Below are 72,089 nucleotides of genomic sequence, written 5' to 3'. Positions count from 1 at the left end.
AGCTGGCCAAACATGCACTGATTCTCTAAAACCATGAGCCACGATAAAACAAGGTTGTTCTTCTTGGACACTTTGGTCACAGTGACAGAAAACAGAATTTATACATCAAATCCAGGCAGCAAGCAAGAAAATAAATAAGGAAGAATGAAGACAGCTTTCAAGAACTGAGGCCAACAATTGAATGATCAAACATCTATATAATTGTCATTTCTGATGAGGGGGAAATACATGTTAAGGGCACAGAAAATTAAACAACAGGAGGAAACTTTTGAATCCTGAGAAATACGTGGATATTCATGTGCAGAAAATTTATATAAAACCAATTTTCCATGACCAAGAAAGGTACTTTGCATGACATGTATAAGTCCATCTGTCAGAAGTACAAGATAGAGAAAAAAAATTAAGAATCTGTGAGAAAATAAGATGTGTAATAACACTCGAGGGCAACTCCATTAGACTTAAGCAAATTTCTCTTCAGAATATCTAAAGACCAGGGAGATAGTGGAGCAGAGTTTGAGTCCCAGTGGCACACAAACCCTCCACAGGCCAGAAAGGAAGGCAGTGAAAGAACAGCCAGCCAGAGAGAGGTGAGTGTCAGAGAGCAAAAGCTTTAGTACTCAATATCAGAAAGTGTGAGACTTGTAGAGGCTTGAAATTTTGTTACTGAGCAGAAAATTATGGCAGATTTCATTAACCCTGAACCTGGATGGAGGTGGTAGAGGGGGAAGTGAGAACAGAAAGTAAGGGGGCAGACAAGCACATAAACTCACTTCCTTAACAAGAGATGGAAAGAAAAATGGACCAAATTAAAATACAACAGAATCAGCCAAGTCAGTGAGGGAGATCAAGCCATTTAATGCAAATTGTGGACTGAATGTTGCACTGGGCATGGAAGACATTTTGTGGAATCCAAATTTGCTATCCTCCCTGAGAGAAAGTATATCAATGCAGCTTCTCCCCACCTTGAGACAGTAAGAAATAGAAACAGAAGGAGTACCTCAGCAGCAGGATGTCTCAATAACCCATCTAGAATGAACTGGTAGAGGCACTGCCAGCTGAAAGTTGCTGAAAAGCACTCCCCTTCACTGCCAGACAAGAGGAATGGGGTGAAACAGACATGAGAACAGATCACTCCCAGGAAGTGCTAACCTAACATGTTGATCCACACAGACTCAGTGGTAGCTTGGGTAGCATTGGGAATGCATGCCTATGATTCACAGCAGTACACAGTATGGTGTCAGGCACAGTCAGGACAGTGGCTGTCTCTGGCCCATTTAGCAGAGGGGAGAAGTACCCGTCATTCTTAACTAGGCAGTGGGAGCTTGGATGCAAGGGAACCAGCTAAGTTGCAGGGCCTGGGAAATCTACAACCCTTGCAATCCATGGGGTGAAGGGGGAACATTTATACAACAGAGACCACGCAAAGGTCCTGCACTTGCAGACAGCCACCAGGCTCTATGCCACCTTGTATATGGCCCTGTGGAGGGGAGCAGGTGCACAGTGTTCCACTGAAGTTAGAGTAACAGCCTTGAGCCCCACATTCTGTGCTCCTGCACACAATACAGTCAACAGACCCAGAACAACACCCCCGAGTGTCCAGACTCAGGTTCCTGGGCTGATAAACAAGAACCAGATGATGAGAGGTCTATATCAACTAGGGGAGTGACTCCTGTACCCCCAGAATCTCTAGGGGGATTTAAAGCTGAAGACTTATGGACATCTTCTAAGGGTCCCAAATTTTGATGAGATACAAACCAGGAAGACTCAATAAGGATTTTCACCAACTTGGCATGGTTTGCTATAAATAGCTGTGATGTCAATGTTGATCAAACACATGTAATGCTTCATTTCAATTTGACTTTCACAATGGTCACCCAAGTTCAACATTGTGCCCTCAAACCATTTGATTGTACTTTCAATATTCTGAAGCATAAATTGGAATCATTCTCACTATCTTGGTTTTCCTAGCTCACGTTTACATTTGTTTCTTGTAGCCCTCCTTTTCAACCTTAGATTACTTGCTACTGCCCAAACCCCACATCCAACTTTTTTCTTCTTTTTCGCTTGGTTTGCATAATCCTGTCTTTCATTATGTTTGTTTTTCTCCTGTCTTTAGCCTAATTTTTTTGTCCATCCCTTTTCAGATTCTATATAATGTGATAACAATTTTACCCTTTAATTAATAATTTTGCAACCCATTCCAAAACATTACTATGAGTTTTTGCATGGATTAGGGAAACAATGGAGGACAGTTTTTGTTGTTCCTAAGGTTGGTTATTATGTAGTTTGCTCTGAGGAGATTATAGTAATTAGGATTTGGTGCCTTCCCTTGACATGGTACAGGCACTGAGAATAGCAAATGGACACAAACTGAGTGCCCATATCAATACGTAGATAGCCACACAACCTGGGGATCTTGGGGAAAAAAAAGCTCAATAAATAGGGCTTTGTATTAAAGAAGAAGTGATAATCGTTCTAAAAGATGGGTAGACATACAGTCAGTATTTGAAAGTAAGGGAGAAATCCACCTCAGTGAGCCTACAACATTGCAAAAACTGATTCAATTGACAAGACAGTGGAGGAAATGCCACAGTAATAATATAGAGAGTTCATAGTCAAAATATTCATTGAATTGAAAACAAAACTAAGGCATGAACCTGGAGAGAAAACACAGGAAGTGAAAGATAATTCCAATAAAGGAATAGCAATTCTAAAATAGGATGAAGAAGAATTAATGGAAACTCAATATACCAAATTAAAAAGTCAATATGAACCAAAGGAAAGAGGAAAAATATCAAATTATTAAACTTGTGATGAAAACAGAAATATCACCATTGAAATACAGAGGGTAATCAGAAACTATTTTGAAAATTTTAACTGCAATAAATTAGAGAAACTTGAAGGCATTTACAAACTTATAGAGACATATAACCTAACCAAATGGAACCCAGGAGGATATACAAAGTTGAAATAGATCAATTTCAAGTAATGAAATTGAAGACACAATCATCAAAAGCCTACCAACAAAGAAAATCCCAGGACCAGATTTATTCTCAGCTAAGTTCTACCAAATTTTAAAAGAAATAAAAACCAATCCTTCTCAAATTATTCCACAACATAAAAAAGGAAAGAAACCTCCCAAAATCATTCTATGAAGCTACCATCATGCTGACACCAATAATATACAAAGATACATCAAGGAAAGAAAACTTCAGAACAATAGTCTTAATGATGATAGATGCAAAATTTCTTAATAAATTATTCACAAATCGCATACAGAAAAAAAACATTTAAAAGATAGGGCATGATGATTGAGTCATTTTTATCCCAGGGATGTAAAGCTGTTTCAACATAGAGAAATAAAAATCTGTAACTTACCACGTAAATAGACTTAAAGAAAAGAATCACATGATTATCTCAATAGGCTCAGGAAAAGCATTTGAAAAAATACAGCATTCATTCATCTTTAAAACCCTGGAAAAGGTAGGGATGGTGTGAACATACCTCAACATTGGAAGAGCTATATATCACAAAACATGGCCAGTATCATTCTAAATGAAGAAAAATTCAAAGCCGTCTCTCTAAAAACTAGAACATGTCTCTTCTATGCAACATACTCTTTGAAACTCTAGCCAGAATAATTAGGCAAAAGAAAGAAATTGAAGGGTTACAAATAGAAAAAAAAGAGGTCAAACTGCCACTGTTTTTGCCTCTGAAGACCCAAAAACTACACCAAAAAACTTCTAGAACTCATAAATCAATTCAACAGGGTAGCAGGCTACAAAATTAACACATATAAATCAAATGGGCTCTATACACCAATGATGAATCAACTGGAAGGACACTAAAAACAAACAAAAAAAAACAAGCAAAAGAAACTATCCCATTCATCAAAGCTTCAAAACTATGTGGAATCAGTCTAAAAAAACAGAAGTGAATGACCTTCACAATTAAAACTAAAGAACATTAAAGAAAAAAATTAAATAACACTTTATAAGATGGAAAGGTCTCCCCGTGTTCTTGAATAGGCAGAGTTAATATTGGCTAAGTGGACATACTATCAAAAGGACTACAGAGATTTATTGTAATGCCTATTTAAATTCCAATGAATTTCTTCATGAGAATAGAAAAGGCAGTCATGATTTTTTTTGTGTGTGTGTGCAAAAATAAAAGATCAAGAAGAGCCGAAGCAATCCTTAGTGAGAAAACAAGTGGAAGGCATCACAATACCAGACCTTAAATTGGACTACAGTGATAGAGTAACAAAAACAGCATGGTACTGGCACCAAAACCAGCCTGAAGAACAATAGAATAGAAGACACAGAGACAAACCACATAAATACCGTTACCTCATACTAGACAAAGGCAACAAACACATACATTGGAGAAGAGAACTGGAAATCCATATGTAGTAGAATTAAATTTAACCCTTCTCTTTCACCCTGCATGAAACTCATCAAAAAGTGGACCAAAGGCCTAGGTTTTAGACCAGAAACCCTGCACATACTCAACCTGTCAGCTTATGAACTGACATCCCCACCAAATCTCCCAAAGCACACAAGTAACATAAAAAATCAATAAATGGCATGGTATCCATCTAAAGAGCTTTCTCACCTCAAAGAAGAATATCAAGAGCATGAAGGGAGAGCCTCCAGAATAGGCAAAAATTATGGCCACCTGAACCTCAGATAAGGCATTATTTTCAGGATATACGAGGGACTCAAAAATCATAACACCAAAAATAATCAAATAACCCAATATGTAAGTGGGCAATGGAATTCAACAGATACTCCTCCACTAAATAAATATGACTCAACAAATATATGAGAAAAATGTTCAACACCACCAGCACTTAGAGAAAGGCATATTAAAGCTACTCTGAAATTTTCCACATTTCTGTTTGAATAGCAATTATCAAGAATAAAAATAACAATAAATATTGTTGAGGATGTTGGGAAAAGTGTACATTGATAGATTTTTGGCAGGACTGCAAAATAGTGCAACCACTCTGGATGGCAGTAGCTGGATTCCTCAATAAAGTAGAAATGGAACCACCGTATAATTTCACTATCCCAGTCCTTGTTATGCACCCAAAGACTTAAAATCAGCATACTACAGTGTTGCTGCTATATCAATATTTATAGTGTCACAATTCACCAAAGCTAAGTTATGGAACCATCCTAGATATTCATCAAGATATGAATAAATAAAGAATGTGTGGTACATATACACAATAAAATATGACTCAGTCATTAAAAATAATGATTTTGAGACATTTGTTGGTAAATGGATGGATCTTGAGACCATCATGATAACTGATGTAGCCCAATGCCCACAAAATCAAAGGCCGAATGTTTTCTCTGATACTTGGATAATGACTCACAACAAGGGTTGGGAAAAAATAGAATTTCAGTGGACTAAAGAAAGATAAATTAAGGTAAGGAAGGGTGATAAGTATATAAAAGACAGTGGATTGAATATGACATAATTTTCCTAAGTACTTATATGAACACACCATAGTGAATCTCAACATTGTGTATATCCACATTCTGGAACTCCAAGTAGGAGATTTATTCTGTGTTTATACAAATATATCAAAATAGACTCCAATATTTATAACTAAAATCAACAAATAAAAAAAATATGGGGTAGTACTGTAGCTCAGTGGTAGAGTGCTTGCCTTCCACGTGTGAGGCACTGGGTTTGATCCTCAGAACAACATAAAAATAAATAAAGAAATTTTGTCTATCTACAACTATTTTTTTTAAAAAAGAAATAACAAAAAGAGAGCAAGTTTAAGAATCTTTGATTCAGAAGAACACTGTGGGATTCAAACTAAAGCAACGTATGTTCATTTCAATGACGTAAGAACAGAAAAAATTTAAAATCTTATTCACAAGATAGAAATCTGTATGAAATCAATAAATGTGTTTCACCACATAAATAGATTTAAGGGCAAGGATCACATAGCTATCTCAATAGATGAAGAAAAATCATTTGACAGTGTTCAGCATTATTCCTGTTCAAACTAGAGAAACTAGTTATTGAGGGAACTTATTTCAACATTGTGAAGGCTATGCAGAACAAACCCAAAGCCAACATACCGAATGGATTAAAAACCTACATCAGGTTATATATACCCTCTCTTATCTCATCTGTGTTGTGTAGGACAAGGTTTTCTCCACGTCAATAAGACTTGGGCCCAGAGAGGAACAGACGTCTGTGATCTACCACCCAGTGCAGGCAGCAGCATGAAAGAACCTTGGCCATCCCCATACACCAGTGTGTACACCACCCTAGACCTTAAGATTCTGAACTTTTATTTTCTGGCATGTAAAGTACAAATAATTAAACAATTCCATGTAAAATCCTGTTACTGTGTTACCATGGCCAGGCCAGGAATCCTAGTAATAAATAGTTTAAATGTAAAAACAAAACAAAACAAAGCAGGTTATATAACAAGCAGCAAAGTATTGACACCAAAACAGACTTGAAGACCAATGAAATATTATAGAAGACACACACAAATGCACACACAGATGAAGTCAACTGATCCTTGACAAAGGTGCCAAAAACCTCCACTGAAGAAAAAATATTCTTTTAAAAATTTTTGCTGGGAAAACTGGTTTTATGTACATATAAGAATGAAACTTGATCTATCAACTTGCACAAAATTCAACTCAAAGTAGATTAAAGACATAAAAATTAGACCAGGATCTCTACAACTGCTAAAAGAAAATGTAGGCCCCAATCTTCAAGATATTGGCACAGGCCCCGACTTTCTTAACAAGACTACTAAAGCACCAGAAATAAATCTAGTAATCAATGAATAAAAATATCATCAAATTTAAAAGCTTCTGAACAGAAAATGAAGCAATGCACAGCATAAAGCAAGAGCCTAGGAGATCTTTGACAACTGCTTCTTGGATAGGGGATTGATACCCAAAATATATAAAGAACTCAAATCTCTTAACAACAACAAAACTAAATCACCTAATTGACAATTGGGTAAAAGAATTCAAAAGACAAATACTTTTCAAAAGAAGTGATAAAAATTATCATCAACTATGTGAAAAATACTCAACATCCCTACCAATAATTTTAGAAATGCATATAAAAGATATATTAAGTCAGAATGACAATGATCAAGAATATAAATAATAGTAAATGCTGCTGCAGATGTGAGTAGAAAGCAATAATCATGATTTGTAGTGAGGCTACAAATTAGTAGAACCATTCAGGAACCTAGGAAGAGTATTTCCCAAAACATTAGGAGTGGAACCAGCAGATGACCCAGCTATGCCATTCCTTAATTTATAACCAAAGTTTCTAAAATTGGCATACTCTAGAGATAGAGCCACATTGATGTTTATAACAGTGCAACTCACAGTAATCTAGTATGGAACAGTCCAGGTTTTCCCAGTAACAGAAGAAAGGATAAAGAAAGTGTGAGATACACACACACACACACACACACACACACAATGGTTCTTCAATCAACCATAAAGAAGAATAAAATTATGACATTTGCTTGGAAATGGATGGGACTGGAGGATGTCTTGATAAGTGCAATAAGACAGACCCAGAAAACCAAGGGTTGAATATTTTCTCTCATATGTACTAGTTAGACATAGTCAAGAAAAATTTAAAAATGGGGAAGGGGCTAATCACATGAAAATAGAGGCTATGTCAGTGGAGTGAAACGGAGGAAGAAGAGATGTGAAAAGGGAGAAATGGAGTGTATATGCACAAATTAGCCTATGCACATAAATTAGTATATAATGGCGGTTGTCATTTTTATGAATATCTATAGACACTGATTAAAATTAATCTATTAATATGTGGAAGAAAGGCTAGTAGAATAGAGGAAAGGGTACAGGGGAAGGGAGGAGGGTAGGAAAAGAGGAATTACTTGGGAAAGGGGAATTACTAAAAAATGTGATCATGATAGCACGTGAAAGTGTTAATCACACCAGAGTACCAGAGTAGTAGGTTCATAGTAGACAAATAAAAATAATGAAATGTTATCTCTACTTTAAACCATAAAAGACAAAGATGAATAACATAGGAAGAAATTTTTAAAAGAATATTCAGAACAATTTGAAGAAAATCATCAAAAAAACCAGCATACTTTTATACCTTTAATTAGTAACAATGAATATAAATGGTTTTAATTAACCAACTAAAATATATAGACCAATACAAACTGGTTATTGAAATATCCAACAATATTACAGTAACTCACCTCACCAGTACAGACACATGTAGACTGACAGTAAAAGAATGTAAAATGCTATTCCATGGAAATGGAATACTAACGTGAGCCTGGTATCTACACTGGTATCTGAAAAATAATATTTAAGACAAAAATGGTAAGAAGGGAGCAAAGAAAGTCCATGCATACTGATGAATTTATCAAGGAGAATTAACAGTTATGTCTATACACATGTAATGTCAGAATACAAAATTTTATGCCACAAACACTATTAGAACAAAAGTGAACAATGTGTTCCAGTCTAATCACAGTGGGGGATTTCTATATCCTCCTCTCACAGTGGATAGGAAATGCAGAAAAAATATTAAAAACAAAAATAAACTATCAGAGTAAAAATAAATTTTATATTAAAGGACTGAAGGAGTATTTATAGGACATTACGTTCAATACCTAAAGAATGCACATTGTCTTCATCAGTGAATAGGTCATTCCCTAGAATTGTACATATATTAGCTATCAAAAGTACTCATAAAATTTAAAACAATTGTATTCAATTCCTTTACCTTTTCTGATCACAAGAAGAAAATGATGTGACAAATTAACAACATGAGTAAGACTAGAAATAATGCAAATAAATGTGTACTAAATAAGACATTTAAAAATAGAATGGTCACTGAGGAACTCAGAGGGAAGTACCTTGGAACAACAACAACAACAAAAATATGGAAACGTGTAGCAATATCTATCAGGTGTAACTGAAGCAGTCTAAGAGAGAAATTGACAGCAATGTTTGTGTACATCAGAAAATACAGAAAATTATTTTTAAAAATTTGTATCTCAAGGATTAGAATACAAGAACAAAATCCAGAATTAGAAGTAAAACAATATTAAAGAAAATCTCAAAAAGAAATAGACACTGAGATATATATGAGATCAATAAAATGAAGAGATGGTTCCTTGAAACTAAAGATTGACAATCCTTTGCCAAGAGCAAGAAAAAGGAAAGAAGGCAAATAAATGCAATTATGCAATAACAAATTGTAAAATCTGGAGGAACTGGACAGGGTTCTGGATACATATGTGGTGGAACAGTTGATTTAAGAGGACAACAAATGTAAATGAACTAGTAATATGTAATGAGATTGAATCAGTAATAATGTCACTCAACAAAGGAATGCCCATTCCCAAATGGCTCCACTGTTGAATTTAACTAAACTTTTAAAGAAGAAGTACCATCAATGCTTCTAAAACTATTTCATGCAATTTAATGTTAGGGAACACCCACAATTACTTCTTTGAGGCTAGAGCAAAGCTACAAAAACCTGACCTGGGTATAGAAAAATAAAAAAAAATAATAAATTATAGACCAATATCTTTGATTAACATAAATGAAAAGAATCCTAAAGTACTACTACTAAATGTAAGTCAACAGCAGATCAAAAAGATCACCACTGACTTCATTCAAGGATTCAAATCAGCACATGAACTTCAGTAAATATAATACACCATATAAGAAGAAATAAGTACAAAAATCATGATCACGTCAATAAGTGCAGCAGAAGAATTTGAAAAAAATCTTCAAAATCCATTTGCAATAAAAATCTCTGAACAAATTACAAAAGGATGGGTGATAAATCAACATAATAAAAAGCATATATTGCAAAGACAGCCAAGTAACTGAATGAGGAAAATTTGGAAGTATTTCCTCCAAGATCAGGAAGATGAGAACAATGTTCGCTCTCACAGCTCTTATTCAGTATACTACTAGAAATTTTGGCCTGGGAAATAAATACAAGGCATACAAATAGGAAATGATGAAGTCAAATTAACCCTGTTAATAGATGACATGATTCCATACATGGAATAACCTAAAGACTCATGAATTCAACAAAGTAGCAGCTATAAAATCAGTCAATTCTCTATACATTAAAAATAAATTTTCAGTGAAAGATATCATGAAATTACCTCCACTTACATTAGTCTTATACACACACAGAAAGACACACACACACACACACACAAAAATAGAAACAGCCTAAACTATAGAAGTAAAAACCTCTATTGATGAAAATTACCAAATACTGATGGTGAAAGATCTTGAAGAAAATATTAAAATGTGTAAATACCTCTTGTATTCTCATTGAAGAATCAATATTGTTCAAATGTCCATACTAGAAAAAAAAGAAAAACTCAACATACACAAAGGAAACATCATCAAACTACCAATGTAATCTTTCACAAAACTGGAAAATAACAACCCAAAATTTTAAATGAAGGCAAAAAAGATTTGAATGTTCAACATATGTTGACCAAAAAACAGCAAAGTTGGCAGCATCACAATATCTGACTTCCAGAAATATTACAGAGCCATAGGAACAAAAGCAGCATGGTGTTGACATAAAAGAGAGGACATGGAACAGAATAGAGAACTCAAAGTAAACTAAATATCTACAGTCATCTGATCCTCAATAAAGGTGACAAAATACTATGTTGAGTAAGGACTACCTTTTCCACCAATAGTTCTAATTGAACTGGATATTCACATGCAGAAGATTGAACCTGAAACTCTCTCATATGGTCCAAAAATCAATTCATAATGGATCATAGAATCTAATGTGAAACATGAGACCCTGAAACTACTAGCAGAAGTACTTCAATATATTTTTACAAACAATGATTTTCTGCACAGGACTCCAAAGAACAGGAAACAGAAGTAAAAATTGACAAAGAAATTTATCAAAATAAAATAAAATGATTACACTATGCATCTGACAAGAAGATAGTGTCCAGAATATATTTTAAAAAACTGAAAAAAAATCTTCAGAACAAAGAAAATATGAGCAATCCAATTTAAAATGATCAAATGGTCCAATGAAGAGATGGTTAAAAGAAGATATTCAATTGACTTAAACATATATGAAAAAAATATTCAGTGTCATTAACAATCCATAAAATACAAATCAAAACTACAATGAGAAATAATCTCACCCAAGTTAAAATGGTAATATTGCTTCCACGATCTGGTGCAGATATTTCCTCTTGTGAGATACAAAGTTAGGTGGTCCACTTTCAGAATATAATATTTAGACCCTCATTGGATTCAACTGAAGCCATTTTAATTATAGCTCTCCACTTTGCTCACCACAATTGTAAAATTATCTAATCACATCAATTGTAACCCTGAACTCCTCGACTCTAGGTAAAGCGTAAGACTGTTTTATGGATAAGAATAGACAGACTGACCAACTAGGTGTGTTATGCTAGACAGGTTAGGTAGCACTCCCTTCTGGCAGAAGTAAAGTTTGCCTTGCACACCCACCTTTGAACACATGTTTAATTTCTTGTGGCACCTCAGAATTTCTAACACTCTGAAGTTCATCATTCTTGGGATTCATCTATGTGTTATCTCTCCTATACTCAGGAGGACCAAGTTTCTGTGCCACTTAGGTGCTGTAAGTTCTACTCAGAAGATATTGTGTATTGTTAAAGCAGGAAAATGTTTACTTCTTTGGGGGAAATTATCAAGGTGGATCAGAGGAAGCTAAAATGTCATAGGGGCTTCCCAGGAATGAACTGAAACAGAAATTCTGCACTTGCAAACTGATTCTACAGAGTTGAGAAGAGGGAAAGATATTTTTGTTAGAAATTGGTAATCTGAGCTCTTAGATAAATCTTACTATCTAGGGGTCTTGGGTGCATTGTTTCTACTCAGCAAAGAATTGAAAGACTGGACACAAAAAGAACAAGAAAGCAGTGGGTTTATTGCAAGAACAAAAGTTACAAAATAACACATTTCTTCAAAGAGAAGGGGCCCTAGGAAGTACTTACTTGTAATTTTTATGGACTTTGGGTTTTCATCCCTTTTCTATCTCCTCCCCTCTCCATGCTTTCCTTATTATCACTTATTGGTACTCCCTATGTCCAAATATCTATTTTAGTCTTACTGTTGGATCCCCCACTTGTGTCCATAATAATGGAACTATCTGCGTGATTGGGTCCCCTTCATGTCCATAAGCACTTTCATCAGCCAGGAAGTTGACCTTATTGGGGGATACTCTTTGTGCCCTTACTATCTGGACCTGCCCCTGTCTGTACTTTCCTCTTTTGCCATCTTACCTGACCGCCTATACAGTTCTAAATCTTCCTCAATGCCTCCTCTCAGAGGATACTTGGAATACTCTTAGGAGTTTGGATGATGACCCATCTGACTATTTCAGCTTAAAAAGAGGTGTTGTAAGCTTGAGTTTAGGTGTCCTCCTGAGCAGAGATCAAGGTGAAGAGGTATTTACATGAAGATCCCAAGGCACTTGGAAAAACTGGCAAACTCATTTATGCAGGGTTTCATCTGTATAGTCATTCTTTCAATCTTACCACACAGTTAGATATTGCAACAACAAAGTAAGGTTAGCACTAAAGCAAATATTATTTTTTATTAAACATAACAGAAAAATATCATTGTACATATGGAGAAACAAACAGACAATAATTAAAGTGATGATTGGTATCAATAGTTGTTATATATGGAACATCAATTAGTCTGTTAACTGCAAATTATGAATAGATTTTGTATTGATTTATTTGATGTTGATTATGTGTCAATGAATCTTTAACTACAGTATTGTGATCAATGGCATATATTAAGGGTTGTAAAGTTATATACGTGTGGAGTAAAGATAATGGTTTGAGGGCCCATATTATAGTAATATCATCCACTATCACCCTGTGAACGGAAAATCTCTAGGTATATGATAAACTCAGCCAAAGAGCAACTTGAATAAGAATGTTTATATCAGATTGATTATTACGTGGAAAGCCAACATGTTGAGCAGATACTTCACAGCATATAGAAAAGTTATGCACAGTGTACAGAGTGAGGTCACATAAACTAGAGAAATGGTTAAGCATACAGGACTCCATCTGCCTACTCAATCATTAAGATGAGGAATAGGTTACATTTCTTTTAATACACATGAGTACTGATTAAACGATGCAAGAAAAATATGAAAATTACATTAAACATATATTGATTGGTTTTAATAATGCTGTATAGTGCAAGTATAAAACAGATCAGAACATTGTGTATTAATTGGCCATAAATCGATCTAATCAATTATAGGGATATCAGTAGCAAATTAATTCTCTAAAAGTGACGTCATTTCCAGCAATTACCAGTCATTGCACTTTTTTCTATATTAAAGTATCCATATTTTTAGGGAGCATAGAGTCCAGTTACACAACATGTTCATATTAGTGTCTATATTCAAATAATCAAGAGTAGATTTATTGAATAAGGTCAGGAATTGCTTATCCATGTTAACAGTATCTTGCTGAGGCAGGATTGTTGTGGGCAGCTGTGGTGAGCCGCTTCTGCCGTTTCTGCAGATTATGGTCGCCATTACAAGATGACGCTGGCTCCGCTGTGGTCTGTGACAAACAACTCCTTATCTGGGAAAGTTGGCACATGATTTTTCACCACCCTGTGAGAAAGCTCCACGCGGCAGCTTTGCATTGGGGCTTGGGATGCTTTATTAAGGCTGGGAGGGGCATCCAAGAGGGAGAAGAAGAAATATCAAGGGCCTGAATAAACTGCTGAAAGAAGATTCCTGAGTTGCGTCTTCCTTGCGGGCAAGGGGTCGCGACAAGTGGTGCCGAAACCCGGGAACCAGAACTTTCAGCAGTCAGGGGTGGTGCACCGGTTAGTCCCAGGTAAGTGGGATCCGCGATCAAAGCGGGGTTAGTCCCTAGTAAGTGGGATCCGCGACCAAAGCGGGACAGCTCCTCTGTAATGAAAGAGAGAGCCTTACATTTTATTGCAGCTGCACTGTGTACTTTCGCTCCTACTTTCGCTTTCTTTTTTTTGTGCTTCCTTTGTTGTTGTGTCATGGGTGCCGCATCTTCAAGTCCGCTTCTCCTGGCCCTAGATGGCCTGTTACGTTCCAAGGGACTGGAAGTGAAACATAGTACTTTACAGAGATTTTTACAGAAGATAGATATCGCTGCACCGTGGTTTGCATTTTCGGGCAGCCTTACTGTGCCTAGTTGGGATAAATTAGGCAAAGATCTTGACTTTGCTTCTGAGCAGGGCATATTAGAGGGTGGGGTGATACCCCTTTGGAAAATGGTCCGTGGTTGCCTTACAGATGGTAAATGCCAGGAAGCTGTGAGTGAGGGTCAAGCTATTCTTGAGCAATTGCATGAGGAAAAATCTGAAGGATCATGTAGTGAAGTGGCAGAGAGTATTAAAAGTAACAGTAGTGAGAAGGCAAAAGAGCCTGAAGATAAAAATAGGAGAAGGCTCTACCCAGACTTGACCGAATTAAAAACGCCTGAGAACACAAGCGACTCAGAGAGTTCTGAGGACCTTGATATATTGTTACAACAACTACATAAGATAAAAATGAAAAAGAAGAAAAAGGAGACACAGGGCACGCAGGCCTACTGTAAGAAGGGGAAGGGAGTTAACATCGGTCAACAAAACTCTGAGGAGGAGGAGGTAGAATATCTAGAAGAAGATATGGTGCCGATTGCCCCACCTCCGTATGTGGGGGGGAGCCAAGGTTCTGGGAGATCTTTTCATGCACAAGTTTGGAGGACAGTTAAGACAGATATGGGACTTGCATACCCTGTATTTCAGGACAATAACAGGGGAAGATATCATGAGCCTTTAGACTTTAAGATAATTAAAACCTTGGCAGAATCTGTCCGCACTTATGGCATAGATGCCGCTTTCACTCTCACTCAGGTGGAGGGACTTACTAGATTTTGCATGACTCCCTCAGATTGGGCTAGTCTAGTCCGCGCTTGTGTTTCCCCAGGGAAATATTAGGAGTCCAAAGTTGGCTGTTTAATGTTTCTGGCAGTACCCAAGACTCGGAGCGAGGTAGGAGGCTTAAAATTTCTGCAAATAATTCACAATTATCTAATGCTACATTACCCTCCGCAGCAGTCTGTCTCCAATCTCCGTTCCTGTTTCTTTTGGCTAATGTTACATTACAGGGGATGCTTAATTGTTCTAATATTACCTGTTATTTGTCTGAGTGTTGGAATGGCTCCTGGACTACGGCAATGGTTATGAAAATTCCAACTTTTGTCCCGATCCCGGTTACTGCAGATCCAGAGTCATTTCCTATTGTTGAACTGATTAGAGCCCGTAGAGATTTTGAAATTACGGCAGCCATAGTGACAGCTGTGGCGGTATCTGCTGCTGCAGCAGTTATAGCTGGAGTAGCCATGGCCAGCCAGGTACAAACTGCTGCCACTATTAATCAGGTTATTCAACAAACATCCACCATACTTGAATCTCAAAGTAGAATTAATCAACACATTTTATCTGGGATTCTGGCTGCTAATCAAAGGATAGATCTGCTTCAAGCTCAAGTTGAGGAATTGTCTGACCTAGTACATTTGGGTTGTGTTGATCAACGTGCACATTTATGTATAACCTCTGTCAGATTTTATGATTCCAGAAATGCCTCCCACATCATCGGGGAGTATCCATCCGGAACCTGGTCCATGGAAGCAGAAAACATGATCCAGTCTCAACTAACCCAGATAGCTGTCTTGAACAGTACCCGTGTCGATCCCGTGACTTTGGGTCAATTCACCGATTGGATATCTTCTGCTTTTTCCTTCTTCAAAGAGTGGGTGGGAGTAGGCATTTTTGGTGCAATGTGTTGCTTCGGTGTTGTACTTTGTTTGTGGCTTCTCTGTCGCCTTAAAACTCGCCATGCACAAGAAAAGGCTATGATCATACAAGCTCTTGCAGCTTTAGAAAATGGCAACTCGCCTCAAGTCTGGCTTGCGCATCTTAAGCAGTAAACCTTTGTCATGGTCGTTACACCCCAAGTTATTATAACATTGCACTGGGATCGACATGACTTTCCTTGTTATTCTCTTAGTGTTGGAAAGCCCTTGCACTCTGCCGGTCTTACTGCCATTGCACGCAGATGGGTTTCCACACTAGTGCTTTTCTATCGCCTTGAAGTTCGTGCCTTTCTTTCAGGGTGCTGTCAACTTGTTTGTCATTATAAACAGTCGCAGTTCAGCCTCAGCTACCCCCCTTCGTCCACCATCGTCACGATACAGGATGCGAGGCAAGGCACTGCACTTGAGTGATCCTTGATGTGGACCTCAAGGAGAGCATGTCCTATTGCATGCGGGTTCGACGCGTCCACGCCCCGCCCCACGAAAAAAGGCGTCGGCTGATATGGCCTCAGATCTGGGGAAGGGCCCTCCTTAGGACTGAGCCATACTATGCAGCCACTTCTGCACAGTGGGATAGGACCTCTACTCTTGCCTGTATTGTCTTAAGAAAACAGAAAGGGGGAACTGTGGTGAGCCGCTTCTGCCGTTTCTGCAGATTATGGTCGCCATTACAAGATGACGCTGGCTCCGCTGTGGTCTGTGACAAACAACTCCTTATCTGGGAAAGTTGGCACATGATTTTTCACCACCCTGTGAGAAAGCTCCACGCGGCAGCTTTGCATTGGGGCTTGGGATGCTTTATTAAGGCTGGGAGGGGCATCCAAGAGGGAGAAGAAGAAATATCAAGGGCCTGAATAAACTGCTGAAAGAAGATTCCTGAGTTGCGTCTTCCTTGCGGGCAAGCGGTCGCGACAGGCAGCCATTGGGCATTAGTTGTTAAAGCTTTTACCTCTTGTCTAGCACTGTGCACTCTACTGGCCAAGTTCTCAAGGTCAACTGAATTTACTGTACGCAAACCACTTCCAGCTCCACAAAGCACAGTATCATATCAAGTTATTTTTTTTTTCTGATCACATTGTATTAAAATAGGAAAATTCAAATTAGGGAGGACACATTTTTTGTTACTATTATATGTAAAGTTATCTTATACCTGTGTCTTTGTATTTTAGTCTTAGCAAGTGAGATGTGCATAGTATTGGATGGAGTTAAAGGCATTTTTTGAGTTCAGGTGTATACCAGAGTCCAGGTTTTCAGGATAAAGTTCCCTATAAGATATTTCTGTTTTCTGCTCATGGTCATAATTAGGGTTTTTTTCTGGAAATAGACTTAAGTATACATGAATATAAATACACACAACTGGGTGTCTATGATTAATTAGGTAGCAGTTAAGAATAGCCCATGTTTAGGACCCCAGTCTTGTGGAACTGTTACCATTAACACAACAGCAAGTAGTAAAGTCATTGAAATTGTAATCAGAAGACTGATAAAATCAAACATGTCACTTAGCACTTTTAAATAGTTACTTCAGATCTTCTGTTGGTTCACATGTGTAGTGTTCTTTAAGAGATTCATTTGTGGTGGACTCAATATGGAGTCGCCAGGCCTTAAGACAGTTAAAGTGTATCCAAGAGTCTTGTCCTGCTACATAGGTAGCTGAAGAGGTGGCATGATTACATAGTAAGGACCCCCCTCTCACTTGATATTCAGTAGTCCCTTATTTGGTCTAGAGTTTTTACTAGGACAAAATCCCCTTGGAGAGACAAGAAGGGGCCCTTGATGATCTCCTTCAGTATATTTTTGTTGGATATCCATAAGAATCTGTTGAAACTCGTCCTAATGAGTTACATGGGATACTAATTTAAAGGTCTGAAAATACAAAAGTAAATTGCTAGATGAAAATGGCCTTTCATACAGGGACTCAAATGGAGTTAGACCCTGTCAGCCAGAGGTATTTCTAAGACATATTAGAACCAATGGTGTAAATTTAACCCACAGGACCTGGGTCTCCTGGAGTAGTTTAGTTAAATGGCTTTTGAGAAGTTCATTAGTCTTTTCTACTTTCTCCAAGGACTGAGGTCTGCATGAGCAATAAAGATGAAACTTTATTTCTAATGAAAGAGAGAATTTTTCTGTTATTTCTGCCTTAAAAATTGGTCTATTGTTTTCTGAAGTCTGAGAGATACTTAACCAAGAAATACTTTCCTGAAGGAGAACTTTTACATCCTTTCAAGGCTTTTTAGTTTTACAAGGAAAAGCTTCTATCCACACAGTGAATATATCTACCAGAACTAGTAAATATTTTGAATTTGGACCCCAGGCATATGGGCAAAATTGGTCAGTTTGTCTCCAGATAGCAACCCATCATTTGGTGTCTGGGAAGGTGAAGACATTTAATAGAAGGATTAACCTACTGGTAGATTTCACAACTTTGGATGATCTGTTGGACTTCTCCTTTCAAGCCTTTTCTTGAAACATTTTTTTTTCTTTTTTATTTGTCCAAATGAGTTATTTATGATAGAAGAATGCATTTTGTTTCATTATACACAAATATTGCACAACTTTTCATTTCTCTGGTTGTACACAATGTAGAGTTGCACCACATGTGCAACATGTACCTAGGGTAAATAATGTTCATCTTACACCACCATCATTCCTGCCTCCATGGTGCTTCCCCTTTCCTCCCTCTGTTTTGCCCTGTTAGGGTCTGTAAACAAGTCAAGATGGCGCCTGGCATTTTGCCAGAGGGAGTGGTTTGAGAAGTAACACCAGTGAGCCATTAAGATGATAGAGATTCCTTAATGACTGACTGCTGTGTCTAGATTATGTCAATTAAGTTAAGCTGTGTATAATTAAGATGATGAGGATTCCTTATTGGTTGACTGCTGTATCTAGTTTATGTTAATTAAGTTAAGCTGTGTATTCAGTTATGTATATATACCCTTGCTATCCTACAATAAAGCGGCTCCCTCTCCTGCTGCATCAACCTTCACAAGTTCCTAGTCACCCCCCAGGTTAGTTTGCCCAGCCAGACTGCAGCATTGCCCAACCAAAGTTCCCCCATTTTCCCCATGTCCTCCCCATATTGATCAGCATCTACTTATCAGAGAGAACATTCAGCCTTTGTTTTGTGGGGATTGGCTTAATTCACATAGCATGATATTCCCTAACTCCATCCATTTATCTGCAAATGCCATAGTTTTATTCTCCTTTATTGATGGGTAATATTTCATTGTGTATATGTACAACAGTTTCCTTATCCGATCATGTGCTTAAAGGCATCTAGGTTGGCTCCACATTTTAACTATTGTGAATCGTGCTGCTATAAACATTGATGTGGCTGTGTCCCTGTAGTATGCTGATTTTAAGTCCTTTGGGTATCGACCAAGAAGTGGGATAGCTGGGTCAAATGGTAGTTCTATTCCAAATTTTCTAAGGAATCTTCATATTGCTTTGATAGTGGCTGCACCAATTTGTAGTGCCACCATCAATGTATGAGTGTACCTTTTTCTCCACATTCTCACCAACACTTATTATTGCTTGCATTCTTGATAATTGCCATTCTGACTGTAGTGAGATGAAATAATAAAGTAGTTTTTATTTGCATTTCTCTAATTATGAGAGAAATTGGACTTTTTTTCATTTATTTGTTTGTTGATCAATTGTATATTGTCTTCTAAGACGTGTTTAAGTTCTTTAGCCCATTTACTGATTGGGTTTTTATTTTGAAGAAGAACTCAAACTATCACTATTTGTTGATGACATGATTCTATACATAGAGTATTCAAAAACTCTACAAGAAGACTTCTAGAATTAATAAATAAATTTATCAAAGTAGCAGGATATCATATCAATGCACATAAATCAAATTTATTTTTATACATCAGTAATGAACCCTCAGAAAGAGAAATTAGGAAAAGTACCCCATTAACAATAGCCTAAAAAATACTTGGGAATCAATCTAACAAAAAATGTTAAAAGACCTGTACAATGAAGAAGACCTTAGAAGATGGAAAGATCTCCCATGTTCTTAGATAGGAAGAATTAACATTGTCAAAATGGCCATATTACCAGAAGTGTTATACAGACTTAATGCAATTACAATTAAAATCCAACAACATTCCTCATAGAAATAGAAAAAGCAATTGTGACACTCATTTGGAAAAAAAAAAAAATAAGAAACCCAGAGTAATCAAAGGAATCCTTAGCAAGAAGAGTGAAGCAGGAGGCATCACAATACCAGACATTAAAATATATTACAGAGATATAGTAAACAAAATGGCATGGTATTGGCACCAATATAGACATGTAGACCAATTGTACAAATTAGAAGACCCAGAAACAAACCCACAAGAATACAGTTATGTCATATTAGAGAAAGGTCCCAAAAACATACATTAGAGAAAAGATAACCTCTTCAAAAAATGGTTCTGGGAAAACTGGAAATATATATGCAGCAAAATTAAATTAAACTCATATCTCTCACCATCTACAAAGCTCAATTCAAAGGGGATCAAGGACTTAGGAATTATCCCAGAGACCCTGAGCCTAATAGAAGAAAACCTAGGTCCAAACCATCATCATGTCAAATTCAGTCCTGACTTCATTAAGCAGATTCCTAAAGTGCAAGAAATAAATGAAGAATTATTAAATAGGATATATTTAAACTAAAAAGTTTCTTGTCAGCAAAGGAAACAATCAATAATGTAAAGAAAATATTTTTTATTAAGCTAAGACCATTATCTCTTCGCAAGTGGTAAAGGTGATGGAACAACTTTAAAAATTTCCATTGTGATGAATGAATAAGTAATAGGATACCCTTGGGAGAAACCCACCATTCTGTATGATCTAATGGGTATCCTGTATTAACAGCCTGTTGAGTCTCCTCTGTCAAATGTTGATGGCTTTTGGAAGACATTTTTCCCCCATAGGAGCAGAGCAACTTATTTTCTTATTTCCTTTATCTATTGTGTTCTCTCCCTTCTGATGTCTAAGAACATAGATGACTGCTTCACGGGATGGCAGGGAAATCACTTCTGGGAGATGAAGAATCTTCCTGGTGTTTTTAACAGGAGTAGTAGCAGTAGTGAATAATCCTTGTTCATTCCAGATAGGTGCATGAACATGATGTATATGAAAGATATACTTGGAATCAGTATCTATGTTGAATCCTTTATTCTTAAAAAGTTCCAGTTCTAGGTGGGAGAAACTAGTTTCACCAGGTGGTGCTGGTATTGGTGAAAAGTGTTTCTTATTCAAGAACCTAAAAATCTGTTACTACTGAGTATCCTGACCACTCAATTCCATCAATCACTGATGCATTCCCATTGGTGTACAGGGTAAGATCAGGCTTATCTATACCATGATCAGATAAATAACATCTGGCAGCATAAATTTCCAATAAAATATTCTTACAAGAGTGGAGAGGTTTTTTTTTTTTTTTTTTTCCCCCTTTCCTCGGATAAGAAAGAAGTTGGATTGAGAATCTGATAATTCTTTAAGGAAATTTCAGTTCCTTCCACAAAAGGTCCTGATGTTTGTGTATATGGCTATCTATTAACCAAAGACTACTTATAGAAATTAGGATTTTTGCCATGTTGTGGGAGGTAAGTACAGTCAGAAACCCTCCCAGAGTAAGTTTGTGTGCCTCAGGGACGGAGTCCCTGTGCAATCACAGCTCTAATACATTCGAGGCCAGCCCTTGGTGACTTTGTCCAAATCTTTACATAGGTAACCTACAGACTGAGGAGTGCCCCCCAACAATTGAGTAACTATTTTCAGCACCACTCCCTTATTTTCTGTTGCAAATAATTGAAAGATTTCCTGAGTAGGTAGACTCAAAGCAGGTGCCTGGTGAGTTATATTTGTAATGTATTGAAGGTCTTTTCTTGCCTCTGGAATCTAGTTGATAATTGGCCTGTGAAAGTCCCCATGCTTCCTAAAAGCATTCATAATAGGGTTATACACTTTCAGCATATCCAGGGATCCAAATGCTACAGTAGCCAGTTCCCTGAAAAGTGCTGAGTTTGACTGTCTGACGAAAGGGACATGCGTGTATGGGTGGAATATTTTCTGGGCCACAATTTTGAGTTTCGCATTCCACTATTATTCCCAAGTGGGTAACCTGGGGTAGGCACGTTTGAGCCTTCTTTTAGGATACTTTATATCCCTCGTTAGCCAGGAAATTGGGAAGAGAGCCAGTCCCTTCAAGGATAAAATTTTTGAAGTTCTACATAAGAGAAGGCCACTACATATTGAAATGATACAGTTTTACTTGTTTAAACACTGTTTAACAACCCATGAGGTCCTGTACCAATATTCCCAACAGATGAGGGCTCTCAATGAATCCCTTGGGGAAGGACTGTCCAAGCTACCTGTCTACCCTTAGAGATATAAATCTCATAGGTAAATAGTGGCTGGTTCCTTGGATGCAGAAGAATACAGAAAAAAAAATGCATTCGTTAAGTTCAGGACATTATGATAAGCAGCTGCCTCAGGGATCTGCGTTGGGGGAGCATATGGATTTGGAACCACAGAGTTTAGAGGAACCATTGCATTAATGATTATATGAAGATGCTAAACTAACCTCAATTTATGGAGGTCCTATGGGATCCCAAATATAGGAGAATTATAAGGGCTAAAGCATTCTACCAAAAGTTCAATCATTTTAAACTCCCTTTCTAGCTTTAGACTTTCAGGGACACTATTGTTGGTAAGAAAATTTGGAAGAATTCTTGAGATGGATTTCAACAGGGGTTGCAGTTGTGCTCTTCCCACTGTATTGTTATTTGACCAAACCGTGGGGTCCACCTCTGTGTTTTTAAAGTTAGGTGGCTCTATTCCACAGTTGGCAACAACAACTTGACCCTTAATTGAGATAATAGGTCACTTCCTAGGAGAGGGGTTGGGGCCTGTGGCAAACTGAGAAGAGCAACAAAGGGGAAAATCCTTCCATTAACAAGCAAGAGGTCCAGTAAAACACTGCTCAAGAAACCAGCCCAAGATGCCCAGAATGGTCACTTGTGAAACGGAAAGTCTGAGCTCGGTCTGGGATGTTGTATAAAATCCTGAATATTTTGTGATGATTACTAGATGTAAATTTAAATTCAGGTATCTGAGTAGCTAAGCTTTTGTCCAAGGTGATTTCATTATTGTGGAACAACTCTGCCAATATTTGGGTTGCCTGCATTAACTTTCATGTTCCCCGATAATTCTGCTAGTATACTCATAACGTTGAGCAACCACTTCCTGTTTTCTCTCACTTTCTGCTCAACTGCAGACACCTTTGGGAGAAGGGGTCATCTTCTTCAGCATGATGCAACCATCCCCACCAGTGACTTTCATAGATCCTGGCACAAGGAAGTGGTCAGATATTTGTTGAATGAGTAATCTCACAGTTTGTACTCAAATGGCTTGAGGATATTTACCCACAATATCTCATTCTCCAAAATGCAATATACTCATTCTCCAAAATGCAATGTGGTGTGAAACTGCCTCAACATCTAAACAACAAACATATTTTGATTTTTCTACTGATATTCCAAAGTCATTCACCTGAAAAATAAAATTTTATAGTTTTGTTGTTGTTGTTGTTTTCAAACTTACTAACAGCCTTCCCCTACCCCATGTCAAACCTGGGCCCTGCCTGCTGCCCACCAGCACCACCACATGTCCAAATGAAAGCCAGGAACGGTGTGCCATTTCCCAGTTGGAACGTCTCTATTACCCCGGAAGGTGCTCTGACCTTCACCCGCTCAGCCTCTCAAGGGTACTAAAAAAGCCAGCTGGATGAAGCCCCACCAGGGAGCAGAGATGGAAACTCTGGACTAGATGTTTTTCTTCAGGTCTGCATGTTAGGCACAATAAAAGTTATGACTGCTGCTGTGACCACTTTTGATACTGAAATGGTATGAGATAAAATCACTTAAAAGGAAAAATAAAAGTCAGTATTATCTGTTTCCCGAGGGCCCATTTTTGACATGTACTGTTGTTTTGTTCACTTGCCTTCTTTTCTTTTTCTAATAGTGGTCTGAAAGTAGTAAGTATGGGTACTTGGGACTGCCTTTAATCACAGAGCTGTTTTGTTTCACACTTAGTGCTCAAATTGTGGGGCAAGGGAGGAGCAGGAAAATGATGATGATAAGTGATCAAGTGATTTCTTTTCCCTGAACTGTGCTAATATTTTAAAATATCCAGAGGAATTCAATAGCTATGCCAAATTAATTTAAAATTCATGATTTAATAATGGTAAACCTGTTCTTTCAGGGTTTTTTCATATTTATTTTTAGTTGTAGTTAGATACAATACCACTCATTACTTTATTTTTATGTGGTGCTAAGGATCAAACCCAAGGCCTCGCCCTTGCTAGGCTAACTTTCTACCACTGAGCCACAACCCCAGCCCCTGTCAGTTTTGTTTTGTTTTTGCTAAAATTGTTTCTGCAAGAGAAGCAAAAGGAAATTACAAACTACAGTCTTCTCCATACAATTATGTAATAATGAGGTGGCCCGCTTTAAGAAAAATCAGACAACATTGATAACAGTTGAAAGCAAGATGAAATGATTTATTGAGAAATTGACCACTTGTCAGATAGTCTTCAATATTTTATAATTATTTTCATGCTGTTCAATTTAAAATGAAAGCCATTTTCTAAAGAGTTCAACTAATTCAACAGGGAATTCAGAATACTAACTGTGGTCCTGGTCATCAGAAATTATATGTTCAGAGTTGGGTGCTAGCATGTATACTGAAACTTTGGAGACAGATGCTGCTAAGATGGTATTTAGAAATACACAGATCTTGTAGATTAATCCTCAAATCTTGGGTAAAGGGTCATGTATTTTTCTCATGGCAAGTCCAATATTGAATGTCTATTTTTCTAACGTGCCCTTTGGAGACTAGGTCACACCAAAGGGCATCATCATCTCCTCAAAGGGACTTCACCTGCAGCACAGGCCAGGTAGTCCCTGAAGAGAGATCCAAGCCGCTACTCGGCCTGGGCTGCAGAGGAGGCATCTGGGACGTCAGGGTCCTCCTTCTCAGCAAGGCTGCTCTTCTTATCCACAATAGCACAAACAGGAGTTTCAGCTGGGCCCATCCCAGGGTTCTTACCCTCTTTCTCCTGAAGGTCTTGGCCCTCAGTGCCATGTGCCTTCTGGGGATGACGGATCGGGTTGTTGGGACGCCGGGATCCATAGCGTGGTGGTGGCCTCTGCTGAGGGCCACCTGTTTTGTGCCTGCTTTCCTTATTTTCTGCCTCCAGGTCCTCAGAGATGACCGTGAGGTTCCTGGCCCCTGAGGCATTCCTCTGCCCCTGGGTCGACTCAGCAAGTAGCTGGGGCCCAGCCCCCTCCTTGATGTGACCTCAGGCTTTGAGGCTGGTACTGACCAGGCCAGGTGAGAGGCCCACGGGCCGTGGGGATGAGGGAGGAGTGATGGACAGAGGGCCAGGACCTGCGGCCTGCGGAAGGGCGGGAAACGCCACAATGATTGATCTTGAGGTCGACTGGGAAGATAGCGCCGCGGGGCCTGGGCTACTGTGAAGCATGCGGTGAAGCCCGCGCAGCTGTCCTCGCCTTCATCCAGATGGTCCTTGGCATCCCGGGATCTTCCCGGTGGTGGCTCCCGGTGATTAATGTAGCAGCCTGGGCGGAAGCGGGGACGGTTAGCTGCATAGCGGCTGCCCTCCACTGGAGCGCCCGCGGGTCCAGTAACGTTAGCCGCCTTGGTGCCCTGCTCACCTTGCACTACATCGAACTCAACCGTCTCTCCATCGCCCACGCTGCGTTGATACTTGTGAGGATTGTTCCGGGTGATGGCAGTTTGGTGAACAAACACATCTTCCTGAGTACCATGCCTGCTGATGAAGCCATACCCATTCTTCACATTAAACCGCTTGACTGAGCCTCGCACCCTCTTGGCGACGACTTTCTTGGGAGCCTTTCCCTTGGTGCCCCCTGCCACAGCGGCCTTAGTGATCGGGTCCCCGCTGAGGGTGCCGGTGACTAGGGCCCCTGGAGGATCTCTGCTTCCCAGTGATATGAGTTGTTTCTGTGTGGCTTGGGGAGAGATTGAAGCGGCCATCTCTGTGGAGGTGCCCTCTCCAGCTTCATTCATGAGGCCGTCTTTGCTCTCTTTTCTCAAGAGAATCTGGGGGGAAATTGGGCCCTTGGGAGCTAAGGGAAGGGGTACCTTCCTGAGGCGAGGGCTGGCCAAGGGAAAGGACTCTCTGGCTTCACCCTGAGGCTATTGGAGAGGCCTGTAGTGTCTCCCAGGGAAACAAGAAGTAGACCAAACAGTGGCTGCTGATGACGTCTCAATGGGGGAATACTAGGAGCTCCAGCTGGTGGGGGAGGGGCAGATGTACTCCTCCCCTTGCTCCCAGCCCCAAGACAAAGCACAGCTAAATCCCTTTTGGAGGTGCAAAAGATTTGATTCTCCAGGTAGAGGTCTCTTTGAAGGTCCTCTTGCTTCCCTGAGCAGATGTGAAGAAATGACCCAACATCCATCTCTCAGGCCCAGTTGAGGAAATTCAGTCTCCTGAGGGCCCTCTCTAAAGATCTCCACAAAACCCTTGCCTTCTTCCAACCCCTTTTGTCCTCAACCACCCGAGTGAGGAATTTTATGTAACTTCAGACATAATGACAAAGGCATGACATTAAGACCCAGAGAGAGAGTGAAAAGACCCATGTGTGTGTGCACACGCGTGCGCTTCTGTGTTTCCTTCAGAGGAACACTGAAAGCCTGACAGGGATTGAATTCTTGTACTGAGAGAACAATAAACTCCCCCAGGTAAAGAATACCTCAGACTAGCTTTAGGTTGCAAAGCTGAGTGGAAACACCTTTGTACCTGGATTATTCTGAAAACTCTATCGGGCTCTGTGCTTCTGCCCACAGCCAGCTAGAAAACAAACCCTGTCATAGATTAAGGAGCATTTTTTTTTTTACCATGGTGGTGTAATGAAAAATGGAAGAAAGGGATCTTGGTTTCAATTTTACTGTTCAAAACACATTTATTCACACTTCATATCTTAAAGTTTTTACAACACACATGAATGTGCAACAGCTGCTAACATGACAACATGTATCTTGGATATGTAAAGTCAATGATAAAGTAGAGTGAAAAAACAACTGAGGTAATTTTCACTTATGCCTGTCTGCAGATCTAAACCTTATTTTTTAACAGCTTATTGATTCTGTGATCTTCTAAGTTAAAATTCTGATTTATTTTTTAGGCAAAGACCTTAAGAAACCAGCCTCACTGCTGAGCTGATAGTGTGTTAGCGCATAGCTAGATCTCTGAAATACGACGTTTTTTCATGTGATGACAGGGCACGCTAACATAGTAGCTGGCCAAATAACCCAGGGTTATTTTAATAAGAAGAAAAATAAAATAATTTGTCCTATCACTTTAGCATTTACATGATCCCCTCATGTGTTGTGCATATGATCTAACCCTCTCTACAAGCAGGTGGAACAGGTGCCATTTTAGTTCAATTTAGGAGGTGAGGGGTCAGGGACCCTAAGACAGGAAATTGCTTGCATAAGTTCAGATGTTTATTATAGTGTGAACCCCAAAATCTCATCTCAGGTTTCACTCCAGGTCCAGGTCTACTTCAACAGTACCCCTTTGGTCTTCATGAACAGTTTTATCACCTGTCTCTTATGATGTCAGAGATCAGGAACCTCTTTCACAGAAGCCATGATCCCATACATCCCAACATTCCTGCCAAGATCCACCACTTGCAGGAATGACCAGCCTAGTCCCCTCAACGATGAGGCAAACGTCACCCTCATATCAATTAATCAGCACCCTCTGTCCTGCCACATGGTGACCTTCTGCCTGGAGTTGACACAAAAGCAAAACCTGCTGTAGATTGAGGAAATTCTTGTTCACCATGGTGGTGTAATAAAAAATGGAAGGCAGAGGTTTGGGTTTGGAATTTACTGTTTAAAATGTATTTCTTCAGGCATCATCTCTTGAGGATTTTACAACATGCACGAGAGTACAACAGATGTTCACGTGACAACAAGTAAGCCAGGGCACAAAGCACCTAAGTGGCCCAACCGAGACCATTCACTTCATAAGTGAAGAGACAACAGAATCCCTTGGGCCTTCTGCTCTGTTTCCCAGTTCACTGTATCCTCCAGCATCTCATGAAGTTCGTTCCTGTGATGTCACCAATGGGTCTTTCTTTCATGTCCACTTTGCTGTTGTCCTTTCCACATATGCCACACTCATGGGCATTTCTCTGCTGTGTTCGTTTTCCCTCATTCTTCTTCCAGCTCTCTGCATAAATCCCACCAACCCGTCTATTTCTACTTTTGGAATCCCTTGCCACCCCCTTTCCATATGCACCAGTACACCTTGATCTCCTTCAAGCCTAGTTGCACTTATGGATCAATGTCAAATGACTTTCTAATTTTCCTCTGCCACATTCCTATGTGTAAAGCTTCATTTCACTATTAGTCCCAACGAGGTTCTAAGCTCACCAAAACTCAAAAAGGAGAAAACACTTCAAGTTTCTTCTCCCTGTCTCCTCTCTGAGAACCCTGATGCCTGGAACACTGCTTGATGGAGGAAAGACCACCATGAAACACATGCTGATGAATGAAATCTATGCCTTGTTAGTTCACTGGGAATGACTACATCCTAATCTCGTCTTCCTTAAGTTCCTCACATCGTGCTAGGCACAAATCAGAGGCTCACTAGATTCAACAAGTTGGACTGAATATGTTCTACTGAATTGCTTTAAGAAATATACAGAAAATGCTTCGGAGTCATCAAGGAGGGCTATTAAACTTTCCTGGTGCTTTTATTCTATGCACGAAGAAAGGCTCAGTGGAAAAAAAATAGCATCGATACAATATGAATTAGTAGTTCAAGGTAAAATATGCACAGGCCACTGCATTGTCTTTTTCATTTTAACCATCAGCTTCTCTCTGTCCCTGTTGTTTCCTTTTGTACTTTTATCGACGCATCCATTGAAGCACACAGTTTTGTTGTCATCAGCCAAGAGTCATCAATGAAACAGAGGTCAACCAAAGTTTAAGTATGCCATCTGATCCATGGGCTTCTCATTTAAAAACGAAACCCTTCCCTGTAGCTTCAGTCGCAAAACAGTGCTGACTCTGAGGCATCAGATTCCATTCAGGCCTCCATAAAAGGTGACAGCATTATCTAATGTAAGGAGTAACATCTGTCAGCCTTGTGAGTAGAAGGAAGGTCCGAAGCCCTTCTTCTGACTGATTCACAGGTGGCTCCCACGTGACGGGAGATCAACACAATTCATCTTGCTCCTTCTAGAGCTGTATGATCGATCCCAGTGTCCCTTAAGTTGTGTTAACTATCAAAGGTAATGGAAATGGAATAGAATGCAAGTGGAAGAGCAACCTAGAAAACTGTAGAAAAACGCTCACGTCCCCCATCCCCACCCCGACACCTTGCAAATTATACATCAGAAAAGGCAGTGCTACTCTGGATACTTTGAATGTAAGTGGTTCAGGCATAGTTGTAATTCCAATATTCAGGGCACTCTCCACTGAAATTTCAAAGATTTGATGGAGACAGTAGTCTTAGATCAGAAGGCTTGAATTTCACTCCTGGGCCAGCCAGCAAAATGATGGTTGCTCAGCATTGAGTACATCACCTCATCTCTCTTAATGTAGACTTCTCATGTATAAAAGGGACATGACAATATGAATTCATAGGATGTAGACAGCAATTATGTAGAAGACATTATGTGAAAAATATATCATAGTAAACCACAAGTCCTGAAAAATTGTATGAGTCAACTCATCCGGGCTGCAGTGTGGATGCATGGGCAAACATCCTTGTGGATTTTTCTATGAAGGTGCTTTGGGATGAAAATAACTGTGAACCATGGTCGGTGAGTAAAGCATATTGTTCTCCACAATGTAAATGGGACTCTTCCATGAGTTGAAGGCTTGGAGAGACTAAAACCTGGACCATACACAAGAAGCAAGAGGGAATTCTTCAGGAGATATACTTCTTATGTCTGGAAATGAAGCAGCGGTTACCCCCTGGAACTCCAGGCTGCCCTGCCACCTTACAGATGCCTGCAGATTTTGGATTCAGCACCTTGCATAATGGTGTGTGCCAACTCTTTGAAATGCAGAGATATATATGCATGGCCTCTGTGTCTCTGGACAACAATGCATAATAAGATATTGGCACCAGGAAAAGTTCCAGAGAATGGGATCTTAAGCACAAGTTCTCAGAATGGTTTCTGAGTGCCTAGTGAGCTGCAGAAACGGACACTGAGTGTCCAATGTGATAGACAAAGCGAGTCCCCATGGTGATCATTCAAAGTACCCGGCTGCAGGTTGCTTACATCAACCACTGCCATAGATTCGAGGGAAGAAGGGAAGTGTCTTGTTCTTATTAAAATAGACCCTCACTCTGAATGTGAATTTGCCTTCTCTGTACAAAGTGCTTTTTTTCAACATTGGCATCCTTGTCAATACGCCATGTCTTAGGCACCATTTATTTATTAGTTCTTTATAGTTATACATGACAGTAGAATTCATTTTGATAACATTTCACAAGCATGAAATATGTCTTATTCTTGTTAGGACCCCATTCTTTTGTATGCACATGATGGTGGGATTCACTATGCCCCATTATTCGCATAAGTGCTTAGGAAAATTATTTTTGTATTTATTCCACTGTCTTTCCTTTTCCTCTCCCCCTACCTTACCTTCATGTCCCTTTGTCTAATATTTTGAATGTCTCTTCTTCCCTTCTCCCCTCTTATAGTGGGTTAGCTTCCACACATCAGCACAAACACCAGACTTTGGTTTGGGGGGACTGGCTTATTTCACTTAGCATGACGGTTTCCAGGTACATCCATTTACTCGAAAAGGTCATAAATGCACTCTTCTTTATGATTGAGTAATATCCCATTGTTTATATCTATTTGCACCCATCTGTTGATGGGCAGCTAGGTTGGTTCCATAGCTTGGCTATTGTAAACTGTGCTACTATAAATATCGTTGTGGCTGCATCACTGTCATATGCTGATTTAAAATATTTTGTGTATAAAACAAGGAGAGGGGATTGTTAGGTCAAATGTTGGTTTCATTCCTAGTTTTTTGAAGAATCTCCATACTGCTTTCCAGAGGGGTTTCACCAATCTGGAGTACCACCAGCAGTGTTTCAGTGAACCTTTTTTGCTACATTCTCACCAATATTTTATATTACTTGTATTCTTGATAACTGCCATTCTGACTAGAATCAGAGAGAATCTCAGCACAATTTTAATTTTTATTTCTCTGAATGCTGGAGATGTTGCGCTTTTTTTGTCATATATTTCCTGGCCATTTTTACTTTTTCCTTTGAAAAGTGTCTGTTCAGTTCTGTTGCCCATTAGTAATTGGTTTATTTTATTTTTATTTATTTTTGTGCTAAGTCACATAAATTAACATTTTATCTGATTTGCAGGTGGCAAATATTTTCTTCCATTCAGTAGGCTCTCTCTTCACAAACTTGATTGTTTTCTTTGCTGTGAAGAAGCATTTTCCTGTGATGCCACCCATTTATTGATTCTTGATTTTATTTATTGTGCTTCTGGAGTCTTGTTAAGGTAGGCAGTTCCTGAGTCAATAGGTTAGAGTATGGGGACTACATTTTCTTGTAGTATGTGCAGGTTTTCTAGTCTAAATCCACTTTGAGTTGAGTTTTGTGCAGGGGGAGAGATAGGGGTTAAATTGCATTCTACCACATATGGATTTCCAGTTTTACCATCACCACTTGTTGACGAGCTTATCTTTTCTCTAATGTATGTTTTTCACACCTTTATCAAATATGAGGTAGCCGTAGTTTTGCCAGTTTGTCTCTCTGTCTTCTATTCTGTTCCCTTGGTGTTCTTCTCTGTTTTGGTGTTAATACCATGCTGGTTTTGTCACTATGGATCTGTAGTATAAATTAAGGTCTGGGATTGTGATGCCTCCTGCTTTTATGCACCATCTTAGCACATCACGTAGAATTCCTTCTGATCAAATGCCTTGCTTCATGTAAAAATATGTTTAACAATAGGTTCATGCTTTTGGATTCCACTCGTCTTGGCGTGGCCCCCACTATCCTGAATCAGCTGGCTTGTTCAAACTGTAAAATGATCTTTTGAAGACTCGGTTGCAGCATCCATTAGTTGGCAAAAATTTCCAGGCCTGTGGCAAGGTCCTCAAAGTGTCTGTGTGTAAATATAATTCAGTGGCGGGGGGCTCTAATTTAGTGTGACACTATTTCTCTTATAACCAGAAGTCATAGTTGGAGAATCAGAGTGTTGGAATGGGAGTGGCTGCAGGCCACTATTGTCCCGAGTTGCCCCCTAACGATATTTATTTGTTGTTTTCTGACTGAAGTCCTTATTCTTGGATGGCATATAGTTATTGGTCTCAGAATGATGATTTTTTTTTTTTTTTTTACAAACAAAGGGCCAAGAAATGATTCCACTGACCTAAAATTTAAGACTTCCACCTGGAATCAACATCCAGAGAAATGAGTTACTGTGATGGGTGGGGGCATTTAACTAGACTACTGGTGGGGGAACTCAAGAGATTAGTAATAGTATCACAGTGTGTGTGTAGGATACATGAGGGGCCTTGGATGTCCATTAGTAATACCACACTCTTTGATTAAAATCAATGGGAAATTACAACAACCCAATTCAGGCTAGACATACAATGGCCTAGAGCCCTCAGGAATGAAGGCTTGGGGCACCCTAATGCATAAAGTAGCATGGCCAGCTAAAATACTAAAGACAAAGGGAATGTGAAGTAGATAGTTATATACTCCAGCAATGACCACTTGTCCAGTTCTAGGAAGGACTGTATTTGTCATGAATATCACTTAAGTCTCTCACATAAGTGTATTTCGGTATAGAACAACAAATTAGTTTTCTTCCCTCTCTTGACATTTTACCTTGTGACATAATTCACATTTACTTGATACCATATTACATAAGAATTGGATTTTATTTTATTTTATTTTTTATTGATTTTATTATTTTTTTAAATACACAGCAACAGTGGAATGCAGTACAATCCTTATTACGTATATAGAGAACATTTTTTTGTACCTCTGTATATGAAGTATGTTCACATCACTTTATGCCATTATACAGGTACTTTTTTCATTACAATTCTTAATACACATATATACCACAATTTTTCATATCTCTGTTTGTATATAAGGTATGTTGACACCCAATTCAAATCTTCATACGTGTACTTTGTATAATGATGACCATCACATTACACCATCATTACTAATACCCTTCCTCCTCCCTTTCCCTCTCACCCCTCTTCCCTATCAAGAATTAGTCTAATCCTCTCATGCTCTTCCTCCCTACCCCACTAAGAGTCACCCCCCCCCTTATATCAGAGAAAACATTCAGCATTTCTTTTGGGGGGATTGCCTGACTTCACTTAGCATTATTTTCTCCAGCGCAATCCATTTACCTGCAAACGCCATGATTTTGTTCTTTCTTAATGCTGAGTAATATTCCATTGTGTATAAATGTCACATTTTTTTAATCCATTCATCCACTGAAGGGCATCTAGGTTGGCTCCACATTTTAACTATTGTGAATTGTGCTGCTATAAACATTGATGTGGCTGTGTCCCTGTAGTATGCTGTTTTTAAGTCCTTTGGGTATAGACCAAGAAGAGGAATAGCTGGGTCAAATGGTGGTTCCATTCACAGATTTCCAAGGAATCTCCATAATGCTTTCCAAATTGGCTGCACCAATTTGCAGTCCCAACAGCAGTGTATGAGTGTACCCTTTTCCCCACATCCCCGCCAACACTTGTTGTTGTTTGTCTTCACAAGAGCTGCCATTCTGACTGGAGTGAGATGATATCGTAGAGTAGTTTTAATTTGCATTTTCATGTATTTGTTGATTGATTTTTATATCCTCTTCTGAGAATTGTCTGTTCAGGTCCTTGGCCCATTTACTGATTGAGATATTTGGGGTTTTTTTGTTGTTTATTTGTTTTGTTTTTTGTTTTTGTTTTTTTTTTTTTTTTTTTTTTTGGTGCTTAGCTTCTTGAGTTCTTTATATACCCTAGAGATTAGTGCTCTATCTGATGTGTGAGGGGCAAAAATTTGCTTCCAGGATGTATGCTCTCCGTTCACCTCACAGATTGTTTCTCTTGCTGAGAAAAAAAAAAAAAAACAACTTTTCAGTTGGAATCCATCCCAGTTATTGATTCTTGTTTTTGTTTCTTGTGTTATAGGAGTCTTCTTAAGGAAGTTGGGGCCTAACCCCACATGATGAAGATTAGGGCCCAGAGGGAGGTCTAGTATTATTTTTCTGTATATGGATATCCAATTTTCCTACCACCCTTTATTGAAGATACTGTAATTTATCCAATGTGTATTTTGACTGTAGGTTAATGGATTTACTTCTAAGACTTCTCTTATTTTAGATTGAACTATCTGTCTGCACTTATACCAGTACCATGTTGTTTTTCATTGCTGGAGTTTTGTAGAATATATCAAGGTCAGAGAAATTCCTCCTGATGTATCTGATATGTTAAAGATGGTGTTAATTATTTGCATTTTTAAAAAATTCCATATAAAGTTTAGATTATTTTTTACTTCTTTGAAGAATAACAATGGCATTTTCAGGAGAATTACATTAAATCTGCAGCTTATTTAGGGTGTTGTATCCGTTTGACAATATTGACTTTAGAAATACAGGACAATGGAATGTCTTCCTGCTATTTTGCTGTGTATATATAAAAACGATATAGGTTATTACACATAGGTATATAATCTGAAATTTTGATGAGTACACATATACTTCTAATGGTGGAGTAGTTGGATTTTCCACACATGAGATTATGTCACGAGCAAACACTGTATTTTTCTCAGGGTTTTCACTGCTGTGACTAAAATATGTGACCAGAACAATAGTAGAGGAGGAAAAACTTTACTTGAGGGCTGAAGGTTTCAGAGGTCTTAGTTCATAGAAAGTCCTCGGGTCTCCAGGTGAAGCAAAATATCATGGTGGAAGAGTGTGGCAGAAGGAAGCCGCTAACCTAACTATCTGGAAGCAGAGACACAGGTCTCCACTTGCCAAATACAAATACATACCCCAAAGACATACCCCAGTTTCCACCTCTTCCAGCCACACATTACCACTTCAGCTAATTCCTATCAGGGGATTAATTCACTGATTGGGTTAAAACTGTTATAACCCAATCCTTTCTCCTCTGAAACTTCTGGCATTGTCTCATATGTGTGCTTTTGGGGGACACCTCACATCCAAAGCATAACACACTCACAAGATGATATGATTTCTTTTTTTGTTATTTGGATGGCTTTTATTTCTTAACTGATGGCTCTGCCAAGACTTCCAGAATTGTGATCTATTCCAGATCATATAGAGGAAGACTTTAGCTTCCCCACATTTAATATAACATCAGAAAATGGTTTATTATCAGTTTTCGTTGTTATATTGAGGTGGATTCTTCTTATGGTTTTTTTTTTCACCATTTTTTATCATGGAAGTATATTGATATTTATCAAGTGTATATCTGATGAGATGTTTAGATTAAATTATCCTTTTTATTTTCACTTGACATAGTGTATGACATTTATGATTAAACATTTGTAACTTCCTGAAATGAATCCAATCCAGTCATGCTGAATGGAATTTATGTGCTGGTGAATTCAGTTTTCTGGTATTTTGTTAAGGAATACACACACACACACACACACGTGTGTGTGTGTGTGTGTGTGTGTGTATGTTCATCAAGTCTATTGACCTTGAAGTATTTTTGTTCATGTGTTTGTTTGTATCTGTTGTAGTAATTTGTAGCAGTAGAGAAAGGATAGTTGCTTCGGGATTGTGTTTTCATCTTTTTTGAAGAAGAAGTATAATGCTGTCATCATATAAGGTGCTTGGAAATATCTCTTTCTCTTTTAATGTTGAGAATAGTTTAAGAGAAATTGCAATTAGTATTTCTTTAAATGTTTGATGCAACTCAATCATGAAGCCATCTGCTACTTGGATTTCCATTATCAGGGCTTATTTTATTGCTCACTCCATCCTTTTGCTTTTACTTGTTTGGGGACAGTTCAGGTTTTCTATTTATGACTCAATCTTTCAAGAGTAACGTATGGCATGTGTGTATTAGAATTTTTACCTTTCTTTTAGATTATCAGTTTTTTCACATATAATTTTCCCTGAGTGTCTTTAGTGTTCATTTGCATATCTGGGGTGTCACTTGCCATTTCTTCCTCCAAATCTCTGACTTCCTTTGAGTTTCCTCTCATTTGTTATTTTTTCTAGCTAAATGTTTTAAAATATTGTTTATGTTCTCAAAGAGCCAACTCTTTGTTATGTTGATATTTTCTATTTTAATTTGTATTTCATTTACCTTTTCTCTGATTTATTATTTGTTCTGCTTCTGTTAAACTTTGGTTTGTTATGTTCTTATTTTTCATGTTCTTTCAGGTGCAGAGAAATGTCATTGTATGAATTATTCTGGCTTTTTAATATAGGTGTAAATTGCAATAGTCCTGCCTCTTAATACTGATTTTGCTACTTAATATATGTTTTGCCATCAATATTTGTTTAAGAAATCATTAAATTTCTTATTTGATTTCTTCTTCTCAAATATTCCCACTGTGCAAATTGATAAAAATGCTATAGTATTTCCCTAAAATAGAACACTCCTAGAAAGAAAAATAAACTATCAACATACTGTCCACCACTGAAGATTCTCAACATATTGAGTGTAAGAAGACAGGCAATAGTGGATATATGGTTTGTAATTGAATTTGTGTAAAATTGTAGAAAACACATACATATGACTGATTGCAATATATTGGAAATAGGCTCCAATTCATAGACTAAATCTACATACATTTTGGACCTTTGAGTAGCTGTGAGGATTAGATGAGTTTAAAAGAGTACTGCCAACACGGTGTCTTTATCAGAAGAAAGAGAGGGCTGAGCTGCTTCACTTGCTCTTTCTTATCACCTGTTGCCCTGAACTGTAGTATATGTCTGCCAAAGGCTCTCATTGATGTCAAATAGTTGCCAGATACATGCTCTTGTAATTTCCAGCCTGAATTACTGGGAGGTAAATAAGCCTGTACTTTCTGTATGTAGCCTAGTCTGTTGTAGTAATTTGTAGCAATAGAGAAAGGATAGTACATCCAAACACAGAGTAACCGGTGGTGGTCTGTGAATTAAAAAGAGTGGGATAGTGCTATGGTGTAAGGACTGATAAGGGCCAAGAGGAGTAGGAAGGATTTTACCACCTCAAAATGTCACTTACAATGTTACATAGGCACAGAATGTCTTGGTGCATTTTGTGCTGCTTTAATAAAATATCTGGTGGTGAGTAATAAATAAAGAACAAAACCATAATCATTGCTCCGGAGGTTGGGAATTCCAAGACCCAATGCCCATGGAATTGATCATCTGGTAAGAGCTGCAACCTCTGAATGTGATCAATTCTGTATGGACACATGGGAGATGAACAGAACAGTTTTAAACTCCAAATGTCCCAACATTTAAGGCATCTTATATGCAACACCTGAATTCCAATGGCAGGCTAGATAGCTTTCCATTACTTCAACAACACTCCTGAGCTAATCCATTTTAAAGGAGAAAAAGTTTGTGTCAGACCTTGAAGTTCCTGCTAAGTGATCCTGATATTTTGGACTTATTGTGCAGTGAGAACATATGACAGAAGGATTTTTTTTTAATTTTTTATTGTTGGCTGTTCAAAACATTACATAGTTCTTGATATATCATATTTCACACTTTGATTCAAGTGGGTTATGAACTCCCATTTTTACCCCATATACAGATTGCAGAATCACATCAGTTACACATCCATTGATTTACATATTGCCATACTAGTGTCTGTTGTGTTCTGCTGCCTTTCCTATCCTCTACTATCCCCCCTCCCCTCCCCTCCCCTCTTCTCTCTCTGCCCCCTCTACTGACATTCGTTTGTCCCCCTTGTATTATTTTTCCCCTTCCCCTCACTTCCTCTTGTATGTACTTTTGTATAACTCTGAGGGTTTCCTTCCATTTCCATGCAATTTCCCTTCTCTCTCCCTTTCCCTCCCACCTCTCATCCCTGTTTAATGTTAATCTTCTTCTCATGCTCTTCGACCCTACTCTGTTCTTAGTTACTCTCCTTATATCAAAGAAGACATTTGGCATTTGTTTTTTAGGGATTGGCTAGCTTCACTTAGCATAATCTGCTCTAATGCCATCCATTTCCCTGTAAATTCTATGATTTTGTCATTTTTTAGTGCAGAGTAATACTCCATTGTGTATAAATGCCACATTTTTTTTATCCATTCATCTATTGAAGGGCATCTAGGTTGGTTCCACAGTCTTGCTATTGTGAATTGAGCTGCTATGAACATCGATGTAGCAGTGTCCCTGTAGCATGCTCTTTTTAGGTCTTTAGGGAATAGACCGAGAAGGGGAATAGCTGGGTCAAATGGTGGTTCCATTCCCAGCTTTCCAAGAAATCTCCATACTGCTTTCCAAATTGGCTGCACCAATTTGCAGTCCCACCAGCAATGTACAAGTGAACCCTTTTCCCCACATCCTCGCCAGCACTTGTTGTTGTTTGACTTCATAATGGCTGCCAATCTAACTGGAGTGAGATGGTATCTTAGGGTGGTTTTGATTTGCATTTCTCTGACTGCTAGAGATGTTGAGCATTTTTTCATGTACTTGTTGATTGATTGTATGTCCTCCTCTGAGAAGTGTCTGTTCAGGTCCTTGGCCCATTTGTTGATTGGGTTGTTTGTTCTCTTATTGTCTAATTTTTGGAGTTCTTTGTATACTCTGGATATTAGGGCTCTATCTGAAGTGTGAGGAGTAAAGATTTGTTCCCAGGATGTAGGCTCTCTATTTACCTCTCTTATTGTTTCTTTTGCTGAGAAAAAACTTTTTAGTTTGAGTAAGTCCCATTTGTTGATTCTAGTTATTAACTTTTGTGCTATGGGTGTCCTATTGAGGAATTTGGAGCCCGACCCCACAGTATGTAGATCGTAGCCAACTTTTTCTTCTATCAGACGGCGTGTCTCTGATTTGATATCAAGCTCCTTGATCCATTTTGAGTTAACTTTTGTGCATGGCGAGAGAAAGGGATTCAGTTTCATTTTGTTGCATATGGATTTCCAGTTTTCCCAGCACCATTTGTTGAAGATGCTATCCTTCCTCCATTGCATGCTTTTAGCCCCTTTATCAAATATAAGGTAGTTGTAGTTTTGTGGATTGGTTTCTGTGTCCTCATTCTGTACCATTGGTCCACCCTCCTGTTTCAGTACCAGTACCATGCTGTTTTTGTTACTATTGCTCTGTAGTATAGTTTGAAGTCTGGTATCGCTATACCGTCTGATTCACACTTCCTGCTTAGCATTGTTTTTGCTATTCTGGGTCGTTTATTTTTCCATATGAATTTCATGATTGCTTTCTCTATTTCTACAAGAAATGCCATTGGGATTTTGATTGGCATTGCATTAAACCTATAGAGAACTTTTGGTAATATCGCCATTTTGATGATGTTAGTTCTGCCTATCCATGAACAGGGTATATTTTTCCATCTTCTAAGATCTTCTTCTATTTCTCTCTTTAGGGTTCTGTAGTTTTCATTGTATAAGTCTTTCACCTCTTTTGTTAGGTTGATTCCCAAGTATTTTGTTTTTTTTGAAGATATTGTGAATGGAGTGGTTGTCCTCATTTCCATTTCAGAGGATTTGTCGCTGATATACAGGAATGCCTTTGATTTATGCGTGTTGATTTTATATCCTGCCACTTTGCTGAATTCATTTATTAGCTCTAATAGTTTCTTTGTAGAGCCTTTTGGGTCTGCTAGGTATAGAATCATATCATCTGCAAATAATGATAATTTAAGTTCTTCTTTTCCTATTTTTATGCCTTTAATTTCTTTCGTCTGTCTAATTGCTCTGGCCAGCGTTTCGAGAACTATGTTGAACAGAAGTGGTGAAAGAGGGCATCCCTGTCTTGTTCCAGATTTTAGAGGGAATGCCTTCAGTTTTTCTCCATTCAGAATGATGCTAGCCTGAGGCTTAGCATAGATTGCTTTTACAATATTGAGGTATGTTCCTGTTATCCCTAGTTTTTCTAGAGTTTTGAACATAAAGGGATGCTGTACTTTGTTGAATGCTTTTTCCGCATCTATCGAGATGATCATAGGGTTCTTATTTTTAAGTCTATTGATGTGGTGAATAACATTTATTGATTTCCGTATATTGAACCAGCCTTGCATCCCAGGGATGAATCCTACTTGATCATGGTGCACAATTTTTTGATATGTTTTTGTATCCGATTCGCCAGAATTTTATTGAGGATTTTTGCATCTAGGTTCATTAGAGATATTGGTCTGTAGTTTTCTTTCTTTGAAGTGTCTTTGTCTGGTTTAGGTATCAGGGTGATGTTGGCCTCATAGAATGAATTTGGAAGTTCTCCCTCTTTTTCTATTTCCTGAAGTAGCTTGAAAAGTATTGGTATTAGTTCCCCTTTAAAGGTTTTGTAAAACTCTGCTGTATACCCATCCAGTCCTGGGCTTTTCTTAGTTGGTAGTCTTTTGATGGTTTCTTCAATTTCCTCAATTGATATTGGTCTGTTTAGGTTGTCTATATCCTCCTGACCCAATCTGGGCAGATCATATGACTTAAGAAATTTATCGATGCCTTCACTATCTTCTAATTTATTGGAGTATAAGGATTCAAAATAGTTTTTGATTATCTTCTGTATTTCTGAAGTGTCTGTTGTGATATTGCCTTTTTCATCCCGTATGCTAGTAATTTGAGTTCTCTCTCTTCTTCTCTTCGCTAGCATGGCTAAGGGTCTGTCGATTTTGTTTATTTTTTCAAAGAACCAACTTTTAGTTTTGTCCATTTTTTCAATTGTTTCTTTTGTTTCGATTTCATTAATTTCAGCTCTGATTTTAATTACTTCTTGCCTTCTACTTCTTTTGCTGTTGTTTTGCTCTTCTTTTTCTAGGATTTTGAGATGAAGTATGAGATCATTTATTTGTTGGTTTTTTCTTTTTTTAAGGAATGAACTCCAAGCAATGAATTTTCCTCTTGGAACTGCCTTCAATGTGTCCCATAGATTCCGATATGTTTTGTCTGTGTTTTCATTAATCTCTAAGAATTTTTTAATTTCTTCCTTGATGTCTTCTATAACCCATTGATCATTCAGTAACCTATTGTTCATTCTCCAAGTGATGTATGCTTTTTCCTTCCTTCTTTTATCGTTGATTTTCAGTTCCATTCCATTATGATCAGATAGGATGCATGGTATTATCTCTACTCCTTTATATTGTCTAAGAGCTTCCCTGTGACATAATATATGATCTATTTTTGAGAAGGATCCATGTGCTGCTGAGAAAAAAGTGTAACTGCTTGATGTTGGGTGGTATATTCTATATATGTCAATTAAGTCTAGGTTATTAATTGTGTTATTGAGTTCTATAGTTTCCTTATTCAACTTTTGTTTGGAAGATCTGTCCAGTGGCGAGAGAGGTGTGTTGAAGTCTCCCATGATTCTTGTATGGTGGTCTATTAGACTCTTGAACTTGAGAAGAGTTTGTTTGATGAACATAGCTGCTCCATTGTTTGGGGCATATATATTTATGATTGTTATGTCTTGTTGGTGTATGGTTCCCTTGAGCAGTATGTAGTGTCCCTCTTTATCCCTTTTGATTAACTTTGGCTTGAAATCTATTTTATTTGATATGAGTATGGACACTCCTGCTTGTTTCCAAAGTCCATATGAGTGATATGATTTTTCCCAACCTTTCACCTTCAGCCTATGTATGTCTTTTCCTATCAAATGTGTCTCCTGTAGGCAGCATATTGTTGGGTCTTGTTTTGTGATCCATTCTACTAGCCTGTGTCTCTTGATTGGTGAGTTTAAGCCATTAACATTTAGGGTTATTATTGAGATATGGGTTGTTGTTCCAGCCATATTTGTTTATTTCTGTTACTAAACATGGTTTGTTTTCCTCTTTGATTATTCCCCCCCCTTTACTGTCCTACCTCCCACTGTTGGTTTTCATTGTTATTTTCCATTTCCTCTTCCTGTAATGTTTTGCCAAGGATGTTTTGAAGAGATGGTTTTCTAGCTGCAAATTCTTTTAACTTTTGTTTATCGTGGAAGGTTCTAATTTCATCTTCCATCCTGAAGCTTAATTTCGCTGGAAACACAATTCTTGGTTGGAACCCATTTTCTTTCAGTGTTTGAAATATGTTATTCCAGGATCTTCTAGCTTTCAGAGTCTGTGTTGAAAGATCAGCTGTTATCCTGATTGGCTTACCCCTAAATGTGATCTGCTTCCTTTCTCTTGTAGCTTTTAAAATTCTCTCCTTATTCTGTATGTTGGGCATCTTCATTATAATGTGTCTAGGTGTGGATCTCTTATGATTTTGCACACTCGGCGTCCTGTAGGCTTCTAGGATTTGGGATTCTGTCTCATTCTTCAAATCTGGGAAGTTTTCTCGTATTATTTCATTGAATAGATTGCTCATTCCTTTGGTTTGAAACTCTGTCCCTTCCTGTATCCCAATGACTCTTAAATTTGGTCTCTTGATGTTATCCCATATTTCTTGGATGTTCTGCTCATGGTTTCTTAACAGTCTTGCTGAGCTGTCTATGTTCTTTTCAAGTTGAAATACTTTATCTTCATTGTCTGATGTTCTATCTTCTAAGTGGTCTACTCTGCTGGTAGTATTCTCAATTGAGTTTTTAAGTTGGTTTATTGCTTCCTGCATTTCTAGGATTTCTGTTTGTTTGTTTTTTATAACCTCTATCTCCCTGTATAGTTGATCTTTTGCTTCTTGGATTTTTTTATGTAATTCATTGTTGAAGTGATCTTTCATTGTCTGATTTTGCTGTCTGATGTCTTCCTTGAGACTCCAGATCATCTGAAGCATGTATATCCTGAATTCTTTATCTGACATTCCATCTGCTGCAGCTATTACCTCTTCTAACGTTGAGTTTACCTGCATTGCTTGTGGTCCTTTCTTTCCTTGTCTCTTCATACTGTTCGCGTTCCTTTCTACTTGGTTAAACTGTTGTGCTATTGAATTTTCCCCCTATATATTTATATTGGTCTTGTATAGTTGCAAAGTCTCCCTTGCAGGCGCGGGTGGCGGCTCTGCCCCTCCTCCAATTGGGGCAATGTGCCTACCACGCCGGCAGGTCGCTGGGCTTGCTCTGCCGGTCGGTAGCAGGTCTGCCTACCTTGCAGGCGCGGGCGTCAGCTCTGTCCCTCTGCGGGCCGCTAGGCTTGTTCTGTCAGTGGTCGCAGTTCTGCCTACTTTGCAGGCACAGGCAGTGGCACTGCCCCTCTGCAGGCCTCTGGGGCTGTTCTGCCAGTGGGTCGCAGGTCCGCCTACCTTGCAGGCACGGGGGGGGGGGCGGCTCTACCCTTCCTCAGGCCACTGGGCCTGTTCTGTCTGTCGGTTGCAGGTCTGGCCTGTTCTGATGGTGGTCACAGTTTTGACTACCTGGCAGGCGCGGGGGGTGGGGGGCGGCTCTGCCCCTCAGCAGGCCACTGGTCCTGCTCTGTGGGTGGTCACAGTTCCCTCTACCTTGCCGGCGCAGGGGGAGGGGGCGGCTCTGCCTCTCAGCAGGCCGCTGCTCCTCTTCTGCCGGTGGGTCGCAGGCCTGCCTACCTTGCAGGAGTGATTGGAAGCTCTGCCCCTCCGCGGGCCACTGGGCCTTTTCTGTCAGTGGTCACAGTTCCACCTACCTGGCAGGCGCGGGGGGTGGGGGGCGGCTCTGCCCCTCAGCAGGCCACTGGGCCTGTTCTGTGGGTGGTCACAGTTCCGTCTACCTTGCCGGCTCAGGGGGAGGGGACGGCTCTGCCTCTCAGCAGGCCGCTGCTCCTCTTCTGCCAGTGGGTCCCAGGCCCGCCTACCTTGCAGGAGTGATTGGAAGCTCTGTCCCGCTGCGGGCCACTGGGCCTTTTCTGTCGGTGGTCACAGTTCTGCCTACCTGGCAGGCGCGGGGGGTGGGGGGTGGCTCTGCCCCTCAGCAGGCCGCTGGGCCTGCTCTGTGGGTGGTCACAGTTCCCTCTACCTTGCCGGCGCAGGGGGAGGGGGGTGGGACAGAAAGATTTTGTTTATTAACTGTAAGTAGGGAAACAGAGAGAGCAAAAGGGTCTCCGTCCCATTATCCCAATCAAGGGCCTGCCCCCAATGACATAACTTTTTCTAACAATGTCCTACATTTTAATTTCCACTAACTTCAAATTTTACCTAGGGGATTGACCAAAATTTTAAAGCATATGTCTTTTGGGGACATTTTCATTCCAAATTGATATTCTGCCCATGGCCCTCAAAGGCACATGTGCATCTGACAATGAAAATGTCATTCATACAATACACAAGAGTCTGCAAAGAACTACAAGCTTTCCTATGTTGAAAAGGCCAAGTGCAACATCTTCTCTGAGACCCAAGGCAAAGTCAGCTGTGGTCCCCTATAAAAGTTGTTTACAAAACCCCAAGTGACATATTTCCAACAAAAATTGCCAGAGGTTAAATGCTCATGCTAAATGAAATCAAGAGGCAAATATTAAGGAAAAATCAGACCAGAGTGAGACCAAAACCCAGCAGGGCAAACATAAAATTCTACAGCTCCATAGCCAGCATCCACATCTTGTGGTAACATGATGTGAGCTGTAAAGCATTTGGTTGCTTCAAGCCTGCAGTCATGCTGGTTGCAGTCCACATGATCACTTTTTTGGCCTGGCTGTGACCACTGCCTGCAGCTTCCCTCAGCAGGAGTTCCATGCTCATGGAGTCTCAAATTTCCTGGGGTCTCCATCATACCTTTTAGCTTCACTTTGACAGATTCACAAATTGCCTTCTCAGGGGATACATGCAGGGATCCAAACCATAGCATATACTGTCTAGCCTCACCAGATTTTCTTTGAATTATCAGGGAAAGCCTCCATGCCACAATAACTCTGGCATACTGCATGTCTGCACACCCAGCATCAAAGAGGTGACATTGAGGTCTGCTGCCAGAATGAACTCTAATGGGGTTTACCTGAATCAAAACTGCAGTGTCCTCAGTTAGTTTGTGGCAGAACACGGAAAAATGAATCCTGAGGAAATTATTTCTAAGGCAGCCTGCTGTGACTTTGGCACCCACATGCTCTTTTTTCAAATAAAATTATTTGAAACAAATTAACACACCTTTGAGATACTTTTTTATTTGGGGGTTGTATTTTCTTTTATTTCATCTATCTTTTGTCTGTATTTTTATTGGTTCATTCTGGTTGTATATAACATTAGGATTCCTTGTAACATAGTCGTACATATGCACACACACACAAAAAAAAAACAGTATAATTTGTCTAGTAGCATTTTCCAGTATTTCCCCTTTGCCTCCGCTCTTCCCTAGGCCTAGTCCTTTTCCTCTATTCTACCCATCTTTTGAGGAAGCTCCTCACTGCTTTCCATCATAAGTATTCTAATGTACAGTCCTACCAACAGTGCAGAAGCATTCTTTTCCTCCACATCATATACAGCATGTACTTTTGTTTTACTCTTAATGACACACATTCTAACAGGAGTGAGATGAAATTAGGTACAGCATTTACCTAATTGCTAACAATGTTGAATATTTTTACACAGGTTTCTTGGCCATTTCTCTTTTTATCTTTGAGAGGTGTCTCTTTGTTACTTTGCTCACTCATTAATTGGGTTACTTATTTATTGGGGTTAAAATTTTGATTTCTTTATGTATTCTGGATATTAATCCTTTGTCAGAACAATAGCTAACAAAAGTTTCTCCCATTCTATGGGTTCATGTTTCATATTTGTAATTGTCTCCTTTCCTGTATAGAAGATTTATTTTTTTCATTATTTTGAGAAAACTATAATCAAATCACTATACATTGTATTTAATACAATTTTACCAATTGAAAAAAGTAAGTTTAATCTTTCCAGACCTGCGTAACTGTTAATTTTGGAAAATACCAACTCAACACAGTAAGCAGTGATACCTTGTCCAAGCTGGACCGCACAGCTAATGTTCCCAAAAATACAAATTTCATATATATATATATATATATATATATATATATATATATATATATATATATACACACATACCGATAATAGCCCTATGTTATGTATCAATAGCAGCTACAGCTTAGAAAAGGTTCCGTAGTCAGTTGAGCAAAATTGTACAGAAACTACAGCACACTGCATTAAAAAATGAAAGGAAAAAAAAAAAGCAAAACAAAACCCAATAAAACAGCAAATTTATTCTACTGTTGTGATACCTAGCACCAATTTTTTATATTCTCAATCACACCTTGGAAAGAAAACATCTAGAGTAACATTCTTGAAAATGTATCTGATAAAGCATGATCACTACTGCATATCATGAAGCATGAGCAAGAATATTTACATTCATAGTGTATGATACAGTACAGTTCTACATCTTTAATTCCAGAGGATCAAATTTAAAAGGCATTATTTGATATTTGATTCTACTTTTCCAGCATAGGGGCCAAAGGATGGGGTGACACAACTCTGTGAAGAAATTCCTTATGATTTCCTTTAGCTGGAGGCACAATTCCAAATACTCACTCTCTTTGTGAACATCAATTTGTGAAAACAGTTTTTTTTTTAATTTTTTTAAATATTTTTAGTTGTACATGGACATAATACCTTATTTTATTTATTTATTTTTATGTGGTGTTGAGGATTGACCCCAGTGCCTCACATATGCTAGACAAGAGCTCTACCACTAAGCTATAAAGCCAGGAAAAAAATCAAAATACAAAAAGCAAAACAAAACAATTATAGGATTCATAATTTGAGGTAAGCAAGAGTCACCCTAACTAATAATCAATCAAATCTGTCATGTTTTAATGGTGAGCACTTCATGGAAGAAAGGAGATGTCATGTAGCACTTTGAAGCTTCAAACCAAAGCCAAAACAACTTTCTTTTTTTTATTTTGATGCCATCCCATTTGTCATTATTTGGCATTATTTCCTGAGCTTTAAGGTTCTTCTGACAATGTTGTTATCTGTGCCTTATGTTGGAGTGTGCACACTATGTTTCTCTTCTGAGAGTTTCTGATTTTGTCATCTAATGACTCTGTCTTTGATCCATTTTTATTTAATTTTTGTACATGGTGAGAGGTAAGGACCTATTCTATATAAGTGTCTGATCCTTCTACATGAAGATAACCTCTAATCCTGCTACAATTTTTTTTAAATAAGGATGTCTTTTCTCCACTGTACGTTTTTGGAAATTTCATCAAGGATCAGATGACAGTATCTGTGTGGGTTTGTTTCTGTGTCTTTTATTCTGTACCATTGGTCTATATGTCTGCTTTTAAGGCACTACCATGTTGTTTTTGTTACTTTAGCTCTGTATTATAACTTGAGGTCAGGAATAGTGATTTTCCGGCATTACCTTCTGGGTTTAAAATTGTCTTTTGCTATTCTGGTTCATTTATGCTTCCAAATTAATTTTAGGACTGTTTAATTTGTTCTATTTCTATGAAGAATTTCATTGTTATTATGATAGGAATTGCCCTGAATCTGTATATTGCATGACCAATTTAACAGTGTGAATTCTGCCTATCCAAGAACATGGAAGGTGTTTCCATCTTCTTGTGTCTTCCTCAATTTCTTTTTACACCTTCTATGGTTTTTGTTGTAGAGGTCTTTCACCTCCTTGTTTAGATTTATTCCCAGATATTTTTGAGATTACTGTGAATGGGATTGTCTTACTGATTTCTCCTTCAGCAGATTCATTTTTGGTATATAGGAAAGATTGATCTTTGTTTGTTAATGTAACATGCTAGTTGTTTTGCATTTATTTTTTATTTTTGCTTTTTTATATACATGATTTAGAATGCATTTTCACTATAATATATAATTAGAATCCAATTATTTTGGTTGCATATGGTGTGGAGTTTCACTGGTCATGTTTTTAGATAAGAACATAGGAAAGTTTTGTCTGTTTCATTCTATTGTCTTTTCTAATCCCATCCCTCCTCCCTTCCCTTCATTCCCCTTGGTCTAATCCAATGAAATTTTATTCTTCCCTCCACTTTGCTGAATTTATTTGTTAGGTCTAACCATCTTCTGGTGGAGTATCTTGCTTCTTCTATTTATAGGATCATATTATTTACAGTGACAATATGACTCCTTCTTTTCCTCCAATTATCACAATAGAATGAAACAGACAAAACTTTCCTATGTTCTTATCTAAAAACATGACCAGTGAAACTCCACACCATATGCATAATTTCTCAGGCTATAGTTTCTATACTATATTGAATATAAGAAGTGAGAGTGGGCATCCTTGTTCCAGATTTTAAAGGAAATGCTTCCAGTTTTTACCTATTCAATATGATTTTGGCTTTTGGTATGCCATGCATTTTCTTTATCATGTTGTTGTAGGTTTCTTCTGTCCTATGATCCTTCAGTGTTTTTATAAGGAATCAGTGCTGAATTTTGCTGAAGGCTGTCTTTGCATCTATTGAGATGAACAAGTGATTTTGTCCTTAGTTCTATTTCTATAATGAATTATATTTACTGACATGTTAACCATCCTTGCATATCTGGAATAAAATCAATTTGGTCAAGATGTACAGTATTTTAATATGCTGTTGAGTATAGTTTGCTAATATTTTATTAAGGTATTTTGCATCTATGTTCATCATTCTCTGTGTTAGGCTTTTTAATTATAATGCATCATGGAAAAGTTCTTTCTCAGTTTGTTGATTTGGGGTCCTGAATACACCCTATATCTTGAGGTCTTACTCACTCTCAGGATTTGATGAATTTCTGTTATTATTTTCTAAAGAGGTTATCAATTGCATTAGCCTATGTCTGACAGCTCTTTTCAATTCCAATGATTCTTAAATTCAGCATCTTAATGTTGTACCAGAGTCTTTGTATTTGTCATCATGGTTATTTTCTTTTTTTAGTACTGTCTGAATGTTCAAAACTGACACTTTGTCTTCCAGCTCTACGATTCTGTCTTCAGCATGGTCTGTTTTATTAGAGAGACTTCAAGGTGAACATTTTATTTGATTTATTGTGTCTTTCATTTACATGATTTCTGTTTGTTCATTTTTCAGTAGCTTGATTTCCTTACTGAATTTCTCACCTGAATTATCTACTGACTTCCTTAATTCATTCAGTAGTTTTTCTATGCTCCCTGAGAAGCCATTGATAATTTAAAAATTAATCTTTTAAATTCTTTAACTGACATTTCATCATTCTGAAAATTTGGGGGGCCAGAGTAATGATGAATAATAAACTTTAGGAGGTATAATGTTATAGGTTTTTTCCCTTTTTTGTATTCTTATATTTGGTTTATGCATCTATTGGGATGTATTTCTCTTCCATTCTTATATGTGGGCCATGTTATGGCAAGGACTTCTCTTGCCAAAGGGTCTCATATTGATATATATTGTGAAACTGCATAGGTTCATTCAAGCCTTTGTACTAATATCTCCATTTTTGCCGTATAAGTAGGTGCCTATGGGTGATACATGAAGACCTCCCTAGGGTTCTTGCTTGGTGTCTGGTCTATAGTTTAGGGGATTTTGGTCACTCTTATTATTTATACTAAAATATAGCATATATTTTGGTTAATTTGTGTGTGGAACAAGGTGCACTGTCTTTTGGTTTGCATTAATTCCACATAATAATCTGTACCCTGTGAACTTGTAGTGTCCCTTTAGACTCCCAGCACCACACAGTATAGGAAAATAGCAGAAACCACTGAAACAAGAAATATACAGCATTAAAATAAGTACCTCACACCTACCAGGACACATACAACCTAGTTACCCCAAAACACTAATGAGGGCCAAATATTGTCAACAGCAAAAATAATAAATAACCCTGAACTAGATCTGGCATAAAAGTAAACAACAACTATCAACCATTTCATGTATTGTGCCACCAACTGCAGCACAATGAATGTTAGGGACAGTAGTTATTAAAACCAACTATTTCTGTTAGATGGTCAAAATACAGTTCAGAGGCTGGGGTTGTGGCTCACTGGTAGAGCATTGTCTGATATGTGTGAGGCACTGGGTTTGATCCTCAGCACTACATACATACAAATAAATAAATAAAATAAAGATATTTAAAGAACAGTACATTAGTAGAAAATAAAATGTGATAGGAAGGTAGAAGAAAATTTAGAATTTTCAAAATGTGAACCAAGAGAATGTAGAAGAGACATAGCAAGTGATGGTCATAAAGAAGGAGGAAAAAATAGAAAAAATAAAACAAAAATGGGGACAGAGAGAGAGAACAAGAGGTTTGGGTTGTTATTGGAAAAAGGAGGGAGAGAAAAAGAAACAATAAAAACCAAAAAACATAAAAAGGAAACAAAAATAAACCAAAACTCAAGGAAAATTAACTGTCTTAAAATATAGTAAAATTGAGAACAAAAAAATTGTGTTTATGTGTGTATTCATATAAATTGGCATATATATGTGCATATATAATTTTTAAATACAGGTATACATGCATATGTGTACATATGCATACATATAACCAATAAGCACAATAGGAATGATAAAAATATTCTTAATATAAATTAATATATTTTTCCACTGAGAGTCAAAACAGTCAAAAAAGTTTATCAATGCTTATGCCCAATTTTCTTTTCCATGTCTTCTTGGGATATGTACCGAGAAAGACAGAAAGCCCTGAGGGTTGTTAACCCCTTACACTTTTTGTGTTGCTCACCAAGCTGCAAGCTGAAATAGCCTAAATTTGAAGCTGGTTGAAATAGCTATCAGAATCCTTTCTCACAGTATATGGTAGGGTGGAATGGGAATAAATGTCAATTGGAGTTTTGTTTGAAAATACCAGTTCAATGCATGCCCAGGGTGGTAATGCTTTATAGTTCTGAGGGAAATCCAAATGACTAGGAATTATACGCAATCAGGCCTTAGAGAGTTTGTTGGATGTTGTGTGCTCTGGAAATATTAGATCAACATGTTCCTATGGCTGGGAAGATTCCAATCTCTGCTGGGTTTCTGAATCTCAGGAGCTTCCCAAGAATTCTACTCACTGGCAGGGGATCCAACCCTTTGCTGGTCTTATACACTTCAATGTCCATGAGCACATCCTCCCTGGGCTTAGTTACTGATTTTATTCATGGCCTTCTTTTCATTCCCCAGACACTTCCCATGGTTTCATGAGCCTCCAGACTCAAAAGGAAAGCAAGTTGAACTCCTCTCCAATTTTCTGTTTTAAATTCCCCTAGATAAAATCTTCTCTGTGCCTGTTTCACTCATGTTCTTCTCGGTATCCTCTAGGCCATATGATAGATGCATGGAAGGACAGTATGATGATGAGATCTCCCAGGCTCCAACATTGGAAAGCTGCTTCATGACCTCCTCATCATGCCTCCTACTGCAGTTCTCTGCATGCCTGTTGTGAAATACAGAGCGTTTTTCAAACACCACTTTGCTGTGCAGCCTCTGCATTGGCTAAGGTCAAGTTGCTCTTCTGATCTACAGGTTTATCAATGCCAAATTTGTTCATTGTGCTTATCTCTATGTTGCTCTTTCCTTTTGCAGTTTAACCCGTGCCACTGGTGCTGCCACAATCAAACCTGAATCAATGTACTCTTTCTTGTTCTTTGCTCAAAGAACTCTATTTTTTAATATCTAAGACTCTCCGAATATCCAATGTTGAATTGCAGTAATTCCCTTATTTCACCCAACTCACTGAAAAACAGTAACCTTTGGCTTGACTCCCAAGCTGGGGAGCATCTTGAAATTCAGCCTTCCCCTAATCATCTTGAAACTCCCATCATTTGTATACCTTTGAGCTTACAATAAGAGATGGGGTGTTGAAGATACCTGAGATACACCCAAGGCATCTTTCTTATTGTCACATTGACAACTATTTGGCTTTTGGGAAAGATGGGATCTCACTATACTGATGAGGCTTCCCTTTATTCTACAATCCTTCTGCCTCTGTCTCCCAAGAAGGCACTTACCACTATTTCCAACATGGCTTCAACGTAGTGGCCCTAATTTCATTAGTACTTGGCCCTTTCTTTGGAGCACCTTCACATATTTTCCTTTTCTATGCAAGCTTCAATTTTTAAAAAATATTTCCATTATACTCCCCTTTTGCTGCTGACTCTCAAAGTAAATTTGGCTAAATGCTGTCAGTAATACCCAGGCTGTTTCCTGAATGTTGTGCTTCCCTGATCTTATTCCGGCAGATAAGCTAGTCTGTAAATTGGGTGTCCCTCAAATTCTTAGGGCACAGATATAATGTCTTCAAATTTTCATCTAAGTATAACATGGATGGCATCTAGTCCAGTTCTCAATGGAGCCCTTATTTCTGTCTCGTATTTCATGAGCATAAACCTAACTGTCTTCATTTCTATCAGTATTCTGATCTTCTGAGTTCTCATCAGAATTTCTCTTTCAGCTCTGTTCACAGAACACTATCCTGCTTCTCCAGAAGTTTTCAAATTTCTCCCATAATCCAGTTCTAAAGCATTTACACATCAGCACAGATATCAACAGAGAAACAACCTAGGTAATATGTAACATTTTTCTGTTAGTCAACTTTCTACTACTGTGAAAAAATTTCTGAAGCATCAATTTTAAATGAGGAAACATTAATTTTTGTCTAAGGGTTTCTAAGGTTTCAGTTCATTTTGCCCTGCTACAACGAAATGACATAATAGGTAATTTATTTAAAAGCACATGCATTTACTTATAGCAGAAGAGTGGACATTGTATTCCAAGATCATGGCTTTCACTTAAGATCATCCAGTAAGTGATGCATCCTGCAGAGGGGAAAAGTTTCTTTTCTCACATCACAGAGAAGTGAAACATCAAGCTCGATTTTTCAGTCAGCCTCAATGTTCCACCACTTAATAATATCACATTGGCAACACCTATACTCTGGATAGAACTGATAACAACCATAGAAGACATTCACAGAAAGGGAGACCATGTAGGATTGCCCTGGACATGTCAAAGTTACTTTCAATAGTCTGGTTTGTAATGAGAGAAGTGATTGTGCACTCTGCCAGAGTAAAAGACAAACAGAAAAAAATATGTAATATTCTGTAAATACAGAGTATTTCACAATACCAAAAATACCTGTAAATTTCATGAGTTTTTAAAAATAACAATACATATATATGATACATAACAAGAGCAATAACTAGAGAGTTCACTTATAGATTGTAGATTTGTACAGTTTTAGGGATGAATAATATACTGATATTATCTACTCTAAATATTACTGGAATATCTGCCCTCAGGTTAAAAAACTAAGACTAAAATATTTCTCCAAAAGCAACAATTCATTTTTATATAATCTTTCTTTCATCACCTCCTCACTTAGTTCTCATGATGTAAAATAAAATTTAAACCCTCTCACAAACAGAGGCTTGCCCACAGACATACAAAGTCAAATGCATACATACACATTTGTCATGCTATTAATGATTAACAACTATCTATGTGGAGAAAGGTGATAATTTATAGCATACACTTATTGATATTTCTGATCTTCTTCTTCTACCATAGCTATCAACATGATGCCACTGAATATGGAATTTTGGGAGAGGTGTGCTCAATCAAAATCACTTTTGCTTTTTCTCATAAGAAATATACCACAGATGAAAATAAGGAGTACTGAATAATAATAAAATTAATTAAAATTATGAGGAAAATATGAGTTTTGGGTGTTTAGTATATTTGATTTTAATAACATTTATTTAATTGAATGTTTATATAATTTTGAATTTAATATGGCATGTTTGTCAATTGGGTTACAAAACTTCTTAAAAATTTAGTGATTGATATATCAATACACCACAGTAAATCCCATATTTATGCATAACCACCAGGGCTGGGGATGTAGCTCAAGCAGTAACACGCTCATCTGGCATGCACGGGGTGCTGGGTTCAATCCTCAGCACCACATAAAAATAAAATAACGATGTTGTGTTCACCAAAAACTAAAAAATAAATATTAAAAAATTCCCTCCCCCCCCTCTCTCTTTAAAAAAAGTTGATTTTAAGTGATCCATTAATTAAGAAAAGATATAAGAAATGAGTTAAGGGAGAACCTGCAGGATAAAAAAGAGCAGTTTAATAAAGTGACTGAGATTCTGAAAAAGAATCACATAGAACTAATGGAAATAAGGGCACTTTTTCTGGTTGGCTTTAGAGCCTGTGCTTGTAGCTGGACTCCATATTTGATGCTGGCAGTCTAGAGTTTCTGGTGATTCTACTGCTGTGAGGATTGTGTGCTGCCAATGCTAAGAAAGAAGATAGATGCAGCAGCAGGCAGGTGTTGGCGATAGTGTCTCAGGTTAGGATTTTTTAAATCATAATGAGAAACACCTCCCTAAACTCCCATAATTGATTAGGGGATAGGCCCTATACTGCCCCCACAACCTTGGAAAAAATCCCGGAAAGTTGACTAGTATTAAGTGTGAGTAAAGTTTGATTTTAGTTTTGTCATGGATAGTCTTTGGCAAGATTTAGTCTAGAAACTATGTAGTATTTACCATATGAGAGTCAAAATTTCTTTGTTACTGGGTTGGTTTAAAAATTTAGAAAACTCATTTCTATACATTATTTTTTAATTCTTAAATGGTAAATATATCATAGTAAAATAAAATTTTAGATCTAAACATTTACCTTTTTACTACCTGGAGTAAATTATAGTAAAGCATTTGATTATTTACTACTACTTAAAAAAAACTCCATCTTCCATAGCTGAACAATATAATTTAAAAAGAAAAGAAAAAAATAAACAAAAATAGAAAAAAAAAAGAAAAACAAATGCTAAAATTCATTAAGATCCAATTTTTGGTCTTCAAGATTTCTTCACATGATAAGAAAAAATGAGAATTTTTTCCTATCTATATTATTGATATAATAAAAATATATATTTGTATGTAAATTAGTAGTAAAACATTTGATTCCAGGCTGTATAAGCAAGACTTTGAAGGGCCAGTGCTGAATATCATGCCAGTGATGCTGGTGTTGATATAAAAGAAGAAAAATAAATCTTCCCTTGGGTAAAAACTAGAGTTTTGACACTGCCAGTTTCAGAATGCTCATAATGTTGCCATGCCTTCTACCAGTTGCTACAGAACTTTGCATTTACTCCATAATTATGTTTCTACCTTTTCTGTTTAAACACTCCTTGATGATAATGATATAGATTCATTTATATTGTATACATTGATATATGTATAAGAATATTCCATCATCTATATTTTGTGGGCATGCAAAAAAGTGTAATATTAGCTTCATGGTACTTTGCTATGTAAGTTCACTATTTTTATAATGTACTCAGATTTAAAGGCTTTTATAGTGTACTTTAAATAGGGAAACTTACCCAGATGTTTTATTTCTACACATTTGAGTATGTGTTTGTATGTATGTGTATAAACCCGTTAGTATACGTGTATATTATCTACATAAAAGACTTTATTATTTATATACAAATATACTTTTATTATACAGATTAGGAAAAAATTCTCATTTTTTTCTTATTATCTGAAGAAATCTTGAAGACCAGAAATTAGATCTTGTTGAATTTTGGCGTCTGTTTTTCTTTTTCCATTTTTCTTTTTTTTTTTTTGTGTGTGTGTGTGTATTTTTTTCCTTTTATTTTTAAATTATATTGTTCATCTATGGAAGATGAAGTTTTTTAAAAAGAAATTTGAATTTGAAGTTCATCTTTTAAATAAATTCTTGTTTAGAGGACACGTAATGTTAGCTGTCTCCTGACTCACAAAGGTTGTTCAAATGGACATAATCTTCCAATAGTTGTGAGATGTTTTAAAGATGTTTTAAAAACACATCCTGTGTTTCAGTTGTGGCTGAGATGTTTCCTTAGCAATGTGAGGAGGTAAATTCTTTGGTTTCATTATTATGAATTCATGGATTCCGTGTTGATTTGACCTACAGGTGTAATAGATTGGAACTCAGTGAAGACACAGGCATTCTTGTTGAGAACAACCAGCTAATGACTGTGTTTTCAAAGATAATTTCTGTGACTTGAGTTGTCATTTGGTAGATTAACCCCATTTCAAAAGGGCTTGACACTGACCTTCACCTTGATTAATCAGTGGCTTACTTTAAGAAGCCACATCTGGGCTAAGAATTTACCCAGCGCTTTCTAACCAAAGAGAAGACTTCTATTTTTTTTTCTATTCTCCATGTAAAAAAGGTGACAACTGCTCATTCTGTCAGTATGAAGCTGCACTAGGAAATGAAGCTGGTTGCACATTATGGTAAGAAAGATGGTGTTTTCAATAGGTGTGCAGGTGTCTACACATACAAACTGATTTTTAAAAATACAGTGAAATTCCTTGTTATTGAGAAAATCAACCAATGGGATGTCAAAACTTGATCTGCACTTTCCATCACCACAAAGGATGTCATATTGATGGCCTGTTTCTACTTCCAAGCAAACCAGTATTGACCGCTGTGTCTGAGTCACCAGATAAAGTGAAGTCTAGCCAGCAGAACAAATTGTCTGTTCAATCTAATTCCTACCCTCAGCTGCCGAGAGTTATAAAAGTAGAAAGTTCTGAAAACTCTCCTAGACTTACACATCCACCAGTTATAATCAATGCTGCAGATGATGATGAAAATGATCATGACCAGTTTTCTGAGGAGTGTGATGATATCAAAGCATCTACCCTGCAGCCAATTCCTGAAGTTCATAATGGATTACAAGTAATTTTGCTAGGAAACCTGGGGTCAATTTAAACAAGGCAAATTTTGAATCTTGGAATAAAAACTTGACAAACTTAAATTAAATCAAAGGAAATGAAAGAAAAAATCCAAGAAGCAAGGTGAAGTTTCCGCAAGAATTTCCCATCTTTTACTCTAACCTTAGCCCATCCCAGGTCTTGAAAAAGAGAATGTTCAGGCTGTGGTGAGGGCAGTAACTCTGTCAAGCAAACAAGGAGAAGAAGCCTTTGTTAGACTGAGTCTCACTGAGAGACTGGTGAAACAAAAAATTTTTAGTAAATGGTGACAGTAATCCGCATTAAAGCAGAGCCTTACACAGAGACTACGAAAGAAAGTTGAAGCTCCAGAAAATAAACTTGATAAATCACCAAAAATAGTGCAAGTTTCCAAGTCATTGAAAGAGCAATGAGGCATGTTGCTTGGTTCAAATAATGAGGAAGCCACAGAAAGAGAGTTAATAAAGCTGGCGAGATCCATATGAAGGCATTTGAAGAAATTATTGAAAGAGCCAGTGAAAACGTGGAGAATTGCAAACAAAATTCAAGAAAGAAGGACCTCCAAAAGCTGAGGATCCTATTTCAGGAACAAGAAGCTCCTCCACTATCTGAATCAAAACCTTCTCTGAGGACCTGGATGAAAAAAAAAAAAAAAAACTTTGGCAGAAGGAAAGAAAGACAAACAAGCAAAAAGGCTGCGAGTTTCATGAAGCTAAAGACTGATAGTGAAGTTAAAAAAAAGCAGTGATTCTGTCACCCAAAGTTGTCAGCAAAAGACTATCAGGGGAACCTGCAGGTAGAACAAAGTCTATACAGGAGGTACACATTAAGATGCTGGAGGAAATTAAACTGGAGAAAGAGCTAAGGGTGCAACAGAACACTGAGAGCAGGACCAGCTCTCAGCCTCACCCACCAAGTTCGCTCTCAGGGCAAAGTGGCAACATCAAATCACCAAAAGAAAAGGTATGAAAGAAGAGAAGAAACTTCAGGAAGAAAGTGACTTTGCTTCTCAGAGCAATACTACTAGAACTTAGGTTAATAAGGCTCCAGATGAAACCACAGAATTGATATCATTAAAATTCTAGTTAAGAATGTGAGACCATGAGAGAGAAGCACATAGAGAAGAAGGAGAGAAGAGACTCAGAATGAAAAATCAGCTTTGAGATCCCTCTGTGGAGATTCAGCCTCTTGCAATACCCACATCATGGAGACACCAGTACTCACTGCCATGTCAGATATCACATGGCACCTGACTAAAAGCTTCCTGCAAAGTCAGTCCAGAAGACGGAGGTAGAAATCTTGTGGATTCAAGATTCCAAATTGAATGTGAAAGGTTCAGCACAGACTTTGTAAAAATGGGGTAAAGCTAAACCCAAAGTCATTGTGAAGCCATCTGTGGTTAAAGTTGTTTCATCTCCTAAATTGGCCCCAAAATACAAGGTAGTGGAGGCGAATCCTTCTATCATTGCAGTTATGAAGCTACTCAGTTTCAGCAGTGTCCTGCAGGAAAGCCCAGCTTTCAAAAGAGCACCTGTGGCTGTTGTACCACTCCTCTATGAGGACAAACAAGTCACCATACGTGAGACAGAAAAACCCAGAGACAGTTTTGTGCTGCCTCCAACCCAATGGTCTTCAGATCCCTTACCCCCAGAAGTATCTGGCCCTTCCTCATCTGAAATGATCACGAAAACTTACCAGCTCAGCTCTGCCTCAACAGGAAAGCCCCCCAATCTCTGAGGAGAATGATTTTGAGAAACTAATATGGGAAATTTCAGGATTCAAAGTAGAAGCTGAGATTGAACTGAATCATGGGGAGGATGAAAATGACCTTTTACATGAGCTCCTAGAAATGATTGGCAGCTGGAGGTGGTAGGAAGAAGACTTAAAAAAAACTCACCAAAAAAGTAGACTTAGTTTCATCTATTATATTTATCTGAGGTAAAAATTTCTTTCTTTGGTGCAGTCAGAGTTTTCCGGTACCTTGATAACCATTATTTTTTTCCATATAGTGTAGTATCCTTGAGAAAATATTCTTTTCTCCACAAAAGAAGAGACTGAGGGAGATCCAAGTAAAAAGGCTGCAGGAGAACCTAGTGACTCCTTGAGGTGTTTGTCAGTTTGTGTTGCTTTCTCATTTGTGGTATTCTTTCTTTTATATATTGTCTTAATGTACTTAATATTATCTGAGTTTGGATGGAGACACCTGCAACCATTACAGACTAAATTTAATGCTATCACTAAAAAAGGAAAAAAAATTCTGTGTAACATTGTATCTTTTTAAAGTTATTTGGAGATTCAACTAAGCGTTGAAGAGGTCTGAGCTGCTCAAGAAGCCCAAAATACAGACATAACTCTTTGAGAGCAATAGCTAATTTATTATTACTGTAATTTTAAAGGCTTTAATGTGTCTCTTGGGTCCCCTGAAACTAATTTCCTACCTCTGGGATTCACTGGATTTTTTTTTATAAAAGATGGCAAAATGATTAGAGAATTTTTTTAGTATAAAATTTGTCCTTTCTTCAGTACTTGCCTCCTGTTGTCATTGAATTATCACAGGGCCAAAAACTGGTTATTATTTTTTAATTTCTAATTCTCCTAGCAAGCTCCTTTGCCTACTATTTAGTTGGTGCCCTTTAAGAACCATAGGATAAAAATAAATGAACTCATCATTCAGGATGCTACTATTTATCTACAGGCCAAAGCAGTACACACAATTGTACTCTAGCAGGGATATTGAAATACTCTGGGGGTGTATGTTATATCTTCCAGTTCTCTTTATTTCTGAATTTAATTTTCTTTTCTTGATTTTGGTCTCCTTCACATCACCTCAACATTTAGACTTGTGAAGGAACAATAAAAATGAGGATAATAGTCTTGAAAGGAGACAAATTGTGCACAAGCTGAAGGAGGAGGAAATAAGGACTTGCCCATTTTAATATTTTTCTTTTTTTTATTGTTGGTTGTTCAAAACATTACATAGTTCTTGATATATCATCTTTCACACTTTGCTTCAAGTGGGTTATGAACTCTCATTTTTAGCCCATATACAGATTGCAGAATCACATCAATTACACATCCATTGATTTACATATTGCCATACTAGTGACTGTCGTGTTCTGCTACTTTTCTTATCCTCTACTATCCCCCCTCCCCTCCCCTCCCCTCCCCTCTTCTCTCTCTACCCCCTCTACTGACCTTCATTTCTCCCCCTTGTATTATTTTTCCCTTTCCCATCATTTCCTCTTGTATGTTCTTTTGTATAACCCTGAGGGTCTCCTTCCATTTCCATGCAATTTCCCTTTTCTCTCCCTTTCCCTCCCACCTCTCATCCCTGTTTAATGTTAATCTTCTTCTCATGCTCTTCATCCCTACTCTGTTCTTAGTTACTCTCCTTATATCAAAGAAGACATTTGGCATTTGTTTTTTAGGGATTGGCTAGCTTAGCATAATCTGCTCTAGTGCCATCCATTTCCCTGCAAATTCTATGATTTTGTCATTTTTTAATGCAGAGTAATACTCCATTGTGTATAAATGCCACATTTTTTTAATCCATTCGTCTATTGAAGGGCATCTGGGTTGGTCCCACAGTCTTGCTATTGTGAATTGAGCTGCTATGAACATCGATGTAGCAGTGTCCCTGTAGCATGCTCTTTTTAGGTCTTTAGGGAATAGACCGAGAAGGGGAATAGCTGGGTCAAATGGTGGTTCCATTCCCAGCTTTCCAAGAAATCTCCATACTGCTTTCCAAATTGGCTGCACCAATTTGCAGTCCCACCAGCAATGTACAAGTGAACCCTTTTCCCCACATCCTCGCCAGCACTTGTTGTTGTTTGACTTCATAATGGCTGCCAATCTAACTGGAGTGAGATGGTATCTTAGGGTGGTTTTGATTTGCATTTCTCTGACTGCTAGAGATGTTGAGCATTTTTTCATGTACTTGTTGATTGATTGTATGTCCTCCTCTGAGAAGTGTCTGTTCAGGTCCTTGGCCCATTTGTTGATTGGGTTGTTTGTTCTCTTATTGTCTAATTTTTGGAGTTCTTTGTATACTCTGGATATTAGGGCTCTATCTGAAGTGTGAGGAGTAAAGATTTGTTCCCAGGATGTAGGCTCCCTATTTACCTCTCTTATTGTTTCTTTAGCTGAGAAAAAACTTTTTAGTTTGAGTAAGTCCCATTTGTTGATTCTAGTTATTAACTTTTGTGCTATGGGTGTCCTATTGAGGAATTTGGAGCCCGACCCCACAGTATGTAGATCGTAGCCAACTTTTTCTTCTATCAGACAGCGTGTCTCTGATTTGATATCAAGCTCCTTGATCCATTTTGAATTCACTTTTGTGCATGGCGAGAGAAAGGGATTCAGTTTCATTTTGTTGCATATGGATTTCCAGTTTTCCCAGCACCATTTGTTGAAGATGCTATCCTTCCTCCATTGCATTCTTTTAGCCCCTTTATCAAATATAAGGTAGTTGTAGTTTTGTGGATTGGTTTCTGTGTCCTCTATTCTGTACCATTGGTCCACCCACCTGTTTTGGTACCAGTACCATGCTGTTTTTGTTACTATTGCTCTGTAGTATAGTTTGAAGTCTAGTATCACTATACCACCTGATTCACACTTCCTGCTTAGCATTGTTTTTGCTATTCTGGGTCTTTTATTTTTCCATATGAATTTCATGATTGCTTTCTCTATTTCTACAAGAAATGCCGTTGGGATTTTGTTGGCATTGCATTAAACCTATAGAGAACTTTTGGTAATATCGCCATTTTGATGATGTTAGTTCTGCCTATCCATGAAGAGGGTATATTTTTCCATCTTCTAAGATCTTCTTCTATTTCTCTCTTTAGGGTTCTGTAGTTTTCATTGTATAAGTCTTTCACCTCTTTTGTTAGGTTGATTCCCAAGTATTTTATTTTTTTTGAAGATATTGTGAATGGAGTGGTTGTCCTCATTTCCATTTCAGAGGATTTGTCGCTGATATACAGGAATGCCTTTGATTTATGCGTGTTGATTTTATATCCTGCCACTTTGCTGAATTCATTTATTAGCTCTAATAGTTTCTTTGTAGAGCCTTTTGGGTCTGCTAGGTATAGAATCATATCATCTGCAAATAATGATAATTTAAGTTCTTCTTTTCCTATTTTTATGCCTTTAATTTCTTTCGTCTGTCTAATTGCTCTGGCCAGCGTTTCGAGAACTATGTTGAACAGAAGTGGTGAAAGAGGGCATCCCTGTCTTGTTCCAGATTTTAGAGGGAATGCCTTCAATTTTTCTCCATTCAGAATGATGCTAGCCTGAGGCTTAGCATAGATTGCTTTTACAATATTGAGGTATGTTCCTGTTATCCCTAGTTTTTCTAGAGTTTTGAACATAAAGGGATGCTGTACTTTGTTGAATGCTTTTTCCGCATCTATCGAGATGATCATATGGTTCTTATTTTTAAGTCTATTGATGTGGTGAATAACATTTATTGATTTCCGTATATTGAACCAGCCTTGCATCCCAGGGATGAATCCTACTTGATCATGGTGCACAATTTTTTTGATATGTTTTTGTATCCGATTCGCCAGAATTTTATTGAGGATTTTTGCATCTAGGTTCATTAGAGATATTGGTCTGTAGTTTTCTTTCTTTGAAGTGTCTTTTTCTGGTTTAGGTATCAGGGTGATGTTGGCCTCGTAGAATGAATTTGGAAGTTCTCCCTGTTTTTCTATTTCCTGAAGTAGCTTGAAAAGTATTGGTGTTAGTTCCTCTTTAAAGGTTTTGTAAAATTCTGCTGTATACCCATCCGGTCCTGGGCTTTTCTTAGTTGGTAGTCTTTTGATGGTTTCTTCAATTTCCTCAATTGATATTGGTCTGTTTAGGTTGTCTATATCCTCCTGACTCAATCTGGGCAGATCATATGACTTAAGAAATTTATCGATGCCTTCACTATCTTCTAATTTATTGGAGTATAAGGATTCAAAATAGTTTTTGATTATCTTCTGTATTTCTGAAGTGTCTGTTGTGATATTGCCTTTTTCATCCCATATGCTAGTAATTTGAGTTCTCTCTCTTCTTCTCTTCGCTAGCATGGCTAAGGGTCTGTCGATTTTGTTTATTTTTTCAAAGAACCAACTTTTAGTTTTGTCCATTTTTTCAATTGTTTCTTTTGTTTCGATTTCATTAATTTCAGCTCTGATTTTAATTATTTCTTGCCTTCTACTTCTTTTGCTATTGTTTTGCTCTTCTTTTTCTAGGATTTTGAGATGAAGTATGAGATCATTTATTTGTTGGTTTTTTCTTTTTTTAAGGAATGAACTCCAAGCAATGAATTTTCCTCTTGGAACTGCCTTCAATGTGTCCCATAGATTCCGATATGTTTTGTCTGTGTTTTCATTAATCTCTAAGAATTTTTTAATTTCCTCCTTGATGTCTTCTATAACCCATTGATCATTCAGTAACCTATTGTTCATTCTCCAAGTGATATATGCTTTTTCCTTCCTTCTTTTATCATTGATTTTCAGTTCCATTCCATTATGATCAGATAGGATGCATGGTATTATCTCTACTCCTTTATATTGTCTAAGAGTTGCCCTGTGACATAATATATGATCTATTTTTGAGAAGGATCCATGTGCTGCTGAGAAAAAAGTGTAACTGCTTGATGTTGGGTGGTATATTCTATATATGTCAATTAAGTCTAGGTTATTAATTGTGTTATTGAGTTCTATAGTTTCCTTATTCAACTTTTGTTTGGAAGATCTGTCCAGTGGCGAGAGAGGTGTGTTGAAGTCTCCCATGATTCTTGTATGGTGGTCTATTAGACTCTTGAACTTGAGAAGAGTTTGTTTGATGAACATAGGTGCACCATTGTTTGGGGCATATATATTTATGATTGTTATGTCTTGTTGGTGTATGGTTCCCTTAAGCAGTATGTAGTGTCCCTCTTTATCCCTTTTGATTAACTTTGGCTTGAAATCTATTTTATTTGATATGAGTATGGACACTCCTGCTTGTTTCCGAAGTCCATATGAGTGATATGATTTTTCCCAACCTTTCACCTTCAGCCTATGTATGTCTTTTCCTATCAAATGCGTCTCCTGTAGGCAGTATATTGTTGGGTCTTGTTTTGTGATCCATTCTACTAGCCTGTGTCTCTTAATTGGTGAGTTTAAGCCATTAACATTTAGGGTTATTATTGAGATATGGGTTGTTGTTCCAGCCATATTTGTTTATTTCTGTTACTAAACATGGTTTGTTTTCCTCTTTGATTATTCCACCCTCCCTTTACTGTCCTACCTCCCACTGTTGGTTTTCATTGTTATTTTCCATTTCCTCTTCCTGTAATGTTTTGCCGAGGATGTTTTGAAGAGATGGTTTTCTAGCTGCATATTCTTTTAACTTTTGTTTGTCGTGGAAGGTTTTAATTTCATCTTCCATCCTGAAGCTTAATTTCGCTGGATACACAATTCTTGGTTGGAACCCATTTTCTTTCAGTGTTTGAAATATGTTATTCCAGGATCTTCTAGCTTTCAGAGTCTGTGTTGAAAGATCAGCTGTTATCCTGATTGGCTTACCCCTAAATATAATCTGCTTCCTTTCTCTTGTAGCTTTTAAAATTCTCTCCTTATTCTGTATGTTGGGCATCTTCATTATAATGTGTCTAGGTGTGGATCTCTTATAATTTTGCACATTCGGCGTCCTGTAGGCTTCTAGAATTTGGGATTCTGTCTCATTCTTCAAGTCTGGGAAGTTTTCTCGTATTATTTCATTGAATAAATTGCTCATTCCTTTGGTATGGAGTTCTATACCTTCCTGTATCCCAATGACTCTTAAGTTTGGTCTCTTGATGTTATCCCATATTTCTTGGATGTTCTGCTCATGGTTTCTTAACAGTCTTGCTGAGCTGTCTATGTTCTTTTCAAGTTTAAATACTTTTTCTTCATTGTCTGATGTTCTATCTTCTAAGTGTTCTACTCTGCTGGTAGTATTCTCCATTGAGTTTTTAAGTTGGTTTATTGCTTCCTGCATTTCTAGGATTTCTGTTTGTTTGTTTTTTATAACCTCTATCTCCCTGTATAGTTGATCCTTTGCTTCCTGGATTTGTTTGTGTAATTCATTGTCGAAGTGATCTTTCATTGTCTGATTTTGCTGTCTAATGTCTTCCTTGATACTCCAGATCATCTGAAGCATATATATCCTGAATTCTTTATCTGACATTCCATCTGCTGCAGCTGTTACCTCTTCTAAAGTTGAGTTGACCTGCATTGCTTGTAGTCCTTTCTTTCCTTGTCTTTTCATACTGCTTGCGTTTCTTTCTTCTTGGTGAAACTGTTGTGTTTTTGAAAAATTTCCCCCCCCTATATATTTATATTGCTCTTGTATAGTTGAAAAGTCTCCCTTGCAGGTGCTGGTGGGGGCTGTGCTCTGCCCCTCCTCCAATTGGTGTGAGGTGTCTACCACGCCCGCGGACCCCTGGGCCTGATCTGCCGTTCTGTCGCAGGTCTGCCTACCTTGCAGGTGGGGGCGAAGGCTCTGCCCTGCCCCTCCTACCACGCCCGGGGACTTCTGGGCCTGATCTGCAGGTTGGTCGCTGATCTGCCCACCTTGCGGGCACGGGTGGCAGTTCCGCTCTGCCCACACTCCAATTGGGGTCACTTGACCACCACACAGGCGGGCCGCTGGGCCTGATCTGGGCGCGGGCGAAGGCTCTGCTCTGCCCCTACTCCAGTTGGGGTGAAGTGTGTACCACGCTGGCAGGCCGCTGGGCCTGATCTGCCAGTCTGTCGCAGGTCTGCTTACCTTGCCGGTGCGGGCGGCGGCTCTGCCCTGCCCCTCCTACCACGCCCGCAGACTGCTGGGCCTGATCTGCAGGTTGGTCACAGGTCTGCCTACCTTGCGGGCGCGGGCGGCCGCCCTGCTCCTCCCCTCTGGCTCGAAGACAAAGCGAGAGAGACTCGGGTATCTGTGACTCACCCTCCCTACCAGGAGACCAACTGTTTTTTCATTTTAATACTTTTCTGTAGATGGCCATTTTTATTTCTCAAGGGAGATCTGAACCACATGACAGGTTGGCTCCTAGGGAACTGCTGTTGTACGTGGCTTATCAAGAATTGAACTTCAGGAGGGTTTCAAGATGGCAGGATATAGGGAAGCTGTGTTCCTTGTTGCTCTGTGACCAGGAATTTAAACAGTGAGAATATTGTTTCCCTGCAAGTTATTATAGTACCTCTGACCACTGTGCCTATGCAGGACCTACAGCTACCCCTCTTGTGCAGGACCCCTGGCAGCCACACCCCTATGGATCCCCATCTACCATTGTGGCGCTTCCTCAGTTGCCTCCATCTGGGGACACTGCAACCACTGCCATACTCCCCTCTATGTGGTAGCCTGCACCTGGGGACATTGGAAAGGGTCTGGAGGCAGTCTCCCACCTCAGCAGCAGATGTCACAGACCTGCATCTCCAAACATGCTGCCGAAAGCCACCACCAGGAAGCCCTCCTTGCCCCATCTCTGATAGTGGTCGCCATATCCTGTTTTGATAATAACTTTGAAAGTCATGTCACTTTTTTTGATATCTCTGCAAAAGTGAAAATATGCCAAAGGGTTAAATAGGCTTAGTTTTGTCAAAAAAAAAAAAAAGGAAATAAGTACAAGATTCCTCTCAATGTAGTGCTATTCAGGGGGTCTCATGTGAAATAATGATTCAATGATCCCCTTCAAAACAAATAGTTTTGGCTCCAGTGAATACAGAAACTTAAGACATTGTAAAGAATGTTAAATACACAGATTTTATGTGCACCTGCTTTCATAGATATGTATCGAGATGAATATATCCTTGTAAGAAGAAGGCATCTACTATTGAAAATTGGGTGTGTTTCACCTAGCCCATAGTAGAATTACATATTTATAACCCCATAGTACATTTGGGAGAGAGATATTTTCCTGGGATATGCACATGAGAAAAACCACATGTAAATTTCCCTCCAAAAACAGGTAGTATAAAGCCTTACTCTGGAGGGAAGGCTAGAAGGAAGTCAGTGATATCACTGTCCCCAAGATGTGTGGTATGAATTCAACAATATTATTTTCCAGAAGGCTATGGAGAAATAACAGGTACTATTCAGGTACTGGAAAGTGTGAGTATTGTGCATCCTGTGTACAAGGGCCTATTCAAAAGCCTGGTGTGAACAGGAAAATAGTCTGGTGTCATCTGGAGAAAAGTCAATTACAGGGAATTAAATTAGATGATTCTGCTAACAATCTGCTTCCTGAGATGTGGCTCAATTACTGAAAAGGATGACTACTTATTTAACTATGTTGCCTTATTTAGTATACCATTAGAACCCACAGCCCCAGGACACACTTTCTTTCGCCTAGTAGAGCCAACAATGAACCCTTCAGGAACGCCTCCAGGGACATGTACAAGGTTTCAAATTTGCCAGTTTTTGGTGACCAGAGACCTGGGCATGTTGAATTATATGTCTAGGAATTCCTTAGGAAAATTATGCAGATAATATTTTCCTAACTTCTAAAAACTTGAGTCTTTTGCAGAAGGGCATACAAAAGGTTCTGGAGCATGTACTATCCAGAGGATTGCTTATAAAACTGTAGAAACTCCATGGACTGGGGGAATCACAAAATCTCTAGGCATTATTTTTTCAGGCAAGATTTGGGTTTTGCCAACAGCCATTATTGAAGAAATATGGGCATACCAATGTGGAGCACAGTGACAGAGAATGGGAGAGCAGTGACTAAGATTTGGAGTCTCTGATGACATCATGGCTGTGCTGTGCCTGCTTCATGGAATGTTTTTATGCAAGGGCACAGGATGCACAGCTACCATGGCTTTCTGCAAGAGTCTTAGCAGCTTCAACCTTGATCTTAGGCATGTAGATCCCATGGATAGAGGAATTCTCATGGTAGATAACCACAGTGTTTCACAAGTTCTGCTACTCCTCAGACTGCCCACTTAATGGTAACTTTAAACAATGGACCTCCGAGAGCATTACAAAAATCTCCTATCATTGCACGTTGCAACTGTGGAAAAGGTGCATATGTATTTCTTGTTCTGTAGCTTTCCTGAATAGAAAGAATGATGCTTACATAGTCTTTAACCAGATAATGAGACATATATAGGTAACAATTGCTTGCATATCTCTTTAGATCTGCTTCTCCATCAGAGAGCAGCATTCCACCTGATCCTAGCTTTATATCTGCGTGTGTGAGTTATTCTTTTCTAACCCACCATTGCCCCTCAATGATACTGTGAGTTTGACCATGTTGGTCATAGCAGTTGGTGGCCCATATGGATCCAGACACAGAGGAACTTCAACAATGACTAAATGAGGGTATGCTCTTGAGGATGTGTCAGAAAACCAAAATCCCCAAGGTAAGGAGGTGAGGAGTGACTGAGTCAGGTATTAAAAATTGGGAAATACAGAATCCAAAGAAAGGGATCATTATATTTCTATGCTTAAAGATATGCTTTTAAAAAGAGGTACTTTTGTTAGAAGAGCAGAGTTGTTACAATTGATACACTTTATTATTGAAACTTGCCCTCCCTACAGAGAGGGCAGTAAATGTAAAGACATGGGCAACTGGCACCCTGCTTAAAGTAAGCTTAAAGTGTGAGGAACAAAAAAGAAAAGAGGGCTTTCCAGAGAGAATATGAACTATAACACTATGCTTTAAGAGAATAATCTTACAAAAGAAAAAATGGTTGCAGCAGTTTTATTTGTGTCTTCTTTTCTGTTGGATCTCTATCTCTCCTAGGCTTACATTTAAGATGTAAATTACAGAGCCTGAAGGATTTTACAAGATTTATAAAAAAAAACAGTCAAGAACAAATGGGAAAATAGTGTCCTTTTTAAATCAAATCTTCTTGTCTGGCTATCTTATCTGTTTTCAGCTGGCTTTCTTAATAAGTTCCTCCTTAATGCTACAGCACAGAAAGAGAGAAGTGGAAAGATTCTGAATGTACAAGTTTTTATTTTCTAATTTTTCCCCTGAGGACTTCACAGGCTCCCACATTTTCTAGATATCTAAACTGATTGTTTTATGAACTAAAAGTACACTCTGACTTGATAAAGATTTTAGTATTGAATCCATGTAATATTTTTAAGAACTCCTGTTTAGAAAAAAAATCTATAGTTTTGAGCTCATGGTTTTACATGCTTAAATTACTTTCTGATCAGTATTATTTGATCTAACTATAAAGGTTTTTACATTCTGTCTTTGTTCGAGGCCAATTTCTCCAGGGTTAGCTCTCAAATACATTTAAAAATTCTTTTTAATAAATCCTAAGGAGGATATAGACGTGGTGATGTGAGGAATACATCTGATAACCATCAAGAATAAATAGCCAGCTTCCTGAAACCATTGCTTTCAGTGTCCATCATGGCTCTCAGATTTTACACCTGGCATATCAAACTGTACAGGCCTGTCCTTTTCTTGAGCCTTAAGTCATATTATAAAATCTTATGGGCTGTATTTTAATTTCTAATAAGTTAAATCTAATAGAGGCTTTAATATATATCCACAACATTACCTCCTAACTGTGGAGCTTCAAAAATCTTTGTTTCTTATCAGGTTTTGTGTCTGTGTACACACCTGTGTATTGTGTTGTTGTGTCTATATATTATGTACATGGTATAAAATTTGCATATAGACAAATGATCACACATAAATTAAAATTTAAATAAAGAGATGAATGATCCAAATCTTTTATTTAATGAAATTTAAAATAAAGGAATTTAATTTGAATCAAATAATCAGATAAAAATAAATATATCTTTAAAATTCTAACTCAAAAGATTTTCTAGGTGGTCACATATTAATAAAGTGTTGATTTCTATAAAATGTCTAAATGTCTAAAATGTTCTGTTGCTTCTAGGATTTTTCTTTTACAGGAAAGAGATGGTTAATACTGTTAACTACTTTTTTCTAACATTTTGATTTTTACAGGTAAAAATTTTACAGGTATCTAAAAATTAAATTTAAAATACATGGGATCAATCTTCATAAATGTTGTTGTTAAAGGTGACATCTGATTAATTTATAAAGTTAAAGATCTAAAATATCAATTACTAAATATAAACTCAAACATTCTCAACTTTCTAAATGTCATGATGTGATATATTTAGACATTAAATGTGTTTTTATAAATTGGTAAATTAGAAAAGGAGTTTAAGATCGCTTTGTTTCTGGGTCTTCACTAAAGAAAAGTTACTAAGATTTAAAGTTCTAACAGGTGTAACTCTATATGGAAAGGGCCTAAAAAGTTTCCGCTATCTTTAAATTAAAGTCCTGTAAGTAGCATAAAGTATTCCATTTTATTAAGGGGAGTAATTGAAAAAAATCAGAAATTTCATGAGGATTATCTCAGAATTTGAATTTCAAAAGGGTTCAACAGCTAGGAAAGAGATATAAGAAGATTCTATGTATGGAAATATATTTTAGTATAAAATGTTTCTTAATTAGAAAGTCTTTACCCATGTCCTGAGACATTCTCTAAAACTATATTTAAAGATGATGAACTAATTAATCTGGCAGAGGAGATTTCTAGGCAGCCCAGCATTCAGGCTGTGGCATGGATAATGATAGAAGATTTTACACATGTTTATTGTGACAATCTAGAGTGGAAAGCAAAGCAGCAAGATGTAAAAAAAAATCAGTTTGGACAGAAAACTTCAAGTAAAATTTTGGCTAAGTAAGCTTCTGTTGTGAAAGACATTAGATCTACTAAAGAAATGCTATTAAGTACTTTACCAGAAAAAAAAAATAGAAAAAGATGGCTTAAGGGCATCTCAGGAATTGGCAAGAATACAAAAATCTCAGGATCAGTGATGCAAAAGTAAAAATTCCTTTGAGAGAAAGAACAGTAGGGCACACCCTACATGTGCAGGGCAGCTCAGTAAGCTGTTTCACCATGCTCAGCTACCCAGGTACTCAGGCTGCTGCGGTTGAGGTCACTGGAGGCTTGGATATTGCTCCATATGGTAGCAAACCTTGCTGTCAATCATGTGGTTTTGTTTATGCAGATTGCAGGAGTGCTGGAGTTAGGAGGTCATGGAGGCTTTCACCAAAATTTCAAATGAAGGCCTGGGATGCCAAACAGGGTGAACCAGGGTCAGAGTTCCTGTTTGCTGCTCCTGAGAGGCAATGCATGGAGATGTGAAGAGGAAGTTGAAGCTGCAATGGAGACACCTGTGAATAAGAAATGCCAGTACCATGGAACATCTTCAGAGAAAATCAGAAAGAATTGAGCAGAACCAAGCCAAGAGAGAGACCACCTGTGCTGCATCCAGCAAGATAATAGGGTTAGTGCTACATAACCCATTTGGAGAGAATATCAAGATGCCAAGTGTGTATGTATATATGTCAACATGCAATCCACTGTCATGTATATCTAAAAATTACAAATTTAAAAAATAAGAAAAAGATGTTAAGTGCCTCCAAATTCTGGATGTGGATATATAGGACTGGTTTGCCCAGAGAGATTTTGGTATTTCTTTGGTCCCGTCCATTCATTCTATGTCCCTATTTCTTCCTTTGGTAATGGAAATGTTTATCTGTGACTTTATACGTTGGTTATAAGTAACTTGCTTTTGATTTTTACAGGGATTCACCCAAGCAAATTTTCCCGTGTCTCAGTAGAAACATTGGAATTGAAATTTTGGGCAATGTTAACATTACAGGGACTCTTAGAAATGCATTGTTAGATGAGCATGAGCTTTTGGGAGCCATAGACAGAATGTTATGTTTTAAGTATGAAGTATACTATAAAACATCATGTGTGAGGCAAGACAAGAAAATTTGGATGTGAAATTATTGGGTTATGACACTCTTAACTCAGTGAATTAAACTCCTGGTAGGGATTTACTGAGTGGTAACTGAAGTCATGAAGGGTGTGTCTAGATGAGGTAGATTATTGGGGGCATGCCTTTGGGGTATATATTTCTATTTGTTGAGAGGCACTTTTTCTCCCTCTCTGATTCCTGATGCCATGTCCCCAGCTTCTTTCCTCTATCACACAGTTCTACCATGATGCTCTGCCTCATCTCATTCTCCAAGGAATGGAGTCAAACACCTATGGACTTAGACCTCTGAAACTGTGAGCCCTTACATCAACTTTTTCTTCTCTAGTTGTTCTGGTTAGGTCTTTTGTTCAAATCAGCAAAAAAGGCTGGCTAAAACTTATACTATACAGAGGCTGCAAAGCTTGGACCTAATGTAAGATACCACATGAACAATAACATTCATCACAGACCACAAGTGACAGGCTCACTAGTACAACACTGGCCAGAAAGGAAGGTATTACATGGCAATTCCATCTGCCTTACAACTCACAGAGATGAATAATGGCCACTTAAACAAAGATCTAAACAGG

At 38.0% G+C, this 72,089-nt stretch overlaps 1 protein-coding gene and 1 pseudogene across 1 annotated transcript; one reads left to right on the top strand and one right to left on the bottom strand.

Annotated features, from left to right (window-relative positions):
- Positions 1-24,902: 24,902 nt before the first annotated feature.
- LOC124077163 (Y-box-binding protein 3-like) lies at positions 24,903-26,032 on the bottom strand. The gene is made up of 2 exons (XM_046421407.1): positions 25,370-26,032; positions 24,903-25,250 (listed from the first exon to the last, which is right to left on the bottom strand). The coding sequence occupies exons 1-2, from the start codon at positions 26,030-26,032 to the stop codon at positions 24,903-24,905; spliced, it is 1,011 nt and encodes a 336-aa protein (XP_046277363.1).
- A 1,879-nt stretch (positions 26,033-27,911) lies between these two features.
- LOC124077395 (zinc finger CCCH domain-containing protein 11A-like) lies at positions 27,912-58,591 on the top strand (annotated as a pseudogene).
- Positions 58,592-72,089: the final 13,498 nt, after the last annotated feature.

Source organism: Marmota monax, unplaced genomic scaffold (assembly GCF_021218885.2).
Source record: "Marmota monax isolate L192 unplaced genomic scaffold, Marmota_monax_Labrador192_F-V1.1 WCK01_AAM20220418_F8-fsc00258, whole genome shotgun sequence".
Classification (NCBI taxonomy): domain Eukaryota; kingdom Metazoa; phylum Chordata; class Mammalia; order Rodentia; family Sciuridae; genus Marmota; species Marmota monax.
This window is presented reverse-complemented; position numbering and strand designations above follow the sequence as displayed.

Excerpts from the sequence above, each read along its gene's own strand:
- LOC124077163 (XM_046421407.1), bottom strand. The coding sequence starts at position 26,032 with ATGAATGAAGCTGGAGAGGGCACCTCCACAGAGATGGCCGCTTCAATC. Across the intron at positions 25,251-25,369 it reads CGCCCTTCCGCAGGCCGCAG|CTACTTGCTGAGTCGACCCA; the intron begins GTCCTGGCCCTC and ends GCTGGGCCCCAG.